This window comes from Giraffa tippelskirchi, chromosome X (genome assembly GCF_054371585.1).
Source record: "Giraffa tippelskirchi isolate mGirTip1 chromosome X, T2T-mGirTip1v1.2.pri, whole genome shotgun sequence".
In the NCBI taxonomy this organism is placed as follows: domain Eukaryota; kingdom Metazoa; phylum Chordata; class Mammalia; order Artiodactyla; family Giraffidae; genus Giraffa; species Giraffa tippelskirchi.
In genome coordinates this window covers 95,907,295-95,962,043 of record NC_137289.1, presented here as the reverse complement: position 1 = coordinate 95,962,043, position 54,749 = coordinate 95,907,295, and the positions used below count along the sequence as shown (strand labels likewise).

Genomic DNA, 54,749 nt, shown 5'->3' with positions numbered 1-54,749 from the left:
TCCCAGAACTAGGTTTCTGTACCGAGCTCAGGCAGCCGTTCTTATAGCGGGTGCAGACCCGGGTTCCTGAGCAAGGTGGGCCCAGGCACATTTCCACACAGGTTCTGAGAGGGGTTTCTGTTCAAGATGAAGACTAGGCCTCCTCCAGGCTGAGAGGGCTGGGGTCCTGTGGGGCAACCAGGCTTTTACAGGGCCAGGGCCCTTGTGGACAGTTCCTGCAAGGATTGTGTGGACCACTATGATTCTCACGTGGGCTAGTGTGGTGCCTTCTCTGAAGGGGTGCTGCTCTGTTTAGGACAGCTACTCACCCCTGCTGTGTTCAAGATGTGTGGGCCCACAGTCCCCACCTTGGGGCTCCAGGGGAGAAGCTGTACAGAGAACCAGACCAATTAAGTGTGAGTAAGACTCACGATGGTGAAGGGAGGGTCACCCATCTAACATCCACTCCTTAAATTCACTGTGGTCAGGGCGAGTTCTGAGCCTAGCTTTTCATTAGTCAAATTAGCATGAATGCAGTTTCCTCAGGCTTTTTTTTTTCAGGTGTTCATGAACTAAGGCGGCTGAAGCCTCTCAGCTGTTGCCGACCCACAGTGAGCACTCAGTTAAAGGTGCTGCTTGCTGCTAGGAACTGCTGGAAAGCCTTGGCCAGCTGTGGTGAGCCAATTAACCTGTCTGGTTTAGGATGTCTGACTGCTCCTGTGTAAGGGTTTGTTAAATGGAAGTACAGGTTCCACTTTCGGGGAAGCAATTCACCCTGGTGAGTAGGTAGGTGTCTTGGGGCAGGAGCTGGTACTGTGGGGAGCTCCCCGACCTTAAGGGTCTAAATATCACCCCCAGAGGGCACTTTGTCCCCCTAATCTCCCCTGCTCATTCTCTACCATTTCCCACAGGGCTGCAGGCCTATCTGGCTTGAGAGAGGTAAGAGATGAGTGACAGAAAAGCCTCACAGTCCTGCACTGGCCTTCTGACCTGCTTGACGGCTACCATTCCCGCTCCCCCCCCTTCCTCCCTTTCCTGTCCTCAGATGTCTGATGTCCCTTAGAAGAGGGTTCCTAGCTTAGACCAACTGAAACTGGTGGCTCAGATGGTAAAGAATCTGCCTGCAATGCAGGACACCTGGGTTCGATCCCTGGGTTGGGAAGATCCCCTGGAGAAAGAAATGGCAACCCACTCCAGTATTCTTGCCTGGAGAATCCCATGGACAGAGGAGCCTGGCAGGCTATAGTCCATGGGATCACAGAGTTGGACACAGCTGAACAACTAACACATACATGCTGCTCCCATTGTCAGCCACTCAGAGACACTGGGACATGGCCCACGCCGTACTATATGCTCACACACGTACAGACTTGCACAGAAATACTGTTGTCACCAGACCCACAAAGATATTCTAAGACTCAGACTCTCACGGTCCCACTGCTGTGCCTCACACACCGTCATGTAGCAGTTCTTGTTCAATGTTCCGAAATGTGTATGGACCCACTTCTGTGCCCAGTGCACATGCCATCGTGCTGTTTCAAAGATCACCCCACTGGTGCACAACCCCACACGTTTACTCAGCACATGTTGCCACTGACAGACTTCCGCATACTTCACACATTCACCCCTGCCCGGCCTTTCAAGGGCACCTGGGGTCATGCACATCATGTCACACAGCCTCATCCCTAGTGCCCGTTGCACACCAGCTCCCTCCATGACATGTTGGTGCACGTGCTGTTTCATACCACCTGGACGCTGTCACACTCGGTTTCACATATACCATTACAATTGTGAAGCCCCGTGTGCCATCTCCCATGGTCACACGTGACAGCCACACAGTGTCATGAAATAATCGTGGACACAGATACACACACCCACCCTACTCCCACACACACTCACACCTCTATTTTCAGGACTCTGGTGGTTTTATTTTACAGAAGCTTTGAAGGTCCAGCCCAAGGTTTTTCTGGGTCCCAGAAGGTTGGGTGGGACACACTGCTGGCTAGAAATGGTGAGGGAACACCAGACCCTGCCCTGAGGCCATGCTCTGTGGCCTCATGAGCTGAGTGGGGCCACCACAGTGGTGGTGGTGGTGGGAGGCACAGGGCCTGTGGGGAAGGAGCCTGTGGGTGAGCCCAACAGGGGTCCTGGGAATGGCATGATATGGCTAACAGGCCCTGACAGCACTACGGGGCCCAGGCCTTGGTAGACATGGGCAGTACCAGGTGGGCCCAATGTCAAGCCTGAGGTCACCTCCCCACAATTCCCGCTACTGCTGCCCCCAGCCACCACCATGAAGCCGCCAGATGGTCCTTCTGCTGCTCCTGTAGCTCCTAGGCTGGATCCCCGTTTCTTTTTCCCTTTCCCAGATGCCTTGCGGTTTCGAGTCTGGATACCATCCTTCCTCATGGTCAGTGGTCGGTTCACCTGCCAAGAGGGAGGCCATGGCTGTTTCCCAGCTCCATATCTTGCTCTATGACTCCTCCAGGGATGACCAGTTCACCCCACTTCTAAGAATAGAGAACTTATTCAAGGATTAGGGAATGTGCCCCTGGTGTGACAAGAATCCTGAAGTTTTCAGGCTGTGAGTTTGGGAAAGCCTCTCAGGTTGATGGGAGCTGCCCCTGGTCTAGGGCAGGGGAGTGGAAATTAGCTGATGGCCTAGGGAGGAGGTGACAGGTGGGAATTAGGAGAGGGAATAGTGGAGGGTGGAGGGGTGAGAGGGAATGGGGGATGGAGGAAGGGTGAAGGAGGGGGAAGGAAGGAAATATCTAATGGAGAAGGGAAGGGAGAAGGGTGGAGGGGAAGGAAGGGAAATGGGAAGAAGGAGAGGAGGGAGGCTCCAAGGGCCCCAGGTCACCTGGTGTAGTTTGTAGTAGAGGCCACAGGCGTTGCACACAGGGTCCCCGCTGGCATTTCTCCGCCACAGTGTCGTGGTGGTTGTCTGGCAGTTGGTACACTGGGTCCCTGCCCTTTTGCTGACAATCTGGGGGAGAGAGCAAGTATGGACACACAGCTGGGTGGAGGACCAAAGAGGTGAGGGTCAGGTTGAGGGCAGGGTTTGCTTCAGGGTGAGGGCTGGAATTTCTGTGTGGGTGAGGACAGGGCCTCCCTGCCAGGATAGGCATTTGGGGTATTTTATGGGGCACTACACAATTTGCATGTAACTTTGGCCATCCACTGGAATCATTATGGGAATTAGAAGTAATCGTGATTCTGTCGCATCCCAGCCAGTTCAATCAACACATCTGAGGAGGGTCCCAATCAATCCCTAGTGGTTCAAAGTGCCCCAAGATGATCCCAGTGTGACGCAAAGGAAGAAAAGTGCAGCGAGAGGATAGGATTCCTGCTTGAAGCCTATGTTGTTTGGTCAAGGATAAGAGGTACTGTACAAAGCTGGTTTCCTGGGTGGATGGGGAAGGAGCGGAGCATGTGGGTTCTTATAGATCATCAGGACTGGGATTTCTGTACAGGTTGAGAACAGCAGGGATGGCAGGGCTTGGTGTTACCAGGCGCTTCTTGGGCCGGATGAGGGGTCTGTTCTGCCCATTCATCTTGTGATAGAGGCCACAGGCATTGCACAGGTAGTGGCCTGTCCTGTCCCGCCGCCACAATGGTGTCGCCGTTGCTCCGCAGTTCACACATTCTCTGGCCTCTGGTGGGGTAGACAGAGGGGAAGAAGGAGTTAGTCTCAGACCAACTTTCCCTTGGTCACCCCCAACAACCTCAGCCTCCCAGTCCCTTTTTGAGAACCTCACCGCAGGGGGTTAGGGGCAGAGTTCCACGAAGCTTAGGGGAGGAATAAGGTGCTGGATTGAGGGGGCTCCCAGTGGGAGAAAAGTAGGTACTAGAAAAGTCAGGACCCCCGTAGGCATTGCTAGGGACTGGAATTGATGAAGGTGGTGCAGTCCCCAGTGTCAGGAGGTCTGGACTCATCCGCTCTGTCTTTAAGGTCTCCAGGAAGCTGCTTCCCCCTTTCCCATCCAGATCTTCTGAGGCCTGGGGAGAGGAGTCCTCACGAGTGGGGCACACAGTTGAGGCAGGGTAGAGCCCGGTCTTGCCATAGGCCCAGCTAGCATATGGTGAGCCCCCGGGGATCCCCTCCATACAGTTGATCAGTGGGTACACCTGAAAGACTATGGGGGGTATGGGGAAGAAAGAGGAAAGAAGAGAAACAATCAGTCTAAATTCATCTTACTTTCAGGGTCTAATGATGCCCAAGAGCCCCAACATGGTGACCAAGTTTCCACGCTTTGTACGGGTGACCAGAAGAACTGCTGGCGTTTGAGTGACTCCAGTGTTCTGAGCCGTAGTGGTTGCTCTGTCCCCTGACCTCCAACCATTTCCAAATGAGCTTAGAGGATGACTTGTTGGGATTTGGAGCCCCATATATTACCTGGCAACTCCAGCCACTGTCTACTTCCATCATTGCTTCCTGGTATGGCTACCCCAAGAGGACAGGTTGGGGAGCAATGGCATTCTCAGTTCTGAAGTTGACTAGGAGTCAGCACAGATATGTGAAGCCTTGTCCCATTTTCCAGAATCGACCCTTTGAAGGATTCTGGGTCTCCATGGCAACCTTGACAGCACAGAGCCAGTGCCAAGATAGCCACCCAAAGAAGTTACCTGGGGAGTGTCTGTAGGCCTCAGCATCCCTGTAGTAAGCCAACGCAGCAGCTGCAGCCGTGGCGGTGCTGGCGGCAGTGGAGGAGGCTGCTGTATCCAAGCCCTCAGACCCGGGGGGAAAGAAGACCCCCGATTCTGGTGGTGAAGATACCAAGGCAGGGTCCATAAACTGGGGTAGGGACTCGGAGGTCCCCAAGGCCCCGAGGCCAGGGAACTCCATGGGGCCGCTGGGGTTTGACCTGTGAGGACAGGAGGGGTCCTCAGACACAGAAACCCCCCTCCCCTCTCTATTCCCTCTTCCTCCTTTCTCCTTCCTCCCACTCCATTCCCTCAATCCTCCTTTTCCACCTCCCTAGTACCCTCCTTTTGCCTCCTCTGTCCACCCTCATCTCTCCCTTATCTTCCATTCAGTTCTCTTACTCCCTATGCTGCCCCCTTTCCCTTCTTCCTCTTATCTGTCCTCTCTTCTTCTCTCCTTCACACCCTCCTTTTACTCCTCTTCTGTTTTGTCTCCTCTCCATTTTCTCTCCCCATCTCTTCTTTCTCCTCCTCTCCCCCTCTTCCTTCACTTTCTACTCTTCCTCCTCCTTCCTTCCTCCCTGCTCTCTCTTTTTCCCTTCTTCCTCTTCCTCTCCCTGTCCTTCTTTTCTCCCTGGTCCCCTATCTCTTCTCTCCTTCCGTCTCTTCCTCTTCTCCCTCCCCTTTTCTTAGCCATCTCCCCCCTTCCTCATTCAACAACCACTTCACTCCTCTTTCCTTCTCCTCCTTTGTCCTCCCCTCCCCTCTTTTGTCTTCATCATTCTCCTTTGCCTCCCTTTCTGCTCATCTCTTTCTCCTCCTCATTTTCTCCTCTCCTCCACCTCCACTTTCTCTTCTCCCTCTACCTCCACCCCCTCACCCTCCTAGGAGTGTGTAGGTGGGGTAGGCTGAGCTGCAGAACCAGAGTCCCTTGAACTCCTTGGTCATTCCCCAGACCTTGGGGTTCAGCCTCCTGTCTCCCCAACTTCATCCCTATCTGTTGCATCTTGCCTTCTGACTTTCTCAGAAACCCCATGGTTTCCGGCTTGACTCTCCCCTCCTCCACCTCCGTTGAGTGTGCAGACAGAGGGCCCCCTCAGTTCCTCCCTGCTTCATGGGGGGGTCAGTACCCCCACTGCTTATCTCTGCCATCCCCGCCCAACTTTTGAAATCACCCCAAGGCCTGTGGCTTCCTTTGAGGAGGGGGACAGGTGGGAGGTGTTCCCTCTGCCTGTACCCTGTCCTCTGGGGAGGTCTGCCATAGTTCTGCTTTCAAGTTCCTTCAGTCCCCACCATCCCCAGGCCTTAGTTTCCCCATCTGCTGGATAGGAGGTGGTGACAGGGGTCTTTGCTCCTTTGCCTCTATTCTTCTTTGTGTGTATCTCTGTCTCCTTGTGTCTCTTTTCTCCAACCCTGCTTCTTGTCAAGTCTGGTTGTCTGTATTTCCCTGCCGTTTTTCAATGCTGCCAGGATTCATCTTGCTCTTTCTGTGCTTTTATAAATGTCTGTTTTTCCTCCTCCCTTTGTCTTCCCACGTCTCTGATTCTCTTTCCATCTTTATCTCTATTTTTATCTCATTTTGTCTATCTCTTTCTTTGCTCTCTCTATATTTTTCTGCTTCTCTTTTTGCCTCTCCACTCATCTCTCTGAATGTCTGTATCTCTCTCCCACTGTGTCCTTTCTGCTTGTTTGTCTCTTCCTTCGTGTTTCTCTCTGGGTCCTCTGGCCTTATTTCGATGTCTTTCTCAGTGTTCCCATACCCCTGATCATACCCTCCTGCATACAACCCCAGTTGAGTCAGGAACCTACCCCTACCCTTGACTTGCCCTGTGAATCTGAAGGCCTTGGTCTCCCTGTCTGTAGGGTGAAGTGACAGAGATAAAGAAGACCATCTTCCCCTGCCTAAGTGACCCATTGTATTGCCCATGTAGACAGGCTTACAGCTGGGCCTGGGGTTGGGGTTGTGCTGGGAAAGAGACGGGCCTGTCAATGTACCCACCATCAACCTTCTCTAGGCCCCAGGGCGCCTTCTGTCTTCTCTGGGGACGGTGTCTTGCCTCCTCATCTCCAACTCTATCTCTTTCCTCTCTGTCTCACCATGATTCTATCTGTGAGTCTCTCTCTCTGCATTTCTGTCTCACTCTCCTTTTCTGCTCCCGAGTCTCTCCCTCTTTCCTGTCTCTCCGTCTCTCTTATTCTTCCTTTGAGTCTCTGTTTTTCTTCTTTCTCTTCACGTCTCTGTATTTTGCTCCTTTTCCCTCTCTCCATCTCTCTTTGTTTTTTTTTCCTCCTTTTTCTCTGTCTCAATTTGTTTCATACTCTTCTTGTCTCTGTTAACCACTGTTCTTTTATCCCCTCATCCTCTCCTCACCAGCACCCTCCAATCTCCTTCCAAACCCACTGCCCCTGTCCCTACACCTTGTACCTTGGCGGGTCCAGGACTGCCCACCCCTCTGTGGCAGGGGCCCAACTCCCCCCCCACCCCAGTTATCACTCTCTGGACAGAGATAAAGTTTATCTCGAGGCTGGGGGATATGAAAACTCCTTATCAGCTGCCCCACTAGAGTAAGTGCTGCCCCAACGGGTGGCAGGCAGCTGGCCGGCACCCTCAGCTCTCACTCAGTCCAGCCCCTCACCCCAGGTAATGTCCCCACCCCAGCCCTCAAGGGAGGGTCCCTCGGGACTGAAGGGAGTACAGATGGGATCTGGGGGCAGATGAGTCTTGGGAGAGTCTGAGATGGAGTTGGAGGATTAGATATGGGGTTAAGGAGTCAGGGGTTTGGGGAACGACTATGGAGTTTGGGGTAAACAAATGCGAGTTTAAGAAGCAGTGAAAGGTTTGCTTGAAAAGTCACATTTTGGGATCAGAAATAAGTTGGGAAGGCAGAAACAGGGTTGGGGATCAGAGGCAAAGTTTGAGAGAGAAAGTTGAGAAGTTGGAGCTATAGTTTAGGGGTTGGGGTGGATTCTGAGAGTCAGGGAAAAGTGTGAGGGTCCAAGGGTTTTGCTGGAGCGGAGACGGAGTTATGATAGGCAGGCAGAGGTGTGTCTGATGACTAGAAATGGCTTATGGGAGCACAGGAGGAGTTTGAGAATAGAGATACAATTGGAATGCAGAAAGATTGGGGGCCAGAGAGGACACCTAGGGGGACAGAGAAATATTGGGAAGCTAAAATGGGGTTTAGAGAAGGCAGAAAGGAGGATTCATGTGACAGAACAGATTGAAAGGGTAGACTTGGTGTTTGGAGTGATGAAGACATTTTTGTGCATAGGCAAGCAGTTGGGGGAGAGAAATGGTTTTAGGGCATCAGAGAGAAGTCACAGGGAACAAGTACGGGATTTGAGAGGCAGCGATGGGGTTAAGAGCGTGGAGCTCAGGTTTGGCAGTCCAGAGACAGGTTTGGGAGGCCAAAGAGAGAATTGGGGGCAGAGAAAGGGGTGTTGTGGAGTAGGCAGGGGCTTCAGAGCAGAAATAGGTGTGTGTGGTGGGGAGCACAAAAGTGAGCCTTTGTGGTGAATTCAGAGACAAGTTTGGGTTAGTGAAAGTCATATTTGGGGCAGAGGGTAGGATTTGGTGGGATGAAAGCATGTTTCGGGTCAGAGATGGAGTATGGTAGGCAGAGTTAAGGGATCAGGAGAGCATAAATATCTTGGAAGCAGTGAATGGGAGTCAGGGCAGAGAGAATTGGGTTTAGGGGGCAGATTTGGGGTACAGATGGGGGTTGGAAAGATAGAGGTGGTCTGGAAGAGCTGTCAGGGGATTCAGGAGTGGTAGATACTTTGGGGACCAGTGGTGGGTTGGGGAGCCTAGAGCAGGCTGGGGGAGTAGCCTTGAAGTAAGGGGCAGCAGGCCCAGGGTTTGCCTTGCTGGGGGCTCTTAGGGGGCTGAGACTGACCTGGGCTGGTTGGTGCGGAGGGTTCAGCTGCTTTGGGGATGTGACGAGCTCAATGTGATCCCAGGGGGTGTCCTGGCTGGCCTTGGCCTTTGAGGCTCCCTTCCTCCTTCCCTCCCTCCCTCCCCTCTCCCTCCTCCCTCCTCTCCAGGGAGTGGCTGGTGCCCCAGTGGGTGGGGCAGGCCAGGGGAGGGGGCGGGCCCCCTACTACTGGGGCACCTCTTGGGCAGTGGGGCCTTCTTCCACCCCACCTGCCCACCCTGTAGATTCTTGGATCCTGTTTGACTTGGGCTTCTGTGGGCTTCAGTGTCCAGTCAAACAAAAATGGGCTGAAAGCAAGATAAAATGAAAATAGCAGATATGGTTTCATGACCCTCCTGGGCTTTTCAGTGAGTTTTACAAACGTAAAGCCCCTACTGTGTGCTTAGCCAGGTGAGGGCTGGCCCCTTATGTATGTGTCTTCCTGGCCAAAGGGAGAGAAGGGCTGTGACTGTACCCATTTTACAGGTGACAAGAATGAGGCTCAAAGAGGTTTGGTGGGAATTTGAATCAAGATGTTGGTGGGACATCTTCAGGACCCAGGCCCACCCCGGGGACCAGGCCGAGACTGGCGGGAAGCAGAGGCACATTCACTCAGCGCCCCACTGGGGCTTACGCCAGCTCTGGCCTGCCCTGGGGCAGCAGATAAGTCTTATCAGATGGAGGCCAGCGTGGCTGTTGGCTCCGCGGTGGTAACAGGCTGTCTTGGGATGGGGGGCGGGGCTGGGGGGGCACCCAGGGACAGTGGCCTCAACTTCTTGCCCGCCATGCGGCTTTGGAGGCGGGAAACAGGTGGGACTAGGGGTTGGTTCCTCTGCAGGTCCTTGGGTAGGATAAGGTGGGGGAAGGGAAGGAGGGAGGGACAGAGAAGGGAAAGAGGTAGAGAGATGGGAATGACGAGACGCAGATAAATAGAGAAAGAGATGTAGAGCTGGAAGGAGACAGAGAGAGGGCACAGAAAGGAAGGAGAGACAGATGGGTGAGAAATGCACAGAGAGAGCCAGAGACAGTTAAGGGCAGACAGAGGCTAAGAGAAAGGGAGACAGGTAGAGATGGACAGAAGGTGCAAGATAAAGCCTGAAAGTGACAGAGGCCAAGGATACAGATGGAGACACTGAGAAGGGAGACAAAGATGGATACAGAGAATGGGAGGACAGAGACACAGATTCAGCGACAGAGAGTTTGAGAGGAAGTCATGAGACCCCACGTAGCAGCCTGGCATATGCCCTGGGTAGGTGGTGCCAGGGTGGGTAGGATGGGAGGAGTTGTAGACTGATGTGGACCTGTGTGGCTTGTGGCCTGAGAGGGACCTCCAGAGAGCCACTGGGCCCCTGTGCCACCTTCTTGTCCTGTTCTCCTTCTCCCAAATAGTAACAGCGGTGATAATGACCACTGTCTCATTGCTGACACAGACCCGTGTCCTAGTCTGAGTGCTTTCCCCATGTAAAATCATTGAATACACATGTAAACATAGCTGTCCAACTTGGGTCCCTGTAGGTCAGGGGGTAAGACTAACCAGCCATGGCCCTGGGACTCCACAGCCCAGGGAGTTCCCTGATCCACCCATTCTATGGATGAGGTGACCGAGACACACCAAGGGCAGAGGGCAAGGATGGAGCCCTAGGTCAGAGCCTACTGCTCACTCACTGGCCCACCCCAGAGGGATTTTATCATCCTCATCTTACCTGTCTGGGCCTCACTGTCCTCATATGCAAAATGGAAGATTTGAAGAGGGAAGGAGGCTATTTATTGAGCTCCTGCTCTGTGCCCCACTCTGTGCCAAGCCCTTGTCGGTAACAGAGAGGACAAAGACCCCTGTGACTCAAGTGATAATTTCAGGACATCCACTCTGGAGCTGGCCCACCCTCATTTATGGGCCACCCTTACCACTGACTGGCGTGTGGCCTTGGGCAGTTACTGTCCCCTCTAGACTTCAGTTCCTCATCTGAAAAGATGGGGTACTAGCGGCCACTCCACAGGGTGATTAGAGCAACTCAATGATAATTCATCCGTTATGTGATTTCAACTCATTTGATTCTGAAATCTCAATATGTTAAGTATTCTTATTTATTCATTGAGTGCCTACTGTGTATGAAGGATGGTATTTGGCCCTATTTTATTAGCACTACTTCTAATTCTAGTATTAATACTAGTAATATGCCGATACCAATACCAGTACTAATTCTAATTACTAACATTCTAATATTGATACTAGCACTAATGCTAATTTTAATAGTGATACTAATAGTGCTTATTATTAGTAAGCATTAATAGTAATGGGCTTCCTGGTGGCTCAGATGGTAAAGAATCCGCCTGCAATGCAGGAGACCCAAGTTCCATCCCTGGGTTGGGAAGATCCCCTGGAGAAGGAAGTGGCAACCCACTTCAGTATTCTTGCCTAGAGAATTCCATGGACAGGGGAGCCTAGTAGGCTACAGTCCACGGGGTCGCAAAAAGTCGGACATGACTGAGTGACGAACATAACATAACCTAAATAATAATGCTAATTCTAATCTAATCTGAGCACTTTATTAATATACTAATTCTAGAACTAATAAATTATTATTCATTTTAATTCTATCAACGACTCCAGTGGCTAATAATAATAACACTAATTCTGATCCTAACATTTTTCCTATAGCACTAATATAATAACCGCAGCAGCATCATTTGCCAAGCCACTCCAGGCACCGTGCGCAATGGTCTCCATGCATCATTTGTATCCTGACCTCACCAATCCTTGTGGTGTAAGTGCATATAATTGCCCGCATCTTCTGGGCTGGGAATAGGTGCTGCTGCTGCTGCTGCTAAGTCGCGTCAGTCGTGTCCGACTCTGTGCGACCCCACAGACGGCAGCCCACCAGGCTCCCCTGTCCCTAGGATCCTCCAGGCAAGAACACTGGAGTGGGTTGCCATGTCCTTCTCCAGTGCATGAAAGGGAAAAGGGAAAGTGAAGTGGCTCAGTCGTGTCCAACTCTGTGCGACCCCATGGACTGCAGCCCACCAGGCTCCTCCGTCCATGGGTTTTTCCAGGCGAGAGTCCTGGAGTGGGCTGCCATCGCCTTCTCCAGGAATAGGTGCAGAGAAATGAAAATGTTCGTCCAAGGCCTTAGGTTCTTTCTTGTCTCAGCTCTGACTGATTTGCTGCCTGATTCCTGGGCAGGCCAACCTCTGAGCCTCAGTTTCTTTGCTTGGAAAATGGGTATAATCATAGAACCCACCTCAAATGTTGTTGAGAGGCCACTCAACACAGGGCCTGCCTACACATCATAAATGGTAAGCTCTGTAGTAGCAACTCTCCTCACTGTTACTAGAAATAGCAGGTGCGGTGTTGGGGTAAGGTGGGGAAGTCTGCCCTCTTCAGAGGCATGTCTCAGACAAGGGTTTGGCTGCTGGACTCACAGCCCATTTCTTCATAACTGGAGTGGAGAAAGGGTTCAGAACGGAAGTAAAGCGTGGGGAGTGGGGGCCTCAGGGCTCTGCCTCCATCAAGAACCAAAACCCTGAGGCTCTGAGGCCAGGCCTCACCCCATTCCCTCCCCCATCCCTGTGGAGGGGGCACAGGCCCAGAAGTCTGTGGTGACAGTTCAGCCAGCAGGGAGGCAGCTGGGAGTGGGCAGATAAGGGAATCGCCAGGGCCAGGCCAGGCTTTGGGGGAGCCCAATGAGGGTGGGGGTGGGGGCGGGGGTGGGTGTCTGGGCCAAGCATCCTTTCCCTCAGGCCTCCATTTGAGACTCAGCCCCAACGGCCTCTCTTCCTTTCTCTTCCCAGAAGCCTTCCCTGACTGGTTCCCTCCCTCCTGGCATCTTCTGGGGCTCCAGAGCTTGGTTCAAGCTCATGGCGTTTGGACTATTCTTGTCTCTTCCAGACTGTGGAGTCCACCAGGGCTGGGACGAGCCTGGCTCCCCTCCGTGTCAGTAGCACCTGGAGAAGCGTCAACCAAAGTCGACTAAGGAATCAGATGTTTGCCTTGAAACCACACTATTTTGTTTTTAAGAGTAAAGTAGAAAAGATACTATAACAAGCACTCACCTTTGTCAAATGTTAATATTTTGCCCTATTTACTTCAGATCCTTTTTAAAAGAAATATATTACAGATACAGTTGACACCGTTGCACCAATTTCATTTCATTTCCCCCTTTCCTTCCACTACCTTGAATTTGGTATTTATCTTTCTCATGAATGTTTTGATGTTTTACATTACATTACTGCATATGTATGTACCCATGAACAACAAATGATATTTGGGGGTTTTGGCCTGTTTTTGACCTTCATATAAATGAAATCATATAGTATATGCTTATTTTGCTCAGCATAATATCTGTGAGATTCATCCAAGTTGTTGTATAGCTCCTTTTTTTTTTATTGAGATGTAATTCGCATACCACAAAATTCACCCTTTAAAGTATACATTTCAGTGGTAAGTAAATTCACAAGGTTGTACAACTGTTACCACTTTCTGATTCCAGAACATTTTCATCATCCCATAAAGAAGCGCTGTGCCCATTAGTAGCCATTTCCCTTTCCATTTCCCCCTCCCCACAGCCCCTGGCAACCACTAATCGGCTTTATATCTCTATGGATTTGCCTGTTATGGACATTTCATATAAATGGAATCATACAACATGTGGGCTTCTGTGACTGGCTTCTTTTACTTCACATAAAGTTTTCAAGGTTCATTCATGTTGTACCATGGATCAGTACTTCATTCCTCTTTAGGGCTGAATAACGTTCTATCACATGAAAACTTCATTCTGCTATCCAGTCATCCAATAAATGAACAGTTTTGGCTGTCGTGAATAATGATACTATGAACATTCACATGAAAATTTTTATGTGGATGTATATTTTCAGTTCTCTTGGGTGTATATCTAGGAATGGAATTGCAAGGTCCTGTGGCAATTCTCTTCACCTTTTTGAAGAACCTCAAAGGTATTCTCCAGAGTAGCTATATGAGGGTTATACATCCTCTCCAGCACTTGTTACTGTGCGCTCATTTTTGATCCTAGTAAATGTGATATGGTATCTTGTTGTGCTTTTGACTTGTATTTCCCTGATGGCTAATGATATTGAGCATCTTTTCATGTGTTTGTTGGCCTTTTTTTTTTTTAACCATACCATGAAGCCTGCAGTATCTTAGTTCCCTGACCAGGGATTGAACCCAGGCCCCAGAAGTGAAAGCACTGAGTTCTAACCACTGGACCACCAGGGAATTTCCAGTTGGCCATTTGTATATGTTCCTTATAGAAATGTCTATTCAAATCCTTTGCCCATTTTAATTGGGTTGTCTTTTTATTTTTGAGTATCAAGAATTCTTTGTTCTGGATGCTAGACCCTTATCAGATATGTGATTGCACATATTTTTCTCCTATTTGTGGGTTATCTTTTCACTTTCTTGAGAGTGTCCTTTGAAGCACAAAAGCTTTTAGCCTTTTTTTTCTTGGCTGCATCATGCAGCTTGTGGAATCTTAGTTCTCTGCCCAGAGATTGAACCCAGGACCTTGGCAGTGAGAACATGAAGTCCTAACCACTGGGAAACCAGGGAATTCCCAAAAGTTTTTAGCTTTGAAGAAGTCCAGTTTATTTATTTTTCTCTTTGGTTGCTATGCTTTAGGTGTCATATCTAGGAAACCGTTGCCTAATCCAAGGTTGTGAAGATTTATGCCTAGGTTTTCTTCTAAAAGTTTTATAGTTTTAGTGCTTAATATTTAAGTCTTTGATCCATTTTGAGTTACTTTAATGTGAAGTAGGGGTCCAGTTTAATTCTTTCCATGTGTATATCCAGCTGTCCCAGCACCATTTGTTGAAAAGACTATTCCTTCCCCCATTGAAATGTCTTGACACGCTTGTCAAAATCAATTGCCCGTGGTGCATAAATTTATTTGTGGACTCTCAATTCTATTCCATTGATCTGTATATCTATCTCTATGCCAATACCACACAGTCTTGATTGCCATATTATGTAGTAAGTTTTTAAATTGGGACGTGCAAGTCTTCCAACTCTGTGTTTCTTTTTCAATAGTTTTGTAGCTATTCTGGATCCCCAACATTTCTACTTGAATTTTGGGGTCAGTCTGTCAATTTCTGCAAAGAAGTAAGCTGGGATTCTGACAGGAATTGCACTAAATTTGTAGATCAATTTTGGGGAGTTTTGCTATCTTAATGCTATGAAGTCTGTAATTCATAAACATGTGATGTGTTTTTATTTAGGTATTCTTAATTTCTTTCAACAATGTTTTATAGTTTTCAATGTATAAATCTTGCCCATCTTTTGTTAAGTTTATTACTAAGTATTTTCTTTTTCTGATGCTATTGTAAATGAAATTGTTTTATTAATTTCATTTGTGGGTTTTTCTTTGCTAGTGTATAGAAATACAATCAAGTTTTCTATGACCTTGTGTCTTACAACCTGGCAGAGCTTTGTTGTAATGGCTTTGTTGTGGGTTCCTTAAGATTTTCTGTGTACAAGATCATGTTATCTGCAAATAGAGATAGTATAATTCTTTCTTCCCAATATGGATGTCTTTTATTTCTTTTTCTTGCCTAATTATCCAGACTAGAACATCCAGTACAATATTGAAGTGCTGAGAGGGGATATCCTTGTTTTGTTCCTCATCTTCAGGAAGAAGTATTCAGTCTTTCACCATTAAATATGATAGTAGCTGTAGATTTTTTGTAGATGCCCTTTATCAGGTTGAGGAAGTTCTCTTCTATTCCTAGTTTTTTGAGTGTTTTGTGTTTTTGTTTTAATTTATTTTTAATTGGAGGATAGTTGCTTTAAATGTTGTGTTGGTTTCTGCTGTACATCATTGTGAATCAGCCATTGTTGAGTGTTTTATCATGAAAGGGTGTTGAATTTTGTCAAATGCTTTTTCTGTATCTTATTAAGATCCTGTGGATTTTGTTTTTATTCTATTAATATGGTATATTGCATTAATTGATTTTCACATGTTGAATTAATCTTGCATTCCAGGGATAAATCCTACTTGGTTATGGTGTATAATCCTTTTATACATTACTGCATTCTATTTACTAGTATTTTGTTGAAGATTTTTGCATCCATATTCATAAGTGATATTGGTCTATAGTTATTTTTTCTTACTACGTCTTTGTCTGGTTTTGGTATCAAGTAATGATGACCTCATAAGTTAATTCCCTTTTATTGCCAAGTAGTATTCCATGGAATGGATATACCATATTTTGGTTAACCATTCATCTGCTGATGGACATCTGGGTTGTTTATAATCTTTTCTTTATTACACCAAATCTGTAACTTACAAACTCATATGTCTCTGTGCACACACATGTGGAAGAGTTTTTTCCTGGGGCAGGGGATATCAGTCTATCCATCCTTCCACCTCCCCACCCATCTGTCCATCCACCTGTCCACCTACCCCTTTATTCATCTACCGATTTACTGCTCTTCCTTCCTTCTTTCTTCCCTTCCATTATTCCTTTCCTTCCATCCTTTCTTTGTTCCTTCCTTCCTTCCATAAATCATCTGTCTCTTGGCACATAGCATCTGGATCAAAGGCAAGTTATTTTTGTAAAAAATAGGCAGGAAACCTGCTACAGCTTTTGGCAAAGCCTTTCATGTGCTAAAACTCACATCCTTAACCATCCTCTATCCCCAGCATTATGGGGGTTCCCTGGGAGTTTACTCATAGGACATGGCTAAACTAGCACCTGGATACTGTTTAAGAGACCAGAGTCCACAAGACTAGGGGCTCCCTCCCCTTAAAGAGAGTCTCATATGTACTTCTTCATCCATCTCTTATTTGCCTAGGGACCTGTACTCTCCCTTTCCTCTTTTCCTGCCTCATTCACTGGTCCCTCCTCTTGTTTCAGAACTCTAAATGTCCTTGAGCCTCTTCTCTAGTTGACATTTTCTCTCTTGGTGAGCTCATCCAGTCTCTGTCTTCAGAGTATCTCCACAGTCTAACCACTTTTTACCACCTCTTCCACCAGCACCAGTGTTACTCATCTGAACCACTGCAGTAACCTCCTCCTCAGGGTCCCCCAGCTTCCACCCTCAACCTTGCAATCTATTTTCCTCAAAGCATCCAAAGGGAGCTTGTTAAATCCTAAGTCAGATCATGGCTCTCCTCTGCTCATGACCCTCCTGTGGCTCCCCTGTCACTCAGAGTAAAAGCCAGAGTCCTCTCCATGGCCCATGAGGCCCCACACCATCTCTCCCCCCAACCTCTCCCACCTCACCTCCTGCTGCTCCCCCCACTCACTCTGCTCCTCTGTACTAGCCTCCTCACTGCTCCTTACACACACCAGGCCCCTGCACGTATCAGGGCCTTTGCACTGGCTATCCTCTCTGCCTGCTGTGTTCTTCCTGTAGCTACCAGCATAGCTCCCTCCCTCATCTTTTCAGGTCTGGGCTAAAATGTCTCTTTCTCAGTGAGGTTTCCCTGATCATCCTATTACATATTGGAAAATGCTTCAGTTTTTTTTTTTTTTTAAATCTGTTGCCACTTTTCCAAAGCACCTATCATCCTCTAACACACTTGATATTTTCCTTACTTAATTTTACTTCTTTTCTGTCTCTCCCACTAGAATGGCAGCTCCACAAACATAGATAAGCTTATCTCTTCTGTTCAACACTGTTTTTCCAATGCCTGGAACAGGGCCAAGCACACAGTAGGTGCTCAATGTATGTTTGTTGATTGAGTGAATCAGTAAATGGTGGGGGAAGAAGACAGAAACGGAGAAAATTTGTTCGTGTCCCATCTGTCTCCTCTTGTCAGGAATGGAGCTTCAGTTGAGATGAGTCTGAACCTACCAGATCCAAAAGTAGAAAGTGCCACATTCCACAGGGCTGAAACCAGCTAAGGCACTCCAGGAGGAGGTAGTATTATCTGGGCTGGCCCTTGAAAGCCCCATGGGAATCGCAGAGATCTTGGAGTTCAGTCAAACCAATTGGGTGGAATAAACAGCAGGCAGCACTTGGCAGGAGTGAGCTGAATCAAAAAGGATGGAAAGGGTAAGCTCACTGACAAGGGGAAATCTATCAGGGGCCTTGAATCCCAAGGTGATGACACTAAATTTGGTCCTCAGAGATGTCATACTCCCTGGTCACTGCCCCCCAAATAGCTCAGAGACCTTATGTTCTAGAAAAACAGCCATATATAATGCTGAGACAGTAATAATAAAGAGCTCATATTAATTGAAAGTTATTTATTGGGGCAGCTTGGATAGGGGACTCTCAGACATGTTGGTCCCAAACCCACCTCAGATCGCCCAGCAAGATGTATAAAGTGCCCGAGTCTTCAATCCTTCGAGGTTTCTGGGCCTGGGTGAGGGTTTGCGGGAAGGAAGGGAGGGGGTGACGTGGCAGGGGATAGAATGGCAGAGAACTAACCACCATCATGAGGAGATATAGTTGGATACCTCAGTCAGATTTCCGTCAGGGTGTCAGAAGTAGACATAATGGGCCCTTTTGCCCCTGTTCTGGGGACTGGACCCTCCTTAATGGGGACATCACAAGCCTGAAGTGGGAGAAGAGGACAAAAATCGTTCATTCACAGTCCATGTTTGAGACCAAAATTTCATTCTTTACCATGGCCTAGAAGACTTCATCTCCTACCATTCTCCTCTCCCTCACTCTGTTCCAGCTACTTAACAGCTGTATGACCTCAAGCAGAGTACCTAACTGCTCAGCACCTCAGTTTCCTCATCCATCAAATGGGGATGATAATGTGCCTAGTAAGTTGCAGAGTCAGAATTCAAACCCAGGCAAGTCTGGGCCAAAGTCCATACTCTTAACCCCTATGCTTTATCCACTTTACTTCCAAGTCAGACTTTTTCACTGATATTTTCCAAACGAGTCCAGGTCAATTTGCACAAAATAGATTTAATATCTCAATCTGTGTTCCCCAAAAGGAGAACCAATGTCCCCTTCACATGAAATCACCTTAAGTATTACAGGGACACTAAATTAAATTACAGTGAGTCAAAAAAAATTACAGTGAATCAGAAATTATTCCCTGTTCAGTCCTCTTTCAATCCTTCTGATTATACCAAGAAGAAAGTGTATGGTGGATGCGAAGTCCTTGATACCTCTCTAACCAACCTAACTTTGTCAAGCTCGAAGATTGGGGGAAGCAGAAGTGACTAGAATCTAATGACATTGCGATGCTTTTAAAGCTGTTTGTTTTTATAATTGCCTCCCCTTTATGCCAAGATATGACGGGTTTCCACTTACTTGGTTGAACATTTTCTTTTTACACAAATGTACTTATATAAATAGAGTTTAGGTATACTGTTTTCCACAAGGGTGATGTAAAGTTTTCTTTTAAAATACATTTGTTTATGGGGAAAATTATGTCCATGATAATGAGTAAACAATGGTGTGCAAACCTTATCTGGATGTGATGAAACCTGTTATGTCTGAAGTTTGAGTCATGCTTCTGTTTTCATTGCATCTGTAGCAGCTTTCTCAAAAGAAGATGGAAGTCTCACTCACCTTGAGGCACTGGACCATTTCCTCCAAATGCATCTTTGTGATCAGGCATATATCCAGGGAGCTGGGGACCAGGTGAGTGGCTTTGGGTTCAAATTCCTTTCCCACCTCGTGGAGGTTAAATTTCTGGTCTCCAAAACACAATGCTTTCCGGTCTCCCTATGTGTGTGTGGGGGAAACAACCTGGAACTAAACCTCCAAGATGAATGTGAGGCACAGTCCCCTATCTACCCCAACAAAGTTAAAAAAGAAATAGAACAAGGCTTTGATGAAAAATAGCTGCTTGGTGCCCCACTCTTATCTTGTTCCCTAGAGGCAAATGCTTTCAATATGTGTATGTGTTTCTTCTGGAAATTGTTTCCATGCTGCTGCTGCTGCTAAGTCGCTTCAGTCGTGTCTGACTCTGTGCGACCCCATAGACAGCAGCCCACCAGGCTCCGCCATCCCTGGGATTCTCCAGGCAAGAACACTGGAGTGGGCTGCCATTTCCTTCTCCAGTGCATGAAAGGGAAAAGTGAACGAAGTCGATCAGTTGCGTCTGACTCTTAGTGACCCCATGGACTGTAGCCTACCAGGCTCCTCTGTCCATGGGATTTTCCAGGCAAGAGTACTGGAGTGGGGTGCCATTGCCTTCTCCAACTATTTCCATACCTCCAAATAATATAATATGTTGATACTATCCATGGCAGAGACTGTAATCTGCCTGCTTAATATACATTTCTCCCCTTTTTCTTTTAAATACAACCCAAGTTTCAGTGGGATCTATTGCACACCCAGCTTTAAAAACCTGCATTTCCCAGCATTCCTTGCTGGGTAGCCATGGAAGGCTGGACAATGAAATGTTAGCAGAGGCTGTGGGCCATGCTTCTAGGGACCTTCCCACCCCATTGAGCTGACGCTTTTTGCCTACTCATTTCCTCCTTTCAGCCACTGCCCACACCCTGCCTGCGTACCTCTAGACTGATTGTTGAATGAGAGAAAGAGAAAACTCTTATTTTATTTAACCCACTTAGCTTAACCCAGTTAAGTTTTCTCCCACGTGCCTCCAAACACAGTCCCTAACTGACATGCTACTATTTCTTGATTTGGCAACTTCAGACATTTTCTATCCATTTCCTGGTATGATAAATGAGAATTTAGCTCATCCATAATACTACTCCTCCCAATAGAATTCTGTCATTGGTTTTAGCTCCTCTTTTGATTCCTTTACAATTTAAAAATAACCCACCTGTACCTTAATGTTTTGATGGATGAACATAGTACCACAATGACCCAACTATCCTCTTCATCTTGCCTCTTTCTCCTGTGCCAGTCAACTTCCGCCATTTTTATTTATTTATGTATTTAATGGCAAAATATTTTAATTTTTCATAAAGCTATTTCCCTCACTCCATAGACACCACACAGAAAAGAATCTATGTGCATGTGTTCTTGTTGAGCAGGAGGATGAGACTTCTGCCATTTAAAAAAAAATCACTTTTATATTTCCTTCATATCACCATGGCGGATACTACATTCATTCTATCAGAAAATGACTTTATTTCACTTGAATGATAGTTCAGCTGAGTATAGAACTTGATGTTGTAAGTTATTTTCCCATAGCCTTTTTATATGTGGCTTCGTTGTCTTCCTGAATCTGGTATTGCTGATAAGACGTCTGATGTTAATCTGTTTTTCATTTCTTTTATATATGATGCATCCACCCTCCACTCTTGCAGCTTTTAAGACTTTTCTTGATGCTAGATGTACTGAAGTTTCACTCCAGTGTCCAGATACCAAGAGCTGAGGCTTCATATGTCTATTATTGTTGATGCATGCAAGGCCCTTCTCTAGTTTTATTTGTATACTTCATCTCTTTATCTCCAGTCTTCATTCCTGTCTCCAACATAGGCAATGATTATAATGTGTTTGATGGTCATTCTTTGGTTTTCATAAGTTATTGTAAAAGGTGTATTATTGTTTTATGTGTGTATGTTATAAATGGTACTGTGCTATAGACATGATTTGGCTTCACCATTTTTCATTTAGCATGATCTTTTTAAGACCCATCCATCTTGCTGTGTATACATCCAGTCTGATACTGCATAATTTTATTTTTATGCATGACATTCGATGTTGGAGCTTCCCAGGTGGTGCTAGTGGTAAAGAATCCATCTGGCAATGCAGGAGATGCAAGAGACTCGGGTCCAATCCCTGAGTTGGGAAGATCTCCTGGAGTAGGAAATGGCACCCTACCCCAATATTCCTGCCTGGAGAATTCTATGGGCAGAGGGGCCTGGCGGGCTACAGTCCATAGGGTCGTAGAGTTGGACACAACTGAGAGACCAAGCACACAGCACAGAGCACACATTCCATGTTAATTTTACATTTTTTTTCACCCTGTTTGCCATTCATGGGCCCTTTCCATTTAAGGCAATCATTGTCTCTGCATCTCCCACATTGGGAGTTGTTCCAAATTCTCAAGGATTGTATTCAATCTCTGGAAACCTTTTTACCTTGAATCTGTTTTTTCTTGGGGACATTCCTTCTCCTGACCCAAACTGGACTGATTATGTTCTAGGTATCTTTCTGGATCTTCCTCTTAGGATCCACTGTTTCCTGACTTTGATGTCTTCTTCTTGGATTAATCACTCATTTTGATAACATATTCTCAAGTAATTTTGAAAGCAAGTAGGCCAAGTTTCTGAGTCTTTTTATTCATATGTCTAAGAATGTTTTATTCTACACCCACCTTGATTAATAATTTGTTTGGTCATAGAATTCTAGGTTGAAATGTTTTCCTTCAGAATCTTGAAGTTGTTCTTCTGTTGTCTTCTGGTCTCTGACTCTTGGGAAATCTGAATATTTCATTTTCCTTTGTAATTGAACTACTTTTTAACTTTTCTGAAAACTTCTAGGAGCTTTGTATTTATTTTGATGTTCTATAATTTCTTAGGAACATATCTAGGTGTGAACATGCTGGATACTCAGTTAACTCTTTCCATATAAGGACTGGAAAGTTCTCTCACATTATTCTGTGGTTATTTCCTCCCTTCCTTTTTCTTCACTGAATAGTGAAGTCCCACTATTCAGAGTCTGGAATCTTCTCCACTGGTCCTTTTTAAATTGTGTGTCTATGTGTGTGTGTGTTGGAGTTTTAGGCTACTTTTTAAAATAGTATAATCAAATTTTACCCCAGCTGAAGTTTGGCATTTGGGGAAGTTGTTACCTTGAAAGTCATGATCTCCATGCCCAGGATCTTGGAATAAAACATAGTGGTGTCTTTGAGTCTCTTTACTGTCATCACAATGTGGTCAAGTCTATGGATAAGACACAGGGAAGGGGTCCGACTGTTGTCCCTCCATGACTAAAAAAAGAAAAAAAAAGAGTCAATAGAGACCACACTGCCACTGGTCATACCCGTGTTTCCTGTGTTTCCTTCTCCCCCCTTCCCCTCACCTCCCCAGTGACTATACTTCCTTCTACCCCCATTCCAAGGGTAAAGTCCTGGGAGGAATCTTCAGTACTTACTGCTCATGTGTGGATTCACAAGAGTCCATGTGTCTGCCATGACCACCCTCCACGGTTTTCTTATTCTTTTCCTCCTTCCACAGGGATAGAGGTGAAGATAGGAGAGTGGAGACCAAAACCAAACTCTCCCTTGTTTTCCCAGAGCTGGAATTCATCTCTTTTATAAGAAATAGTAAGACACAGAGGAGGCCCACTTCCATGAGTACAAGCCTTTATTGGCCAATTTAAAACTCAGTTCCTTCCTTTCTCACTCCACAGTTAATCACAGAGGACAGGACAAGAAAGGAGCATCTCAGATGCAGTGATGTTTCTGGGCATGTGTGCCTACAGATCAGCACTGACACCCAGGGGGAGGGCACCCCACCCCACCACTCATTTCCTGCCTTCAGCACACCTCCCACCAGATCTTTCTCTTGATTCGAGTTCTTTAGTAATTTTTATATTTACATTACATCTGCTACAGGATTAAGGCTGTGGCGCTGTACGAGCGCGGCGGCCACCACGCCAGGGCCGCGAGGAGCTACCCTGTGCCCGAGGTCAGAAGTGGTGGCCGCGAGAGCTACCCCGCGCCCGAGGTCAGGGGCGGTGGCCGCGGGAGCTACCCTGCGTCTGAGGTCAGGGGTGCCGGCTGCGCTTTGCTGGAGCAGCCCTGAAGAGAGACCCCATGTCCAAGGTAAGAGAAACCCAAGTAAGATGGTAGGCACTGAGAGAGGGGATCAGAGGGCAGACAGACTGAAACTACAATCACAGACAACTAGCCAATCTGATCACATGGACCACAGCCTTGTCTAACTCACTGAAACTAAGCCGTGCCCTATGGGGCCACCCAAGACAGACAGGTCATGGTAGAGAGGTCTGACAGAATGTGGTCCACTGGAGAAGGGAATGGCAAACCACTTCAGTATTCTTGCCTTGAGAACCGCATGAACAGTATGAAAAGGCAAAAAGATAAGACACTGAAAGATGAACTCCCCAGGTAGGTAGGTGCCCAATATGCTACTGGAGATCAGTGGAGAAATAACTCCAGAAAGAATGAAGGGATGGAGCCAAAGCAAAAACAACACCCAGTTGTGAATGGGACTGGTGATAGAAGCAAGGTTAGATGCTGTAAACAGCAATATTGTATAGGAACCTGGAATCTTAGGTCCATGAGTCAAGGCAAATTCAGTTCAGTTCAATCGCTCAGTTGTGTCCAACTCTTTGCGACCCCATGAATCTCAGCACGCCAGGCCTCCCTGTCCATCACCAACTCCCGGAGTCTACCCAAACCCATGTCCATCAAGTCGGTGATGCCATCCAGCCATCTCATCCTCTGTCGTCCCCTTCTCCTCCTGCCCCCAATCCTTCCCAGCATTAGGGTCTTTTCCATGAGTCAGCTCTTCGCATGAGGTGGCCGAAGTATTGGAGTTTCAGCTTCAACATCAATCCTTTCAATGAATACTCAGGACTGATCTCCTTTAGGATGGACTGGCTGGATCTCCTTGCAGTCCAAGGGACTCTCAAGAGTCTTCTCCAATACCACAGTTCAAAAGCATCAATTCTGTGGCACTCAGCTTTCTTCAACATCCAACTCTAACATCCATACATGACCACTGGATAAACCATAGCCTTGACTAGACGGACCTTTGTTGTTGCTTTTAAATATGCTATCTAGGTTGGTCATAACCTTCCTTCCAAGGAGTAAGCATCTCTTAATTTCATGGCTGCAATCACCATCTGCAGTGATTTTGGAGCCCAAAAAAATGAAGTCTGACACTGTTTGCACTGTTTCCCCATCTATTTGCCATGAATTGATGGGACCGGATGCCATGATCTTAGTTTTCTGAAAGTTGAGCTTTAAGCCAACTTTTTCACTCTCCTCTTTCACTTTCATCAAGAGGCACTTTAGTTCTTCTTCACTTTCTGCCATAAGGGTGGTATCATCTGCATATCTGAGGTTATTGATATTTCTCCCGGCAATCTTGATTCCAGCTCGTGCTTCCTCCAGCCCAGCGTTTCTCATGATGTCCTCTGCATATAAGTTAAATAAGCAGGGTGACAATATACAGCCTTGACGTACTCCTTTTCCTATTTGGAACCAGTCTGTTGTTCCATGTCCAGTTCTAACTGTTGCTTCCTGACCTGCATACAGGTTTCTCAAGAGACAGATCAGATGGTCTGGTATGCCCATCTCTTTCAGAATTTTCCACAGTTTATTGTGATCCACACAGTCAAAGGCTTTGGCATAGTCAATAAAGCAGAAATAGATGTTTTTCTGGAACTCTCTTGCTTTTTCGATGATCCATTGGATGTTGGCAATTTGATCTCTGGTTCCTCTGCCTTTTCTAAAACCAGCTTGAACATCTGGAAGTTCATGGTTCATGTATTGTTGAAGCCTGGCTTGGAGAATTTTGAGCATTACTTTACTAGTGTGTGAGATGAGTGCAATTGTGCGGTAGTTTGAGCATTCTTTGGCATTGCGTTTCTTTGGGATTGGAATGAAAACTGACCTTTTCCAGTCCTGTAGCCACTGCTGAGCTTTCCAGATTTGCTGGCATATTGAGTGCAGCACTTTCAAAGCATCCTCTTTCAGGATTTGAAATAGCTCAACCGGAATTCCATCACCTCCACTAGCTTTGTTCATAGTGATGCTTTCTAAGGCCCACTTGACTTCACATTCCAGGATGTCTGGCTCTAGGTGAGTGATCACACCATCGTGATTATCTGGGTTGTGAATATCTTTTTTGTACAGTTCTTCTGTGTATACTTGCCACCTCTTCTTAATATCTTCTGCTTCTGTTAGGTCCATACCATTTCTGTCCTTTATCGAGCCCATCTTTACATGAAATATTCCCTTGGTATCTCTAATTTTCTTGAAGAGATCTCTAGTCTTTCCCATTCTGTTGTTTCCCTCTATTTCTTTGCATTGACCACTGAGGAAGGCTTTCTTATCTCTCCTTGCTATTCTTTGGAACTCTGCATTCAGATGGGAATATCTTTCCTTTTCTCCTTTGCTTTTCACTTCCCTTCTTTTCACAGCTATTTGTAAGGCCTCCTCAGACAGCCATTTTGCTTTTTTGCATCTTTTTCTTGGGGATGGTCTTGATTCCTGTCTCCTGTACAATGTCACGAACCTCTCTCCATAGTTCATCAGGCACTCTGTCTATCAGATCTAGTCCCTTAAATCTATTTATCACTTCCACTGTATAATCATAAGGGATTTGATTTAGGTCATATCTGAATGGTCTAGTGGTTTTCTCCACTTTCTTCAATTTAAGTCTGAATTCGGCAATAAGGAGTTTATGATCTGAGCCACAGTCCACTCCTGGTCTTGTTTTTGCTGACTGTGTAGAGCTTCTCCATCTTTGGATGCAAAGATTATAATCAATCTGATTTTGGTGTCAACCATCTGGTGATGTCCATGTGTAGAGTCTTCTCTTGTGTTGTTGGAAGAGGGTGTTTGCTATGACCAGTGTGTTCTCTTGGCAAAACTCTATTAGCCTTTGCCCTGCTTCATTCTGTACTCCAAGGCCAAATTTGCCTGTTATGCCAGGTGTTTCCTGACTTCCTACTTTTGCATTCCAGTCCCCTATAATGAAAAAGACATCTTTTTTGAGTGTTAGTTCTAATAGGTCTTGTAGGTCTTCAAAGAACTGTTCAACTTCAGCTTCTTCAGTGTTACTAGTCAGGGCATAGACTTGGATTACCGTGATATTGAATGGTTTGCCTTGGAAATGAGCAGAGATCATTCTGTTGTTTTTGAGACTGCATCCAAGTACTGCATTTTGGACTCTTTCATTGACTATGATGGCTACTCCATTTCTTCTAAGGGATTCCTGCCCACAGTAGTAGATATAATGGTCATCTGAGTTAAATTCACCCATTCCAGTCCATTTTAGTTCGCTGATTCCTAGAATGTCGACGTTCACACTTGCCATCTCCTGTTTGACTCCTTCCAATTTGCCTTGATTCATGGACCTAACATTCCAGGTTCCTATGGAATATTGCTCTTTACAGCATCAGGCGTTGCTTCTATCATCAGTCAAATCCACAGCTGGGTATTGTATTTGCTTTGGTCCATCCCATCATTCTTTCTGGAGTTATTTCTCCACTGATCTCCAGTAGCAAAACACATATGCCTCATGAACTATGGACAGAGGTTCGTGACATTGTACAGCAGACAGGGATCAAGAACATCCCCATGGAAAAGAAATGCAAAAAAGCAAAATGGCTGTCTGAGGAGGCCTTACAAATAGCCGGGAAAAGAAGAGAAGTGAAAAGCAAAGGAGAAAAGGAAAGATACTCCAATCGGAAGGCAGAGTTCCAAAGAATAGCAAGGAGAGATAAGAAAGCCTTCCTCAGTGATCAATGCAAAGAAATAGAGGAAAACAATAGAATGGGAAAGACTAGAGATCTCTTCAAGAAAATTAGAGATACCAAGGGAATATTTCATGTAAAGATGGGCTCGATAAAGGACAGAAATGGTATGGACCTAACAGAAGCAGAAGATATTAAGAAGAGGTGGCAAGAATACACAGAAGAACTGTACAAAAAAGATCTTCACGACCCAGATAATCACGATGGTGTGATCACTCACCTAGAGCCAGACATCCTGGAATGTGAAGTCAAGTGAGCCTTAGGAAGCATCACTATGAACAAAGCTAGTGGAGGTGATGGAATTCCGGTTGAGCTATTTCAAGTCCTAAAAGATAATGCTGTGAAAGTGCTGCACTCAATATGCCAGCAAATCTGGAAAGCTCAGCAGTGGCCACAGGACTGGAAAAGGTCAGTTTCCAATCCCAAAGAAAGGCAATGCCAAAGAATGCTCAAACTACCACACAATTGCAGTCATCTCACATGCTAGGGAAGTAATGCTTAAAATTCTCCAAGCAGGCTTCAGCAGTACGTGCACCGTGAGCTTCCAGATGTTCAAGCTGGTTTTAGAAAAGGCAGAGGAACCGGAGATCAAATTGCCAACATCTGATGGATCATCGAAAAAGCAAGAGAGTTCCAGAAAAACATCTATTTCTGCTTTATTGACTATGCCAAAGCCTTTGACTGTGTGGATCACAATAAACTGTGGAAAATTCTGAAAGAGATGGGCATACCAGACCATCTGATCTGTCTCTTGAGAAACCTGTATGCAGGTCAGGAAGCAACAGTTAGAACTGGACATGGAACAACAGACTGGTTCCAAATAGGAAAAGGAGTACGTCAAGGCTGTATATTGTCACCCTGCTTATTTAACTTATATGCAGAGGACATCATGAGAAACGCTGGGCTGGAGGAAGCACGAGCTGGAATCAAGATTGCCGGGAGAAATATCAATAACCTCAGATATGCAGATGATACCACCCTTATGGCAGAAAGCGAAGAAGAACTAAAGTGCCTCTTGATGAAAGTGAAAGAGGAGAGTGAAAAAGTTGGCTTAAAGCTCAACATTCAGAAAACTAAGATCATGGCATCCGGTCCCATCAATTCATGGTAAATAGATGGGGAAACAGTGGAAACAGTGGCTGACCTTATTTTTCTGGGCTCCAAAATCACTGCAGATGTTGATTGCAGCCATGAAATTAAAAGTTGCTTACTCCTTGGAAGGGAAGTTATGACCAATCTAGATAGCACATTAAAAAGCAGAGACACTACTTTGCCAACAAAGGTCCGTCTAGTCAAGGCTATGGTTTTTCCAGTGGTCATGTATGGATACGAGAGCTGGAATATAATGAAACCTGAGGGCCAAAAAATTGATGCTTTTGAACTGTGGTGTTGGAGAAGAATCATGAGAGTCCGTTGGACTGCAAGGAGATCCAACCAGTCCATCCTAAAGGAGATCAGTCCTCGGTGTTCATTGAAAGGAGTGATGTTGAAGCTGAAACTCCAATACTTTGGCCACCTGATGCGAAGAGCTGACTCATTTGAAAAGACCCTGATGCTGGGAAAGATTGAGGGTGGGAGGAGAAGGGGATGACAGAGGATGAGATGGTTGGCTGGTATCACCGATTTGATGAACATGGGTTTGGGTGGACTCTGGGAGTTGGTCATGGACAGGAGGCCTGGCGTGCTGTGGTTCATGGGATTGCAAAGAGTCAGACATGACTGAGCGACTGAACTGAACTGAATGCACAATAAATTGCAGAGTATAGTGGTTAAAAAAATATTGTGGAGCCAGACTGACATTTACTTACTCTCTGGGCCGAGAGAGTTTGGTTTCCACTTCTGGAAAATGGGCATAATTTTTTTTATGTGTTTTATGGAACTGTTGTGAACAGCTTAAAAAAAAAAAAAGTTGGGAGGAGTTCCCTGGTAGTCCAGTTGTTAGGGCTTGGTGCTCTCACTGCCAGGGGCCCGAGTTTGGTTCCTGGTTGGGGAACTAATATCCCACAAGCTGGGCAGTGTGGCCAAAAAGAAAAAAATAGTCTTTCAACAATGCCTGACAGCAAGTGCTGTAAGAGTTGATGATGATGATGTTGTGGTCATCTTGTTAAAATCCAGACTCTCTATTCTATGACCCTCAATCTTTGCAACCTATTTATTTATTTTCACTGCATCAGTTCTTAGTTGTGGCACTTCGGATCCTTCATTGTGGCTCATGGGCTCCAGAGTACATGGGCTCTGTAGTTGAGGCGCCTGGGCATAGTTGCCCTGTTGGCATGTGGGATCTTAGTTCCCCCATCAAGAATTGAACCTTTGTCCCCACATTGCAAGGCGGATCCTGAAGCACTGGACCATCAGGGAAGTCCCCATATTCATTGCTTTCAGATTCCAAGCCACATTGTCCTTTTGCCTGTTCCTCGCAAGGGCCATCCTTGAACCTTTAGCCTCGGGGCTTTTTGCACATGCTAGTATCTGTCTCCCTGATTAGAATATAAACTTCTTAAGCATAGAAATTTCTGTTTTGTTCCCCACTGTGTCCCAAACAACTAGCAGATGTTCTATAATATTTGTTCAATTAATGAATATCTACTACAATAATTAGACCCAGTGCCTGGCACAAAGTCTGGCTTCTGTTCTATTCCACTCCAATATCCTACTCTGTTCTATTCTGCTGTGTTCAGTTCCATTTCAAACCATCACATTTTTTTTTTAAAACCCATTACATTTTAAACAATTGCTTTCACTTGAGCCCCGCCTTAAAAAAAATACTGTGCTTTTCTATTTTCATGAGTGAAGGAGGCATTAGAAAAGTTCTTGAGTTCTGCTGTCCTCATGGATACAGAGGATCCATATGAACACAGAAGCCGTAGAACTGGGGAAATGATTGACATTTGAGCTTCACTGAAACTAATGTTCTGTATTAAAAATCTTATTAACCTTCTAATGTCTTTAGGACTGACAATAGCACTCCCTTTTCAGTCCTGATGTTGGTATTTTATGTTTTTTCTCTTATTGAGAAAACAGAATTTACTAATAGTTGATTAATCTGTTCAAAGAACCAATTTTTGACATTAATTTTCTCTGTTGTATGTTTTCCATTTCCCCAGTTTCTGCTATCTTTATAATTTCCTTCCTTCCACTCACTCAGGGTTCAATTTGCTGTTCCTTTTCCAGACTCCTGATATGGAAGCTGAAGTACTTGATTTTCAAGTTTTTACATCTATACACATTTAGAGCTATAGATTTGCCCTGATCACTGCTTTAAACTGCTTTAGCCACATCCCCTAAATCTGATAAGTGTTTGGAAATCAACTCGACTAACTCCTTCCATTATTTGATGCCCTACTAGCTCACATTCACTCCCCAATTATGCTTTGCAGATATGGAGCTCCATCCTTGCAAATTCAATGATAAGCAAAGCTGGCTCTCTTGAGGAACTGGAAGAAGGCCCATGTGGCTTGGAATCTGAGAATGAGTGAGACAGGAAGAGGGGAAGGCCAGGCCAGATCATGCAGGGTTTTGAGATGAGGTTAGGGAGGCTGGTTTTTAAAAAGATGACTGAAGAAAAATGGACAACCTAAAAGTTGTTATGTTATATTTCAGGACTTGACTGAGGACTGAGGACAATAGCCCAGGAGACAGCTGCTCAAATAGCTCTGAGGAGCTGCTCCAAATAGGTAAGGGAGGACTCTGGATATACAGGAATTTTTGATGAAAAAAAAAAAAAAAAACCATGTAGTCAAACATCAAAATATTACTGCTAATCACAAAAAGCAGCCTTCTCAAGTTAATAATTTTAGCACTTTTCTATGTATGGGAGGATGCAAGAGTCTGAGCTCATTGAAATCTTTTCTCAGGTATGCATCTTAACTACCTAGGGCCAGTATTCTTAACTATGCTATGCTATGCTATGCTAAGTCGCTTCAGTCGTGTCCGACTCTGTGCGACCCCATAGACGGCAGCTCACCAGGCTCCGCCGTTCCTAGGATTCTCCAGGCAAGAATACTGGAGTGGGTTGCCATTTCTTTCTCCAGTGCATGAAAGGGAAAAGTGAAAGTGAAGTTGCTCAGTCACCTAGGATATTTCTCCTAAATGCCCCCAGGTCGCATTGTTGGGAGGCAGCTGCAGTGGCTGCTGGCTTGAGGCTGGGCAACATTCATTGTTTACTTGGAACAGTGGGCAGCATTCCCTTTCTACAAGCAAGACACTTAAGCTTACTATGTGTCGAGCTCTGTTCTAAGCACTGTATAAAGCATAATCCACTTTATTTCTCACAACCAAATATATGTATATATGTGTATTATATAGGTAAATATATATAAACTAGAATGTCCAAAATACTATAGCTTCCCTCCGGCCTCCTCCACAGGGACGGCTTCTATCTTCCTACAAAGTCCTTTTTAAGGTCTCCTTCAGGGTGCCAGTGGCCCTTGGAATTCTTTTAGCAAACCTCAAGAGCAGCGCTCTTTCCTGACCGCTCCCTGCCCCGCCACCCCTAGGGAGCTAAGCTGAGCGGCTGCCCACTCCTGTAGACCTGCTGACAGTCTGCTGTGTGTTAGAGCAAGGGCTTTCTATGTCCCTCTGCTGCCCTCTGCTTGTCTTTGAAAGAGGAAAGAAGAAGGAAGAGGGTGGGAAAATGGATGAAAGCACACCGGGACAGCCACATAGAAGGGAAAGCAGGTTGCCAGGCCCAGCTGGGAACTCTCAGCCTTGCTGCCAGTACCTGTGCCCCAAAGCCCCCTGGGGCCACCCCATTCACTTTCTTCTCCAAAGTCCAACTCCACATCCTGGCTGGCAGCCTGGAGTGCAGATGGCACAGTGTGGTAGGCCTAGTGTCTTTGCCCCCAGCCTCCAGATAGCCCTCTGGCTCAATGCCTGCAGATCAAGGGGCAGGAATGGGAGGGCCACTGACTAGGGACCGCTGGTGTTGACAGAGATAGATGGTGCAAGTACAAGGACTCTGACATAAAACACAGGGCCTCGAAAGTGAAAGCCTAAGGTGTCTTAGCCAGCTCAGGCCACCATAATATAGTACTATAGACAGGGTAGTTGAAACAGTAATTTATTTTCTTACCATTCTGGAGGCCAGAAGTCCAAGATAAGAATGCCAGTATGGTTGGGTTCTGATAACATCTCTCTTCCTGGCTTGCAGATGGCCACCTTCTTTCCAGGTCCTCACATGGCAGAGAGAAAGAACAAACTTCCTGGTGTCTTCTTCTTTTTTAAAAAGTTCCCTAACTGCTGGACTGCCAGGGAAGTCCCTCTGGTGTCTTCTTATATGGGTACTAATGCCATCTTGAGGGTTTAACCCTCATGACCTCATCTAACCATAATTACCTTCCTAAAGCCCCTAATATGTCACACTGGGGGCCTTAACACATGGATTTGGGGAGGGAGACACAAACATTTAGTCCACAATTAAGGATTCCTTTGTAATAACATAGAAAAACTACCCATCCTGAAGTTTGGGGATGACCTTTATTCTAGGGTGTGAGATCTCTGATCTATTTAGAGTGTGTCTCCCAAGTGTGAGATCTTTGATCTGTTTGGGAGTCTGTGTCCAGTGTATGAAGTTAGGAACAGTCTGAGTTAGAGCATAACTACTCTAATTTATAACGGATCTGTTTCTAAGCCAAGATCTCGAAGCTATTAAATGTTCTCTGTCCCAGGGTGCGAGTTTATGAATGCTTTTGGGGTGTGAGCTCTGAAGTCCTCCCCTTCTCACCCCTTTCTCAACCGCATCCTCACCCTCCACTGCTGAGAGGGAACATTCATCAGCCCCATTGCTGTTCACCTTACCCTGAGCTGAGTGCCCTTTCTCTTGTTAATGACCTGTCCAGCCCCTGGGGCATGTGAGTTTCAGATTCTTGTACCTAGACACACCCTAGATACCCACTCAGATAGACACACAAATGCTTTGTGCTATGCATATTGGTTTTGCATAAGATTTTCCTTTATGAAGAATTACACGAATAATACATGAATATAGGTTTGTATGGGCTTCCCAGGTAGCACTAGTGCTACAGATCCCACCTGCCAATGCAGGAGACATAAGAGATGCAGGTTTGATCTTTGGGTTGGGAAGATCCCCTGGAGGAGGAAATGGCAACCCATTCTAGTATTCTTGCCTGGAAAATCCCATGGACAGAGGAGCCTGGTGGGCTATAGTTCATGGGGCTGCAAAGAGTTGGACACGACTGAAGAGACTTAGTGCACAGCATACATAGCTTTGTATAAAAGGTTCCAAGAGTACATCCAATATATGAACTACACTGGTGATCCCCAGCTCCACTCTCCAAAAATGACCACTGAAGTCAGTTTCTAGTATTTCCTTATACACACACATACACGCAGAGTCACCATAACCATCTCCCACCTACTTTTCTTGGTCAACAGCATGTCCCGTGGAAGGCATCCCCACCACACAGGTACACACAGGTTCCATTCATTCTGTATCATTTAGGTGGGTGCTCTGAAATACAGTATAAACCCCCACCATTTATTTTACTCTGCAACTGTCATTGGTTAAAAATGGACATTTACAAGGTTTTCCCAGCTGTTTGCTCCTGCCAGCCTTGAGCACACAGCTCTGTGCATGTGTGTGCACGTTTGAGTTAGAAGTGTGGTTGCTGGGTCAAGGGTTCGTTCATTCAGTGGACACCTAATGAATGGGATCTGTGTACCAAGCACTGTTCTTGGTGCTGGAGAGACATCAGAGAATAAAATAAGACAAATGTCCCTTCCCACATGGACCTGAGAGTCTAGCTGGGGAGGAGGGTGTCCAATTTTTATTTAAATGTTTCACAAGGTCTTGGAAGGTTTCAGTCTCATCAGTGGTGCCTTGATTACACTGCTGTCTGTGGGGTGGGGTCTGCAGCAGGAGGCAGGCTGCCTTGACCTTTGCTCTCTACAAGACCTGCAGGGGCTGAGGCTGGGACTCTCTATTTGGGGGTGTGGGTGTGTGCACGTGCATGTGGCCAGGGATGGGGGATATTGAAACTGCCTGGTCCACTGGAGAGAGTGAGTGGAAATAGGGATACAAGAGACCCCTTTATGGTGTTGGAGGAAGCTGAGGAGCAGACCATCCCCCAGGTCACACCCACAGAGGGTGTGCTGGAATAGCAGTGCTAAGGAATCTAGTACTGGCTCAGAACATAACATTGGGTGATTGGTGTCTGGACATCCTTGGGGTCACAGAGACAGGGGTGTGATCATGCTGGAGTCACACAGGGTAGGGTGTGAACATTCCTGGGGCCACATAGACAGGAGCGTCATGCCCACATGAAGCAGCATACACTGTGAACAGCCTTAGTTACTCAGATAGGGGTCTGGGCTTTCCAGAAGTCACACACGCTAGACACTGCACTCTCTTGGAATCACACAGAGTGGAGAATAGACACTTCTGGGGTCAGATTGGCTAGTGTGTCGACATGGTTGCAGTCAAACAAACTAGACTATGGATGGTCCTGGGGTCAGACAGATTGGTATGTGGACATTTCTTAGCTCAAACACACTAGGGAGTGGATACTCCTGAGTCACCTGGACTGGTTAGTAGATATTCGTAGGGTTACACATACTGGGGTGTGGACACCTCTGAGGTCAGATAGCCTGAGGCATGGACACCCGTGGATTTGCACAGATTGTAGTGTGGAGCCCCTAGGGCCACTCAGACTGGGATGTGTGCTTCTGAGATCAGACAACCTAAGGTGTGGGCAACTGAGAGGTCACACAGAGTGGGTGTGGAGAGACGTGGGGCCACAATGATGGGGGTTTGGACATTCCTGGAGTCACACAGGCTGGAGGATGGACAGATGTGAGGGCGCTCAGTGGCATGAACACTCCAAGGGTCACAGAGGGTTTGGGAAACTCTGGAATTTAAACACACTGGGGAGTGGACACCTGAAATCACACATGTTGTGGACTGGACTCTCCTTGGGTTGCACAGACTGGAGTGTGAGCATCCATGGTGTCCCACAGAGGCGAGGACACTCCTGGGGTCGTAGTGACTGAGGCTAGGACAGTCCTATGGTCACATAGGCTGTGTTGTAGACATCACTGCAGTCTCAGTGAAAGGGTACAGACATTCTTGTGGTCAAAGTAGTGACAAGTTGGCACCCCTCGGGCTAGGGACTGAGGGTGTATACTCCTGTGGTCACATGGAGTGGTTAATGGATACTCCTCAGTATAGACTGGGGAGTGGACACTGCTGATGTCACATGCTGTGGTGTGTGTGGCTCTGGGGTCACACATATGGGTATTTAGACCCTCATAGGGTCACACATATTGGGGAATGGACATTTGTGGAATCACACACAGTGGGGAGTCAAAACTTCTGGGGTCACTCATATAGGGTTTGAACACTCAGAATCTTAGGGACTGTTCTTTGAGTTTATGCTGCTTGAATATCATTGTATTTCTCGAGTCTGTTAATTTATGTCTTTCACCCAAGTTGGAGGCAATTTTCCTATTATTTCTTCAATATTTTTTCCTTACCAGTATCATCCTTGGTTTCTGAGACTCCAGTGACCTGCGTATTAGACCTTTTGATAATTTCCTGTAGGTTCCTGAAGTTCTCACCACATTTTTCAATATTTTCTTGTTGTTCTTCAAATTGGATAATTTCTATTCACCTATCTGCAAGTTCACTGTCTCCTCTGTCATACCTATTCTTCTACTGAGACTATCCAAATAATTTTTAAATTTCTAACGTTGTATTTTTGAGTTCTAAAATTTCCACATGGTTCCTTGTTATAGTTTCTCTATCGTTTTACATACTCTGTAAAGTATTTAAAAAATTACAGTCTTTAAAACAGGTGCGTGCATGCATGTTAAGTCGCTTCAGTCATGTCTGACTCTTTGTGACCCTGTGAACTGTAACCTGCCAGGCTTCTCTGTCCATGGGATTCTCCAGGCAAGAACACTGGAGTAGGTTGCCATTTCCTACTCCAGGGAATCTTCCCGATCCAGGGATCAAACACACATCTCTTATGTCTCCTTCATTGGTTGGGGAGTACCTTACTACAAGCGCCACTTGGGAAGCCCCTTTAAAGCTTATTTCTCTTCCAAAATCTTCTAGCATACCGTTCATTTCACGTGTGTTTACCTTTATTCATGAGATATAGTTGGCATAAGTTTCTCTCTAAAGTCTTTTTAAAAGGTTCTGAATTTTTACATGTTGTTATCTGTTGTCCAGTCTCTGAGAATTGACTGCATTTTCTTGGCTCTTTGTATGTATAGGAAGTTTAGGTTATATCTTGGACATTTTAAAGATTGTGTTGTTTAGATTCTAGGTCTTTTTAAGCTCCTGAAAATAATGATTTATTTGTTTTACCAGACAATCCACTTGTTTAGGTTCAAACCACAAGTTTTGTCTCGCCTTTTGTGGACTGTAGTATTCAAAGCTTTACTATCCTTATGCAGGTACAGCTCAGGAGCAAGCCTGAGACTTGTGTCAGTTTATACATGGAATTAGGGGATTCCTTTCTCTAGCTCTCTCTTCTGTGGAATTGCCCTCCCCATCCTGCAGCCTTCAGGAGCCTGTTTTATTGGTCTTCTGACCAGAATGGTGTCATTTCTCTTGGAGATTTAGCTGCCTACACTGCTGCTGTATGGTTCTGGAGTGGGGCCACCATTCGGGGCAAACCAAGAAAGAAAAAAGAAAAAAAAAAATCCTCAGAGATTCCTCCCACTACTCCCCTACACTCTTCAGATTACAGTTGGGTGCTGTGGTTCTGGGTGAAAGATCCTTACACTGTTGGACGTTCATTCTAAAGAAATGTGATCTCTCAGATCTTTGGGGACTTTATTTGAATTAGAATTTATTTTAACTATTTGGGCACCTGTAGCAAAGAGGTTGAAAACTCTGGATTATGTGTGAGTGTCTCTGTCCAGTGGGTGAGGTGTCTTGGGACCTTTGGTTTTTGTGTCCAATGACTTGAGTTCCCTAAGTTGTTTGGGGGTATATTTCCAAGTGTTAAGTCTCTGTTCCTTGCAGGGGTGGTGATATCAGTTCCAGTGTGTGGTGTTATCGATGTATTAAAGTACTGTTTCCAGTAACTGAAATCTCTAAGCCATTTATGGACCCGAATCCCAAGGAATGAGAGCTCTAAGGTGTTCATAGTTCCTGTATTTGAGTGTGAGGTCTCTCAGTTGTTTTGGTGTCCAGATCTCAAGAATGTAAATTCTCAGAACTCTTTTGGCATCTGTCTTGCATGGTACAAGGTTCCTGAACCATTTGAGGTACATTTTTAAGCATAATATATCTGTTCTTTTTGGAAAATCTCAATTCCAAGGTTGATCCTCTGTGCCTTATGGTATGTTGTATCTGAGCTCTTTGGAATGTGTGTCCAGGCTATGAGAGATCTGAAAATATATGTATTTTTCTCAAGAATTGAAGTCTTTGAAATGTGTGAGGTATTCTGTCCCATGGTGTGAGGTCTCTGAGGCATTGGAGTGGGGATGTGGGTGGGAGGTGAGGGCTCTGTTCCAAGAAATGAGGTATCTGAGCTGTTTGAATTATAGTGTCCCTGGGTGTGTTCCTAGTGGCTCAGACAGTAAAGAATATGCCTGCAATACAAGAGACCCAGGAACGATCCCTGGGTTGAGAAGATCCCCTGGAGAAGGGAATGGCCACCCATTTTGGTATTCCTGCCTGGAGAATCCACATGGACAGAAGAGCCTGGTGGGCTACAGTCCATGAAGTCACAAAGAGTCGGACATGACTGAGTGACTAAAACTTTCACTTTCACATTGGGTGTGTTCCACAGTGTGATGTCTTGGAAGTGGTTCTATATCTGTGCCCCAACACTTGAGGCTTTTGAGTTTCTTCGGGATGTTTGGTAATGGTACAATGATTATGAATTATTTTTTAGTCAGGGTCCAAGAAATGAGGTCTTTTAGCTGTTTGAGGATATGAGCTGTCTGAAGGGTATGAGGCATCTGAGTTCTTTTGGGTGTGTGTTCCATGCCATAAAACCCCTGTGTCACTTAGGGTATACTCACACTTTTGGTGGTTTCTGTGTAAGGGTGTGATGCTTGTGACTAATAAGTGGTCTGTTAGAAAAAGGATCAGGTTTATGTCTCAAGTTGGAGTTGTCTTTGCCATTTGGTTTCCATGAAGTTTGTGAATCTGTTCGAGATCTGTTATCAAGGTAGGAGATTTCTGAACATGTTTTGTTTTGTTTTTGGTGTTCTGTGTCCAAAGTGTGAGATGTCTGAACTCTCTAGGTGAATTCAGACTCTCTGGTGACTATGATTAGGCTGCAAGGACTCTCTGGGGGACCTGTAACCCATAGTGTGAAATCTCTGGGATATTTTGGATCCTGGTCCCAACACAAGAGATCTGTGAACTCATGGGCATCTGTGTTCATGGCCTGACGTCTCCATTTGTTTCCTGGCCTCTGTCCAAGGGTTCGAGTTCTTTGAGCTCTTTAGGGTCTGGGTCCCAGGATGTGAACTTTCTGTGATTTGGGGATCTATGTTCAGAGTATGAAATCTGTGTGTTTTTTCGGGGGGGAAGTTCTGTGTCTCATGATGGGAATTATGAGCCATTTGGGATATGTTTCCAGGTGCGTGAAGAGTCTCTTCCTATGGACGATCACTGATAAGGGTATGATGTCTCTGACCTCTGTTCTGTTTCTAAGGGGTAGAGTCTGTTTAGCCATCTGTGTAACTGTGTGGTATCACTGTTTGTCCATGGATTGGAGTTCCAGAGTGTGAGACCTCTGAACTGTTTGGGGTTTTGTGTCATGTCCTCTGAACTGTTTTGGAGAGCTAAATCTCAAGGAGATGAGATCGCTAAGGTACTTGCCACCCATGCCCCTGAGTGAATTGTTTGAACCCTTAGGGGGTGGTGCGTTCCTAGGGTGTGAATTGCCAGAGCTGTCTGGGGTATGCATTCAGGTCTGAAGGTCTCTGACGTATTAGGATTCTATGTGACAGGATGTGAGATCTCTGCTTTGGATTTTCTCTGAACTCATAAGGTCTGTGAGGTTGGCCAGGAGTAGAGGGTGGAGAGAGTGGACCCAGTCCAAAGCTTGAGGCCTCAGAATTGTTTTCTGCTGTGCCCACAGTGTTAAGATTGCTGAGATCTTTGGGACACTGTGTCTCAGGGTGTGAAGTCTCTGCAGCGTTTCCAAATCATTGTCCCAGCCTATGAAATCTCTGAGTTTCTTGGGAATCACTGTTCAAGGCCTCAGAATCATGTTCTATGTCCAAGTGTGTGAGGTCTTCATGCTTGAATAGTCTGGTACCAAAGAATGAGATTGTTGAGGTGTTCATAGTTCTTTTTGTTGCAGTGTAAGTTTTCTGAGCTGTTGGAGTGTATTTTCTGCATGTGTGTGAGGATTTGTGCTTTGCAGGGGGATGTGGGTCCAGAGTTTAAAGTTTATTAACTTTGTGGAAGTCTCTGTCAAAGATGTGGGAACTCATAACACTTATGGGTCTAAATCTTACCACATGAAATCTGTGAGGTATTTGGCAGATATTTTCATGTGTGAGGTCTTCGATGCTTGTGTGGGTCTCAGGTACAGGAATGAGGTCTTTTTTGTAAAAAAAATTATTGAAGTGTAGTAGCCTTATGGGTTTCCATGGTGGCTCAGTGATAAAGAATCCACCTGCCAGTGCAGGAATGAGGGTTCAATCCTTGGGCCAGGAATATGCCCTGGAGAAGGAAATAGCAACCCACTCCAGTATTCTTTTCTGGGAAATCACATGGACAGGAGAGCCTGGCAGGCTACAGCCCATGGAGTCACAAAAGTGTTGGACATCACTTAGGGACTAAAACAGTAACATCAACAAAACAACAAATAGTTGTTTTACAATGTTGTGTTAGTTTCTGATGTACAAAAAAGTGAATCAGCTATATGTATACATATATCCCCCCTTTTTTTGGATTTCCTTCCCATTTAGGTCACCACAGAGCATTGAGTAGAGTTCCTTGTGCTATTCTGTAGGTTCTCAGGAACAAGGCTTTTTTATTTATTTCTGGGTTCTGTTTGCAGGGTCTGGGTCTCTGAGGTACTTTTGTGAGTGTGTCATGCCATGGTGTTACACCTTTAAGGTGTTTCAGGGTCTGTGTCCTGACATGTGAGTTGTCTGAGCTGTTTAGGGTCTGTGTCCAGGGTCTCAGTTCCCAGAGCTGTTCCAGCCTTTGTGTTTCAGGGTGGGAGGTATCCAAGCTCTTTGGATTCTGAGCTCCATATGGTGATATCCTTGAACCATTTGGAATGTGAAATCTCTTTTCCTTTCAGATATGTCAGTCCCAGGATCTGGTGTCTTTATCCTGTTAGAGATTACTTTCTTTCTTTTTTCAATTTAATTAATTTTTTTTTTTTTTTTTGGCCACTCTGCACGGCATGTGGGATCTTAGTTCCCCGACCAGGGTTTGAACTCACGCCCCTGCATTGGAAGCATGGAGTCTTAACCACTGGATTGCCAGAGAAGTCCTCTTTCTTTTTTAAAAAAAATAATTCACTTTATTAAAGTATAGTTGATTTACAATGTTGTGTTAATTTTTGCTGTACAGCAAAGTGAATCACTATATATTACTATATATAGTAATATATATATATATTCTTTTTCATACTCTTTTCTATTACGGTTTATCATAGGATATTGAATGTAGTTCCCTATGCTATACAGCAGGACCTTGTTGTTTATCCACTCTCTATATAAATGTTTGCATCTGCTAACCCCAAACTCCCAATTCATCCCTCCTCTACCCGCCTCCTCCTTGGCAACCACAAGTCTGATCTCTAGGTCTATGAGTCTGTTTCCGTTTCATAGATAGGTTCATTTGTGTCATATATTAGATTCCACATATAAGTGATATCATATGGTATTTGTCTTTTTTTCTGACTTACTTCACTTAGTATGATAATCTCTAGGTCCATCTATGTTGCTGAAAATGGCATTATTTAATTCTTTTTAATGGCTGAATAATAGTCCATTATATATATATAATCTCCATTCATCTGTCAGTGGACATTTAGGTTGCCTCCATGTCTTCCATATCTTGGCTATTGTAAATAGTACTGCTATAAACAGAGATTAGGGCTGCATGTATCTTTTTTAATTAGAGTTTTCTCCATATATATGCCAGGAGTGGGATTGCTGGATCATATGATAACTGGAGGAATCTCCATATCGTTTTTCCATCGTGGCTGCACCAATTTACATCCCCACCAATAGTGTAGGAGGGTAGGGATTACTTTCTTGATTATGATGTCCCTGCCCTATTTGGGGTCAGTTTCCAAAATTATTTATGGGAATGTGTCACAAAGTAGGACATCGCTATTCTCTTGGCAGGTCTCTGTCCCATAATGTGCAGTCTTGGAAATGTTTTAGAAGTCTGTGTCTAGTGTATAAAGTTTGTCAGGTGCTGGGTACCCATGTCTGGAGATCTGTGAGTGGTTTGGGACTCTTGGTTTTAATGCACAAGTTGTTTGAGGTCATGTGTATTCTGAGTTATAGGATGTCAGATTTTTGAGTAAGCTGGGTTTTGTTTCCAGGCATGAGGTTTCTGATCGTTTTGGTGATCTCAGTTCCAGAGAGTGATGTGTCTGATTAGGGTCTATGTCCAGACAGTGAGGTCACTGAGTTGTACCAGTGTCCCTTTTCCAAGGCATCTGTGTTTTTTGAGTGTCTGAGTTCTTGAGTATGAAGTCTCGTAGGCTATTTGTGGTTTATTTCTAGGGTTTGAAATCTTCTATTTTTTCACTTAACTTGTGTTGTAAGGTCTCTGAACTGTTTCCAGGTCTGCGTCCAAGGTATGAGGCCTCTATATTGTTGTGAACTTTGTGCCTTGTGTTTTAGGGTACCTGAGATATTTGGGGGCCTTTGTAACAGAGCGTTATATCTTCACAGTGTTTTGAAACCTCTCTTCCAGGGTGTGGGGAGTCTATGAGTATTTGGATGTCTGTGTTCCTGAGTATAAAGTCTCATTAGCTGTTTAGAGATCTGTTTCTGGAGTCTCAGGCTGCTGTACTATATTTATTTGGTCATGCTGCGTGGCATAAGGATCTTAGTTCCCCCACTAGGTACTGAACCTGTGCCCTCTGCAATGGAAGTGTGGAGACTTAACCACTGGACCACTGGGGAAGTCCTCGCTAATCTATTTTTTGGTTCTCTGTCTAGTCCGATGGTGTGTGAGTCTCCTGAGTTGTTTGGGAACTTATGTGCAGGATGTCACCTTTTTGAGCTCCTTGGGGTCAATATCCTAGGGAGTGTGATCACTGAAGTGATTATGATTTGGGACACAAGATTTGTGTCTGAATTGTTTCTCTGAGCTGTTTGGGTAGGAGGTCTCAAAACACTTTGCAGGGCCAGTGCTCATCTCATGTCTTTCAGCATTTTTTTTCCACTTGCATTCCTACTTGCTTTCCCATTAACAGTATGTCTTTTAAATAGTCCCTCCAGCACCCTCATTCTGTTTGTGTCCAGGCCTCTGAATTGTTTTGTGGCCTATGTCAAGAGCCAGAGGCCTTTGCCTAGATATTCAATGTAAATCTCAGGTGACAGGATCTCTGAGCTGTTGGGGGTCTTTGTTTGTGGTATGAGGTATGTGAGCTATTTGGGGTTTGTGTCCCAGTGTGAAGGGTCCCTGAGGCGTTTTGGTGTCCCAGGGAATAAAGTCTCTAAGATGTTTGTAGGAGTCTGTGACCAAAGGATGAGATCTATGAACTGGTTATCTATGCCTCGTCATGTGAGTTCTCCAAGTTCTTTTGTGCTATGTCCAATGATGTGACATTCCTCAGCCATGTGGGGTATGTTTCCAGTGTTGAGGTCTTATTTTGTCTCACAGCCCATACTCTGTGGTATTGGAGAGGAAAAGTTAAAATTTTACATAACCTCCTGCTCCTTCTGCCTCTGTAACTCAGCTTGCTCCTTGCAAAGTCTGGATCGTGTAGGTCACATAGTCTCAGAAAGTGGGTACTCACAATACTAGGAACTGGAGCTTATCTCACTCACCCTTGTCCTGCTCTTTGAAATCGACCAGCGCCTGCAAACCCGCAAACCCACTTAATCATGCCTGTCCGTATATAAAAACTCTGTAACCCCTTTGTTCGGGGCTCAGAGCTTGGGCCCACTCTGGGCCCAACTCCTCTGGGCCCGCTGGCGTAATAAACCTGAGTTCTCCAACTCTCCAAGTGTGGTGCTTGGTTTCTAGATCGCTGGTTTCTGCAACAGTATGACATCAATTACCCTGCACCCCAGTTGTGTGTTTCTCATATTCATGTGTACACAAACCGGTACATGTGTATTTCCTTAGAACACATATTTAGAAATGGAACTGCTAGGTCAAAGGACTCAATTTATTCAACAACCCCCCACCTCCCCTCCCCCCTTTGAGCACCTACTGTTTACAGGGCACAGTTTTAGGTGCTGTGGGGACACAGGGGAACTAGAAATCTATATACACCCTGGTAGTACTGACGTTCTAGTAGGAAGAGGTGTCTTTTTTTTAATTTTTATACATGCTGGCACATAAATTCACACTTCCATCAATGGCATCAGGGGAATGAATGCCTTTTTATGGCCAGGGATCTACAGCAAGGATCCCTTGGCGTGGCTCTCAACAAGATCATTAGGCTAGGATGCTCTATTGAGGGACATTTGAGAGGGAGACGGGGGATGGAACATGGGCAAGGGGAGGAAGATATGAAAGAGAGAGAGAGTCTTTAGTTACGTCAGCATGAATCGAAGTGTGAATGATCCTTAGAGTATTGACATAAACAGCTCTTTTTAGGTCACACAAACAAAGAGCGTGAGGTTTGGGAATGAAGTTATTGACGAGACTCTGCACCTCTGGGACACTCCATCACGCGATGCAGAGATGGAACAGTCCTCTGTGGGAGGTACCACAGAGGTGGGTGGGTACTGTACTTTGGAAGAAACCACTTCATGCCTGGGGACACGAAATATCCCGCGCGTGGATCGGCCCCTTCCCCACACTGGGAATAGCGATGCCCTAACCAACCTCAGCCCGGGGGGCCGGGGTGGGATAAACTCCACCTTCAGCCACCACCATGATCTTATATTTGGTCCCGCTTGAGTTGGCTACCGCTTCTAAGCAACAGCGGGGTGGGTGGAGTGGGGTGGAAGGTCGTGGAGTGCTGATTGGATCCTAGATGAGGAGGGCGGGATCAAATCTTGCCCTGAGCTCTGACTGGCCGCCGCGAGATTGCCTACAGAAGTTCTTCCAGGGTACCGAGGTTTTCTGGAATCGCTTAAAGGCTACGAGCCCGGGTCCACCGGCTCCAGGATGCCATTGGCTGCTGGTTTGGCGCAGGCGCTATGGCTCCTGGGTTGGCGTTCGGGGTTGCTGAGGCAGGGCTTTGGCTACTGGAGACTGTAGGTTCGAATCCCATCTAGGAACTTCAGTTTGCGCACCTGTAAAAGAAGCTGGTATTATTGGCTGGCACAGAATGTGTCGGGTAATCTTTTCTATTCTCTTCTACCTGTTGTTTCTCTTTTTAGAACAATGCATATTGCATCCCATTATATTGATTTCAGGATCCACTCACCATTCACAACAGCAACTGAGAAAAATTCTTCTCCAGGGTTCCTGACATCACTGTATTAGGCTTCCTTTGTAGGTCTGAGTCCGGCAGAGAAGGTTCAAGGCGATCTCATGATCCTCCTCCAAGCCACCCCCTCCTCCCCGGGGAGAGGATGACTTGGACATTTCCTACCCCTTCTGGACCAGGCCTGACTTGGGGTGTGTGGCAGTGTGTGTGAGTGTGTGTGTGTGTGTGTGTGTGGAGGAGTAGGGTGAGGGGCTGGGTCATAAATGACTAGAGAGCGATGCATGATTTCACTCTCTAGGACAGAAGGATGTGTGGCAATTAAAGGAGAATTTTGAAGGGGAGAAAGACAACTCAAAGGAGTAAACTTTGATGATGGGATTTTAAGCATCAGGCAGGGAAGGTGTTTGGCTGAGTGTAAGTGAGTAGGAGGAAAATGGTTTTTAAGTCAGTCGACTTATAATTATTACATGCTGTGTGCATTTTGGAGGACTGTGTTCAGAATGTGAAATCTCATTGTTTGGAATCTCAGTTCAAGGTATGACGTCTATGGGCCTACAGTGAAATCTTTCAGCTGTTTTGAGGCTCTTGTCACAGGGGATGTGGTTTTCCAGACGTTTGTGGATCTCTATCCTAGTATATAAAGTCTGTAAGCTGTTTGAGGGTCTTTGTCCTTGGGTAAGTGGGGTTTTTTTTTTCCTTAAAGTTGAATTCCTTTTTTTGGCATTTCTTTGACTACTAGAGGGGCATAATGTTGTTTTCTGAGCTTGTGGAACCATGTATTTAAGTTTTATAAATTCCCTTCTATGTCCTTTGATCTTTTTTCCTTTAAAAAGCTTATTTAAAATCATTTTAGAGAAAAATTGCACAAATAGCGCAGAGTTCTTGTATACCCTTTTCCCAGCTTCCCCTAATGTAAAGCACTTACAAAAAGATAATACAGTTTTAGAAGCAGGAAATGAATGATAATATTGTTCTTGAGCTGTTCACCTATTTGGTGTGTGTTCAAAGTGTGAAATATCTGAGCATTTTGGACCCAGAGCTCTCTTAGGTTTCCTGTCCCATACTTGATGTCTGTGAGCATTTGGTTTCTGTTTCTAGATGCTAGGTTTTTCATCTTCTTGGTGGTCTCTGCCCCAGAGAATAATGTTTTTGACTTATTAGGGGTCTCTTGAAGGCATGTCTTCTCTGTGCTGTTTAGGCTTCTGTATTCAGGGTGTGAGGTCTTTGAGCACTTTGGGGGTCTATGTACAAAGCTGTGTGTACTCTGCTACTTTTTATTGGTCTTTATCAGAGATTCTGAGGTTAGTAAGTACTTTTGGGTTCCATGTCTAGGGCAGGATTCTTCAACCTCAGCACTGTTGACAGTTTTTTGTTTTGGATATTGCTGAAATTTGTTATGTAAGTGAAAACTCAGACCATGAATCTTAAGATTATGATATTCTACATGAATTTCCCCAAAATCAAGAATAAGTGGATATATATAGCATAGGGAACTTTACTCAATATTCTTTAATAACCTATATAGGAAAAGAATCTGAAAAAAGAATGAATATATGTATATGTATAACTGAATCATTTTGTTGTACACTTGAAACTAACACAACATTGTAAATCAACTATACTCCAATATAGAATAAAAATTAAATTAAAAAATAAATAAAATGTGTGAAAGGAAAAAACTGTGTTTTAAGCCAATGTGAGTAGATTTCTATTATTCATAACAGAATTAATTCAACCATTAAACTTAAAAATTATAAAAAATAAAGAGGAATACACAGAAAAAATAATAATTGGATAAATAATACATTTTAAATTGAAATATAATTGATCTACAACATGATGTTAGTTCCAGGTGCGTAGCAGTGATTTGATATTTCTATACATTACAAAATGATCACCACACCCTATTGACATTTTGGATTGGAAAATTTTTTATGGAAGGCATTGTAGGATGTTGTATTCATTTGCCAGAGCTGCTGTAAAAAATAGCACCACATCAAGGGCAGGAACAGAGACACAGATGTAGAGAACGGATGTGTGGACATGGGAGTGAGGGGGAGTAGGATGAATTAGGAGAGTAGCACTGACATGTATACATTACTATGTGTAAAATAGCTAGCTAGTGAGAGCCTGCTGTATAATGCAGGGAGTTCAGCTCAGTCTGTGATGACCTAGATGGGTGGGATGTGGGTGGAGTAGGAGGGAGGGGATACGTGTGTGTGTGTGTGTGTGTGTGTGTGTGTATGCATCTGATTCACTTCATTGTACAGCAGAAACTAACACAACGTTGTAAAGCAACAATAAAAAAAAATTTTAAATAGTACCAAAAACTCGGTATCTCAAACAGCAGACATTTATTTTCTCACAGTTCTGAAGGCTGGAAGTCTGAGATCAAGGTGTGAGTCCAGTTGGTTCTTTCTTGGGGGATGAGAAGGAGAATTTGTTCCATGCCTCCTTCCTAGCTTCTGGTGGTTTTCTGGCAGTCTGAGATTCCTTGGCTTTTGCTGCATCACCCTAATCTCTGCCTTCATCTCCACATGGCATTCTCCCTGTGTGTGTCTGTGCCCAAATTTCTCTTTTTATAAAGACACCAGTCATATTGCATTAGGGACTCACCCTACTGCAGTATGACCTTATCTATTTGTAATGACCCTATTTCTGAATAAGGTCACATTCTGAGGTCCTAGGGACTAGGACTTCAACATGTGAATTTTGAGGGACACAATTCAACTCATAACAGATGTTTTGCATGAGAAAGAAAAGAAAGGAAGGAGAGAGAGAAGGAGCAGTCCCCAACATGCAGAAGTTGTCCTGGCACTCATAGGTAGGCTGTTATTCTCTTATTAGACATAAAAAATCTCATAGAATACTAACCTCAGACAAGGTTATTCTGAGACCATGCCAAAATGAGACAAAGCCAAGCCATGTTATGTTGTCTAAGCATAGGCAAAAACAAGGTCACTGTGCCATCCACAAGATACCAAACATCCCTCTCTCTTGGTTAAAATGAGTTGGCCCTTTGCATCAGGTGGCCAAAGTATTGGAGCATCAGCTTCAGCATCAGTCCTTCCAGTGAATATTCAGGGTTGATTTCCTTTAGGATTGACTGGTTTGATCTCTTTGCAGTCCAAGGGACTCAAGAGTCTTCTCTAGCATCACAGTTTGAAACCATCAATTCTTTGGTGTTCAGCCGTCTTTATTATCCAACTTTCACATCTGTATGACTACTGGAAAAACCATAAGCTTGGACTATACAAACTATATGGAAAAGCTGACTCACTGGAAAAGACCCCGATGCTGGGAAAGATTGAAGGCAAAAGGAGAAGGGGGTGACAGAGGATGAAATGGTTTGATAGTATCACTGGCTCAGTGGACATGAATTTGGGCAAACTCCAGGAGACAGTGGAGGACAGAGGAGTCTGGCATGCTGCAGTCCATAAATTCACAAAGTTGGACATGACTTAGGGACTGAACAACAACAACTTGGCTAAAATGAGTGACTGCTACTTCTCTATCAATTTCAGCATTATCCTTACTCTAGGCTGCCTTCCCCATAGATTTAAAGGCTTATTGAGATACCAAATAATAAATCTGCTCTCATTTTGTGACAGCATCCAATCTAGAGTGAGCCTGCAGTTCCTTAGACCCTTCCCCAAACCACTCATCTGAAGCCCAGCTTCTATGGTTTTTTCTCCCTAACGCCCTCTTACCTAGATGCCCCATGGTTCCCCCACATTCTTCCTCATTGCAATGAGCAATAAACCCAACTTGTTTAACTACAGGTATGTTTCTGGGGGTGGGGGTCTTTGGCTAAAGGGCAATGACAAGCAGCATCCTTGATCTCCACCCTCTAGATGCCAATAGCACCTCCACCCTCCCAGCCTTGACAGCCAAAACTGTCCCTAGATGTTGCCACATATGGTGGCTCAGACGGTAAAGAATCTGCCTGCAATGCTGGAGACCCGGGTTTGATCCCTAGGTCAGGAAGATCCCCTGGCGAAGGGAATGCCTACCCACTTCAGTATTCTTGCCAGGAGAATCCCATGTACAGAAGAGCCTGGCAGGCTACAGTCCATGGGGTTGCAAAGAGTCGGACATGACTGAGCAACTAACACTTTCACTTCGCTTTCAGACCCTATTTCAGAATCTGGAACCCCTAAGTCCTGGCTGGATGGTAGGAGAGTCTAACTTTTTCAATCATCTTTCTAAACCTTGATTTACTGAAGTTTTACAAGAGTTAGCTCTGAGTCAATAGAATAATATACAGTCCACACACCTACACTCCCCTGACCTCTGAAAGCAGAATTCAGGGGTAGGGGGAGGAATGCAATCCAGGTAAATGCCATCTCTGGTCAGGGGCCAGTGTGGGTCTGAGATTGTCTCAGGTGGAATGTAGGAGTGACACGCACATATCATTTACTGTAAATGTGTGTTGGATTCAAGAAAGAGTAAATAAATACTCACCAGAATTGTGTCTCCATCTCTACAAAATTCACAATTTTACTTCACTTGTTCTCTTGAGAACAGACATAATAGACTGTATACCATGAGGCAGGGGTACACAGTGAGGAAAAAACGTTGTTCCTCTTGTGAAAACTGTAAATCTGGTTATGAGACAGACAGGTTTCTGCATTTATGCAAGAGGTAGGTTCTGAGCTCTGGAGAAAGACTTTGGGAGAGGGTGCAGAGGCTTAGGGGGCTTCCCAGGTGGTGCTAGTGGTAAAGAACCCACCTGCCAACGCAGGAAATGTAAGAGATGTGGGCTTGATCCCTGGGTAGGGAAGATCCCCTGGAGAAGGGTATGGCAACTCACTCCAGTATTCTTGCCTGGAGAATCCCATGGACAGAGGAGCCTGGTGGGCTACAGTCCACAGAGTTGCAAAGAGTTGGATACGACTGAAGTGACTTACCACACATGCACACAGAGGCTCAATGAGTCAAAGAAGCCTTAAGACAAATTTTTTTTAAATAGCTTGAAGTAAATGAAAATGAAACTAAAACTCCCTAATTTGTGGAATGCAGCAAAGCAATGCTTACTTAGTTGTTGTTCAGTCACTAAGTTGTGTCCGACTCTGCAACCCCATAGGCTGCAGCACACCAGGCTTCCCTGTCCTTCACTATCTCCTGGAGTTTGCTCAGACTCATGTCCGTTGCTCAGACTCACATCCAGCCATCTCATCCTCTGTTGCCCCCTTCTCCTTCTGCCCTCTAGGGAAGTTTAAAAGGCACCTTGGCTTCTGCCTTGCTTTTTCTGGGATCTCTTGCTCTAGTGGAAGCCATCCACCATATTCTGAGGACACTCAAGCAGCCCCTTGGGGAGACACCTGTACCACATAACTGAAGTATCTCAGCCAAAAGCCAGCACTAATTCATTAGCTGTATAAGTGATCCAATCTGCAAGTGGAGCTTCCGGCTCCACTCCAGCCTTCAGATGACTGCAGCCCAAGAGATCCAAAGCCAGAACCATGCAGCCAAGCTTCTCCTGAGTTCCTGACTCCTCAAAACTGTGTGAGATAATTAACATTTACCATTGCTTTAAGCTGCTAAATTTAGGGGTAATTTGTGGTGTTTCTGAGCTCTTTGAGAGTCTCGGTCCATGGTTCCAGAGTCCTGAGTTTCTTGTAACCTGTATGCATATCTGCATGTTTTAAGCATTCTGTGCTTCACATTTTCAGGTCTCTGATCTCTGGGTTCTCTCTCTCTATGTTTTAGATGTCTGAACTAATTGAGGATCTAGGTCTAGAATTATGGGGGTTCTGGGATGTTTTTCTGTTCATGTCCAGAATGTAATCATAACTACTTGGGATTTGTGATCCCAGGGTATAATGTCTCTAAAATATCTTGTATTGGGGTCCAGGATTTGAACTTTCTGAGCCCTCTGGTAGTCTGTGTTCTGGGTGTGAGGACATTGAGGCCTTTAGGAGTTTGTGTCTCAGATTTCACAGCCATGAACTCTTTGGAGGATGTGTACAGGTTTTGTTTGTTCTTTGACCTATAGGGATTTTTAGGGCCCAGAAAGAGAGATCACTGAGGTGACTAGAGTCTGCATCCAGGGTACTGGGTGTCAGAACAGTTTGGGCCATCGAGTTCCTGGATATGAAGTTTCTGTGGTGTTTGAGAGTCTGTGTTCAGATATTAATATGACTGATTTTGAGGGCAAGGGGAATCTGTCCTAGGGTTTCAGCTCCCTAAACTGTTTAAGGGTGTTGTAACGTTCCTGTGCTGTTGTTGGATGTATGTCCCAAATGTGTGGGATCCCTGACATGACTGTGGCTGAATGTTGCAGTATACAAGGTCTCTGTTCATAGGTGTATATACCAGGGTGTGAGGTATCTGAGCTCTTTGAGTGTGTGTTTGAGATCATGAGGTCTCTCTGATCTGTTTGGGTGTTATTTCCCAGGATGAGAGACTTCTGATTTGGTTGTGGGTGTATATTCCAGGATGTGAGTTGTCTGATCTATTTGGGTGTGAATGTCCAGAGTGTGAGGTTTCTGCTCTGTTGTGGGTATACATCCAATGATATAAAGTTTTGATCTTCCTGTGGGTATATATCTCAGGGTATGAGTTCTCTGATCTGTTTGTCATTGTATGCTACAGAATTTGAGGTCTCTCTTCTTGGATGTATGTCAAGAGTATGAAGTCCCTGATCTATTTTGGGGGCTTATACCCTTGTTGGCTCAAGTAGCAAAGAATCTGCCCACCAATGAAGGAGACACAAGAGATTCAGGTTCGATCCCAGGGTTAGGAAGATCCCCTGGAGAAGGAAATGACAACCCGCTCCAGGATTTTTGCCTGGAGAATCCCATGGACAGAGGAGCCTGGCGGGCTACAGTCTATAGGGTCACAAAGAGTCAGACATGACTGAAGTGACTGAGCATGCACCTTTGGATATTAGAGCTCTGATCTCTTTGTAGGTGTATGTGCCTAGGTATGAGCTCTCTGATCTGTTTGTGGTATATGTCCCAAGATATGAGGTCTCTGAGCTCTTTGCGGATATATTTCCCTGGTTATTATATTTCCTAGAGTTTTTGGTGTGGTTTTCTGAGGGTATAAGTACTCTGATCTGTTTGTTAGGTGTGTGTTGCATGATGTTAGGACGATTCTATCTGAGGGTGAATGCCCCACAGTGTGAGGTCTCTGCTGAGTTTGTGAGTTTGGGTGTGAGGTTTCTAAAATGTCTGTGGATGTGGTTCCCAAGATGTAAGTTCCTTGAAGTCTTTGTGGGTGTATGTCCCACAGTATGAAATTTGTCATTTATTTCTGGGTATATGTCCCAAAATGAGGTCTCACTTCTCTGTCCCTGTATACGTCTCAGTATATGAGGTCTCTCTTGATGGGTATATGTCGAGGATATGGGTGTATGTCAAACTCTCTGATATTTTTGTGTTTGTATGTTGTGGGGAATGAGGTCTCTGATCTGTGGGGCTTTTTCTGGGGGGCTGTGTAATGTGAGTTTTCAAGTATGTTTGTGACTGCATGACTTATGATGTGGGTCTCTGATCTCTTTGGACATGTGTATCCCATGGTATAAAGTGTCTGAGCTCTTTGTTGGTATATATCCCAAGTGTGAGGTCTCTGATCTGTTGGGTGGTATATTTCCCAGAATGTAAGGTCTCTGATCTGTTTGTTGCTGTATACCAGTGTGTGAGTCTGTTTTCCTTGGTGTATGTCGAGGCCTGTTTGTGTGTGTATTTCCCGAGTTATGAGGTCTCTGATCTGTTTCTGGGTGTATGTCACAGAGTAAGAAGTCCCTGATCTGTTTGTCCACAGAAATCTCTGTATGTAAGGTCTCTGATCTTTTCATGACTATATCAAGAGTTTGAAGTCTTTCATCTCTTATGGTTATAATTCCCAGGTGTGACGTCTGTGTTGTGTTTGTGGCTTTCTGTCTTGGAATTTTAGGTATCTGGGTTGTTTTTGCAATATCCCAGGATGTGATATCTGCTGTTTCATTGTGTGTATAGGTCTCAGTTGTGAGGTCCTGATCTGTTTATGGGTATATCCATCAGAATGGGAGATCTGTGATATGTTTGTGGGTGTCTGTCCCAGAGTATGAGGTCACTAATTTGTGCATGTAGGTCCCAGGATCTGAGATCTTCATGTCATTATAATTACCAGTATGTGAGGTATCTTTTATGAGTGTATGCCAAGAATATAAGTCCTCTGATATGTTTGTGAGTTGAATGAACCTAGTTGTAAGGTTTCTTTTTGTCTGTGGGTTAGGTCTCAGTGTGTGAGGCCCATGAGGTCTTTTGGGGTGTAGGTTCCATGGTGTGAGGTCTCTTATCAGTTTGGGGGATTATTTAATGGTTTATGCCCTTTTGAGGGTTTATGACCCTTTTTGTCATTGTATGTTTAAGGGTGTGAGATCTGTGACTGTTTGTCATTGTATGTTCCAATATGTGAGGTCTCTCACATGGGTGTATGTGAAAAAAATGTAGTCTTTGATCTATTTGTGGTTGTATGTCCCTTGATGTTCTTCTCTATTCCTGTTCTCATCTATTCCTTTCTACAGAGAGAGAGGTAAGATCTCTCATCTGAGTGACAGTGTATGGCCTGTGATATGGGGCCTCAAATTTATTTGTAGGTATAGTCCCAGGATATGTGCTCTCTCCTCTCTTTTGAGTGATGTATTCCAATTTGAGAGGACTCTGCTTTGTTTCTGGATGTTTTTCCCAGTATATTGGGTCTCTGATCTGTTTGTGGTGGATACTGCAGGATTTGAGTTCTTTGGTAAATTATATTTGTATGTCTCAGGTTGTGAGTTTCCTAGTCTCTCTGTGGGTGAACATCACAGAAGGGGTTGTCTGATCTGTTTGTGTTTGTCAAGGGTGTAATGCATAATCTGATTGTGCATTTATGTCCCAGGGTGTAAGGACCACAGCTGTTTGCAGGCATTTGTCCCAGGATGTGAGGTCTCTGATCTGTTGGGGTATGTTTGTCCAGGGGTGAGATTTCTAATCTGTTTTAGGGTACATATTCCAGGATGTAAGGTCTCTGTTCTCATTGTGGGTGTAATTCCCAGGATTTGATTGAATGATTCTCTGATCATTTGCGAGTTTCTCTACCTTTTTTTTTTTTTATAAATTTATTTATTTTAGTTGGGGGCTAATTACTTTACAATATTGTAATAGTTTTTGCCATACATTGACATGAATCAGCCATGGGTTTACATGTGTTCCCCTTCCTGGACCCCCCACCCACCTCCCTCCCCATCCCATCCCTCTGGGTCTTCCCATTGCCCCGGCCCTGAGCCCTTGTCTCATGCATCGAACATGGAATGGTGTTCTGTTTCACATATGATAATATACATGTTTCAATGCTATTCTCCCAGAACGTCCCACCCTCACCTTCTCCCTCAGAGTCCATAAAATTGTTCTATGCATCTGTGTCTCTTATTCTGTCTCGCATATAGGGTTATCGTTGCCATCTTTCAAATTCCATATATATGCATTAGTATACTGTATTGTTGTTTTTCTTTCTGGCTTACTTCACTCTGTATAATGGGCTCCAGTTTCATCCATCTCAGTAGAACCGATTCAAATGTATTTTTTTTAATGGCTGAGTAATATTCCATTGTGTATATGTACCACAGCTTCCTTATCCATTCGTCTGCTGATGGACATCTAGGTTGCTTCCATGTCCTGGCTATTGTAAACAGTGCTGCGATGAACATTGGATTACATGCGTCTCTTTCAATTCTGGTTTCCTCGGTGTATATGCCCAGCGGTGGGATTGCTGGGTCATATGGCAGTTCTATTCCCAGTTTTTTAAGGAATCTCCACACTGTTCTCCATAGTGGCTGTACTAGTTTGCATTCCCACCAACAGTGTAAGAGGGTTCCCTTTTCTCCACACCCTCTCCAGCATTTATTGCTTGTAGACTTTTGGATAGCAGCCATTCTGACTGGTGTGAAATGATACCTCATTGTGGTTTTGATTTGCATTTCTCTAATAATGAGTGATGTTGAGCATCTTTTCATGTGTTTGTTAGCCATCTGTATTTCTTCTTTGGAGAAATGTCTGTTTAGTTCTTTGGCCCATTTTTTGATTGGGTTGTTTATTTTTCTGGAATTCAGCTGCAGGAGTTGCTTGTATATTTTTGAGACTAATTGTTTGTCTGTTGCTTCATTTGCTATTGTTTTCTCCCATTCTGAAGGCTGTCTTTTCACCTTGCTTATAGTTTCCTTTGTTGTGCAAAAGCTTTTAATTTTAATTAGGTCCCATTTGTTTAGTTTTGCTTTTATTTCCAATATTCTGGGAGGTGGGTCATGGAGGATCCTGCTGTGATTTATGTCGGAGAGTGTTTTGCCTATGTTTTCCTCTAGGAGTT

General features: G+C 45.0%; 2 protein-coding genes and 1 long non-coding RNA gene across 3 annotated transcripts; 1 reads left to right on the top strand and 2 right to left on the bottom strand.

Moving 5' to 3' along the window:
• Positions 1 to 1,885: 1,885 nt before the first annotated feature.
• GATA1 (GATA binding protein 1) lies at positions 1,886 to 8,581 on the bottom strand. Its single transcript, XM_081564750.1, has 6 exons — positions 8,520 to 8,581; positions 4,606 to 4,844; positions 3,738 to 4,115; positions 3,489 to 3,634; positions 2,840 to 2,965; positions 1,886 to 2,406 (listed from the first exon to the last, which is right to left on the bottom strand). The coding sequence occupies exons 2-6, from the start codon at positions 4,823 to 4,825 to the stop codon at positions 2,035 to 2,037; spliced, it is 1,242 nt and encodes a 413-aa protein (XP_081420876.1). The 5' UTR covers positions 4,826 to 4,844; positions 8,520 to 8,581; the 3' UTR covers positions 1,886 to 2,034.
• Positions 8,582 to 14,049: 5,468 nt separating this feature from the next.
• On the top strand, positions 14,050 to 30,620 carry LOC145536120 (uncharacterized). Its single transcript, XR_014075658.1, has 3 exons — positions 14,050 to 19,101; positions 23,000 to 23,209; positions 30,493 to 30,620. It is a non-coding gene; the product is annotated as an uncharacterized LOC145536120 (long non-coding RNA).
• Positions 17,960 to 31,675, bottom strand: GLOD5 (glyoxalase domain containing 5). Its single transcript, XM_081564748.1, has 4 exons — positions 31,649 to 31,675; positions 22,235 to 22,372; positions 19,030 to 19,185; positions 17,960 to 18,052 (listed from the first exon to the last, which is right to left on the bottom strand). The coding sequence occupies exons 1-4, from the start codon at positions 31,673 to 31,675 to the stop codon at positions 17,960 to 17,962; spliced, it is 414 nt and encodes a 137-aa protein (XP_081420874.1).
• Positions 31,676 to 54,749: the final 23,074 nt, after the last annotated feature.

What these genes read in the sequence shown, in the direction of transcription:
- GATA1 (XM_081564750.1), bottom strand. Translation starts at nt 4,825, where the DNA reads ATGGAGTTCCCTGGCCTCGGGGCCTTGGGGACCTCCGAGTCCCTACCC. An exon ending in GGCCTACAGACACTCCCCAG is followed by an intron (nt 4,116 to 4,605) that starts GTAACTTCTTTG and finishes TACCCCCCATAG; the next exon opens with TCTTTCAGGTGTACCCACTG. An exon ending in TCCGGCCCAAGAAGCGCCTG is followed by an intron (nt 2,966 to 3,488) that starts GTAACACCAAGC and finishes TCTCTCCCCCAG; the next exon opens with ATTGTCAGCAAAAGGGCAGG.
- GLOD5 (XM_081564748.1), bottom strand. Translation starts at nt 31,675, where the DNA reads ATGTGGAGTTGGACTTTGGAGAAGAAA. An exon ending in GTTGGACTTTGGAGAAGAAA is followed by an intron (nt 22,373 to 31,648) that starts GTGAATGGGGTG and finishes TTCTTTTTTTAG; the next exon opens with TCATGGAGGGACAACAGTCG. An exon ending in AAATGGTCCAGTGCCTCAAG is followed by an intron (nt 18,053 to 19,029) that starts GTGAGTGAGACT and finishes CTCCCACTTCAG; the next exon opens with GCTTGTGATGTCCCCATTAA.